Genomic DNA, 72089 nt, shown 5'->3' on the forward strand with positions numbered 1-72089 from the left:
CTCGAGCCTGGATTCTAACCTGACTTTTCCAAGCCTAGATTCTGTCCTTAGACTACCCTCTCGAGTATCTCTAATGGACGAATGATGCATACATAATATAGGATAATCGCATAGAACAAAGATCCCCAGTTATGCTAGCAAAGTGCTTCTCACCCATTCGACAGATTTAGCTCCTCATGTGTAATAAACAGAGACTGATCTGTTCTGATCCTTCTTTTCTCCCTCCACAGTCTTTCCACTATGCAATGTCACAACCTGACATTGCTTCTTAGCTGAACCCCCTGGGTTGCGTGGAAGCTCGGTTGAACTTAGCAGCACCCCTTGTGGTCTACTTTTGAGCTCATCTGCAATCTAGCCCATTTGCAATTCAAGGTTGCGGATGGATGTAGCTTGACTTTGAAGCACCGTCTCATTTTTCTCTAAATATTGCTACAATAGACCTTCTAGGGAAGAAGATTGCGGTGGTTGTTGTGAGCTACTTGTTTGGTTGCTCTGTTGATCGTTGCTGCGTTGAAAGAACCCTGGTTGCTGCATTGAAAACTTTGTTGTTGATTCTTCTAAGCAAAGTTTGGGTGGTTTTTCCTCCCGGGGTTGTAGGTGTTGGAAAAAGGGTTGTTCTTTACAAAATATACAGACTGTGGGTTTTGTGGACAATCTTCCATCGCATGCCCATCACAGCAAGTCGCACATCTTACAGTGTTTTGACTTATTGCATTGATTTGCCCACCTTGCGGTGTTCGGCTGCTGATCGTCATTCCTTGAATCAAATTCATCATTTCGATCATTTGGTTCTGCAATTAAACAATAGCACCGTTATTTGCGTCAGAATCTTTGAGTCTTAATCTCTGGTCGCTCTCCCTCCAGTCTTCATGATTCTTGGAGATGCGATCCAGGACATTTTTCGCATCATCATAAGTCTTGTCAAGCAGACCATCAGCTGCTGCCGCATTGGCAGTAGTCTGCGAAGTAGGATTCAAACCGTGGTAGAAAATTTCCATCTGAAGGCAGTCTGGTAGCCCATTATGCAGACAATCTCGAACCAACCTTTTAAACCTCGCTCAGGCATCGTTAAGCGATTCGGCCATGTCTTGTTCAAAATTAGTAATAAGCTTTCTTCGTCTCGTGTTCTCTGTAGGTGGGAAATACTTCTTCATTAACTTCTCCACCACCTGCTCCTAAGAAGTGATCTCTCCTGGTTCGAGTGAGTAAGCCCATTTCCTAGCCTGATCATAGAGAGAAAATGGAAACAGCGTTAGTCGAACAACCTCAGCAGAGATATTCGAGAACAAAAAATTATTACAGATTTCAATAAAACTTCGGAGTTGGGTGTGCGGATCCTCGCCACGCCTTCATCTGAATTGACCTGCAACTTGGATCATCTGCAGCATCATCAGTTTCATTTCAAATCTACTTCCATCTAAGGCAGGCCTCATGATTCCTGGAGAGAAATCATAGATGTTTGGCGATGCATAGTCCCTAATGAGCCTATTGCAATCGTTGGCCAATAGAATTGGATTTACAATGACATTGTTGTTGTTTGGTGCTTCATTCTTAGGCTGCTCTGCCATCTCTTCTGTATCAGATTGTGGTTACTGATGGTGATTCCTTAGTCTCCTTCAAAATTTTCTCTCAATCTCCGGGTCGTAGTTCGCTAGAGATTGAGAGTTCTGCAAAAAATTCACAAAAATTACCGTTAACAATTATTTTGCCGAAGTCCCCGACAACGGCGCCAAAAACTTGATGCGTTATTTTATTAAATATGGAAAATGGATGATATGCGCTGATGGAATTACATTGTGTACTCAAGTTTCCCCAGCGGAATTCAAGTGTAAATTCCCCTGAGTTTCCTGGTAGGTCCAGGGCCAATCACAGGGACTTGTGAAAATAGTTTGCATTGATAATTTTCTTATGAAAACTTTGCGGTAACCGGGTAAATAAATAAGGTGGTTGGTTTTTTGTTATGTTGATAAAAAGAATAATAAATGTGGCAGAGTTCGAAAAGAGTTGGCAACGGGAAATATGATGAATATGCAGTGAACGGGTTGAGAAGGGTTTCAGCTAACACTCCCTAGGTTGCGTTCATGCCTTGCGATCATGCAACATGCATACAATAGTAAACCACCTCTCAGCGTGAATGCCACGGCTTCTAAGGCTAGAACACATGTGATAAATATGCGATAAGTCTACAGGGTTTACACATAAACCTCTATTTCTATTTATGTGATGACAACATGACAATCACACAAATATGCGACTTCATAATATCATTCCTATTCCTAGGATGCATGCGATGCAAGTTGACAACACAAAGCTTATCTCTCAGTCCCTATTTCTTGCTTATGCAGGCCTAATCTTGCTCTCTCAAGTCAGATTCTAATCTAGCTCTCTCGAGACATTAGGTTCTTTCTTTAGATTCTCTCTCGAGCAACTCTAAAGGGATGTTTCGCACAACATAAAACAAGACAATCGCAAGCAATGAACTTCCTAGATCATGTTAGCTTAGTTTCTCTAAACCCATTCAACTAGTTTAGCTACTCGTGCGTATTAAGAGAGTGAGTAGATGTAGAAATATAACTTCCATTGAATAGATAAAAGATGAAGTACAGAATAACAATGCAAGTATAGTAAAGAGCCTAGCATAATTTCTTGCCACCAAGTGTTACACTGTTCTACTCGTGCTCTAAAGATATTCTCTCTTTCGCGAGAGTCAACCCGCTCTCTGCTCTTACGCCCTAAGGTCCTCTCTCGAGCTGCCTTGGACGATCTCCGGCATCACCACTTTTCTCTAGCTCCGCCATGAAATGGAAAAGAAAAATATGAACAGGGGTGTGAACTTGTAAGGTGATGAAGTAATTGACTGCTTAACCCCTTCTCTGAAGAATGCACTTGGTATTTATAGGGCATCAAAGGTGAAAGGCGGCTTCTCTCTCCTGGCTGTACAGATGGACAGCTTTAATTCCTGACTAATGCGTCGGATAATTGTCACCGATACAGCTGGAAGTACTTTGTGACCATTATCGGTTGTCAACTTAATATGGATCCGACTGTTGTCAGCTTTCTGTCCTATCGATCTTAATTGTCCTTTCGTCTGGATGCGCCCACCATGTTGCGGTGGTTCTTCTTGGGTGAATATTTGCTAGTGCGATCAAGCAAAGTCTTGCGGTGAAGTTGCGCTCGACCGATGAATTCCTATGATCGCAATCTCTGCAATGCATTAACGCATATTCTGCACAAAAATACAAAAATCAATAGTTCCAATGCGCTGACGCACGCGACCGCAATATTATAGATTTTATGCTTAATGGATGCAATTTATCATTTTTCATCAACGCAATCCAACATTGTTTAATAACTTAGCACTATAATAACGTGCATTTATGCCCGTTATCAATGCACCCACCAAGTTGCAGCGACTCTATGCAGCAATCCTTCTTGAGCAGATGTTTGCGAGCACAAATCACCGCAAAGCCTTGCGGTAACGCTGCACTCGACCGTTACTTTCTTGTGATCGCATTTTACGCTTTGCGTCAACGCATATTCTACACAAAAATACAATAGTTAACTATTTTTATGCGATGAACGCATGCGACCGCAATGTTACAAACTTAATGCTTTTTGGATGCAATCTTATATATTTTATCAACGTAACCCTACATTGTTTAATAACTTAGCACTGTAATAAGGTGCATTTCTGCTCGTTATCACACCCCAAAATTTAAACAATGCTTGTCCTCAAGCATAAGCTAAGGATTTCCTTTAGAAAGTCGGTTGCAATCTCTTTTCCTAAATTTCTCAAGGATACTTCATTCAAATCCTATACACCAAAATTTCCTTAATTCTTATTCAAGTCTCTTCTTAAAATATTCTAAAATCTAGGGACCGCAAGTTTAACCTTCAAAAGGACTTTACTAGATTTCAGGAGATCGCATGATTTATTTCAAAAAAACTTTTTCACTGGGGTGTTAAATGATTTTTATCCTTGCATATTTTTGACACTTTTATTTTTTTCTGACCTTGCGCTGATTCAAGTGCCTTGCCTTCATTTTGGCTTGCTCCTACGTGTATCATATGGACATCCAACTACGAGCAAGGCGCTCTTTCTCAGATTGAACTCATATCTACTTGGCAGCGGAGTTGCGGTCATTTATTTATGTGTTGATCACAATTCCTACCTTCGTTTTGGCTTGCCCCCACGTGTGTCATGCGGACATCCAACTATGAGTAGGATCCGATCGTAATGTTATGATGATTTATTTTTTAGAAAAGCTAAAAATAGCAAGGTTGAAAATAAATACCTCACCCCCAAATTTAAAATGCGGCAATGTCCTCATTGCCAAAAGATTGAAAGAAGTCATGTGATGTTCTTAGGAAGTTTGGTAAAGGGCCAATTTGAAAGAAAACTAGCAGACCACTAACTTTGAGAAATATTTCATGAGGTGACTGTTCTAAAATTAAGTTGACTCTAGTATACATGAAGAAAATAGAAGTATGTGTTTCGTCATTGAAATCATAATTGGCAAAGAGAAAACATGCGGTGACTGACTAAATTGATCAATGTTAAATGATTGCAGTAACCAAAGAGGATGCGGTGATAAAATATTCAAAATTAAAATGCGATGCAATAGTGCAGAATTTAGACTAAAGACAAGGAAGAATACAACCCTCAAATTTGCGTTGTCGCCTGCATTGTTTGGTGACACATCCTGCTTTGCGACGATCTACTTCCTTTGGACTACGGTGACGGAATAAAGTAGTTGCGTCTTCGTGTAGCGCCTCCACAATCGTGTACCTTGATTGTTTGCAAAGAAAATATTGAGAGGGTCAAATAAAAAAAGTTAACAAAAAATTTCTCGCTTTTTTTTCAAAGTAAAATGCAGATAGATAAACGATAATTGAAACATCGTAGTAATGAGAGTTCATGAATCATAAGTAAGCAAAAGGATACTCCAGAAGACTTGCGCCCCAGATGATGTTGCATGCCATCGCAGGGGCCACTCTATTTTCCTATATTCCGAGCTTCTCAGGTCTACAGAGGTTTTTTTCTCGCTGAAAATCACCCCCACTGATGCATTAACTCGCTGTCCATTAACATTAAATGTACAGGTCCCGTCCTTAGTAATTAGCTCAACCGCACCATGCTAGAATATTTCTTTAATTATAAAGGGTCCGGACCAGCGCGACTTTAACTTGCCAGGAAAGAGCCATAGCCATGAATTGAAGAGTAAGACTTTTTGTCCGACATGGAGATTTTTACCGCATAGCCTGCTGTCATGCCAACGTTTTGCTCGTTCTTTGTATATTTTGGCATTTTCATAAGCTTGCATTCTCCACTCATCAAGCTCGACCAGTTGTAGTCTTCTTGCTTCCCCTGCTGCTTTTAAGTCAAAGTTAAGCTTACTTACCGCCCACAACGCTTTGTGCTCCAGCTCCAATGGCAAATGACATGCTTTACCAAATACCAACGCATACGGAGACATCCCTATCGGTGTTTTATAGGCAGTCTGGTATGCCCACAACGCATCGTCCAACTTTTTTGCCCAATCTTTTCGCGAAGGCTTTACCACCTTCTCTAATATCAACTTAATTTCTCGGTTGGACACTTCAGCCTGACCATTCGTCTGTGGATGGTATGCAGTGGCCATTTTGTGGAGGATATTATATTTCAGCAGCAGATTTTTAACAGAGTAATTGACAAAGTGGGAGCCTTCGTCGCTTACTATGGCATGTGAAGTGCCAAAACGCGTGAAAATATTTTTCTTTAGGAATTTGGAGACTACTGCATCACTTGCGACGCATGCTATTGCTTCCACCCACTTGGATAAGTATTCGACGGCTAATAGAATATACTTGTGACCATTCGAAGGTGGGAATGGTCCCATGAAATCAATGCCCCAGACGTCGAACAACTCTATTCTAGAATGATGTTCATGGGCATCACATGTTTCCATGGAATGTTACCCGTGCGTTGACACCAGTCACACTTCATTGCGTAGTCTCTGGCATCCTTAAATAATGTTGGCCAATAGAACCCACTTTGTAAGACTTTTGCTGCGGTGCGCTGCCCTCCAAAGTGTCCACCATATGGTGAATCATGACATTGCGATAATATGCGTTGATGAGCAGCCTCCGATACACATAGTCGCATAATCTGGTCTGACTCCCTCTTATACAGATTTAACTCATCCCAATAATTCATGTTTGAGCCTCTTCTTTTGGTGGTAGGTATACTCTTCGGGAAATTGCTCGCAAACCAGATAGTTGACTATGTCTGCGTACCATGGTAATTCTTCAATCTGAAACAGCTGCTCGTCTGGGAACACCACACTCATCTCTGACTGATTGCGGTCAACCTCTGGGTTTTCCAATCTGGATAAATGATCCGCAACTTGGTTCTCCATCCCCTTGCGATCAATTATTTCTATGTCAAATTCCTGGAACCCATCTGATCAACCTCGACTTTGCGTCTTTTTTTGTCATCAAATATTTTATCGTCAAATGGTCAGTGTGGATAAGTACTTTTGTTCCCAACAAATATGCTCTAAATTTTTCCAACACAAAAATTACCGCAAGTAGCTCTTTTCTGTGGTAGAGTAGTTAGTCTGAGCAGGATTCAAAGTCTTACTCGCATATGCGATGGGATGTAATATTGTTTTTCTCTTCTATGCCAGAGCGGCTCTCATCGCATACCCGCTTGCATCGCACATTAATTCAAAGGGAAGTGTCCAATCTGGTGCGATCAACATGGGCGCAGTCGTTAATGCATTCTTCAAAATCTTGAATGCGTTGAGGCAATTGTTGTCAAAGTCAAATTTTCTGTCAGACTCCATCAACGCACTCAGCGGTCATGCTATTTTCAAAAAGTCCTTGACAAAACATCTGTAAAATTCGGCATGCCCCAAGAAACTTCTTACAGCCTTTACACTTGTTGGAGGTGGGAGTTTTTCAATTGCTTCAATTTTAGCCTTGTCCACCTCCAACCCGTCCCTGGATACCTTATGCCCCCGCACAATACCCTCCTTCACCATAAAATGGCATTTTTCCCAGTTAAGTACGAGATTCGTCTCCTCACATCTTTTCAATATCTTCTCTAAGTTGGTAAGACAGACTTCGTATGTGTGCCCATATACAGAGAAGTCGTCCATGAATATTTCTACGAAGTCTTTAAGATATTCTGAAAAGATAGCTATCATGCACCTTTGGAAAGTGCTTGGCGCATTGCAGAGGCTAAACGACATGCGGCGAAAAGAAAAAGTTCCATATGGACAGGTGAATGTGGTCTTGTCCTGATCTTCGGGAGCAATCATAATCTGATTATAACCGGCATACCCATCAAGAAAGCAGCAGAAGTCATTTCCGGCTAGACGATCTAGCATTTGGTCAATGAATGGTAAAGGGAAATGATCTTTCTTCGTTGTTGCATTCAGCTTGAGGTAGTCCATGCAAATACACCATTCGGTGACGGTTCTTTGCGGTATCAGCTCATTATTTGCATTAGGGACTACCGTCATCCCACTTTTTTTGGCACGCATTGCACGGGCCTGACCCACGTGCTGTCTGCTATCGGATAAATAATGCCCGCAACTAAACACTTGATTATCTCATTTTTAACAACCTCTTTCATCGTAAGGTTGAGTCTGCGCTGATGTTCGATCGATCCCTTATGGTTTTCTTCGAGACGAATTTGATGCATACAGTATGCTGGGCTAATTCCTCGAATGTCTGTGAGTGTCCATCCAACCGCTCGCACATATTTTCTCAGAATGCGCATCAACGCATTCTCCTGGTCTTCATTAAGTTCAGAGGAAATAATTATTGGCAACTTTTCATTCTGCCCCAAAAATGCATACTTTAGGTGATTCGGCAGGGTCTTCAGTTCTATTATTGCTGGTTCTTTCAATGACGGTTGCGTTGTTTTTCTTCCTTCATTTTCTGTTTTCTCTTCTTCTTAGTTTGTGATCTTCTCATCTTACTTGTTTGTTTTTTCTATGATCGCATTACATGCAACAATGGATGCGCTTGCATCCTCATCTTCGTTTTCATCGTCAGGCTTTTCTTTTTCATTCAAACTCTGGTCGTCATCAGATTCATTCAAGTCTTCTTCGTATGGAAACTTCATGGCACGAATGATATTGAACTTGAGCTTCTGTCCATTCACACACAGGGTGATCTCTCCTTTGTACACATCAATCTGGGCACGACCTGTTGATAGAAATGGTCGCCCCAGGATGATGGGCACATCTTTGTCGGCTTTGTAATCTAAAATGATGAAGTCGGCTGGTAATATAAATTTGTCGATTGTAACCAGCACGTCCTTCACCTTCCTCTCTGGATGCACCAGATATCTATCTGCTAGTTGGAGCGTCACGGTCGTGGACGCAAGTTGCCCCACATTCAGTTGCTTATAGATTGACAGAGGCATAAATTTGATGTTGGCTCTAAGGTCACACAATGCTTGCCCGATGTACAATCCTCCAATGGAGTAAGGTATAGTAAAGCTCCCAGAATCGCTCATCTTCGGTGCGATTATAGATTTTGAGCTCTGTGTCAAAGCCACCATGGCAAACTTACCAGTGCTTCTCTTCTTGATTACCATATCCTTTAGAAACTTCACATATGCGAGCATCTTCTCAATCGCTTCACTGAACGAAATATTAATATGCAATTATTTTAACATAATCATGAAGCATTGGTACTGTACCTCGTCATTCTTCTTCTTTCTGAGTCTCTGTGGGAGAGGTGGTAACTGTACTCTCACGGTCCCCTTTTCTTTTAGGTCTGAGGTGGGCGTAATTTCTGGCTCTATCATTTCTTTTTCTCCTTCTTCTTCTCGAGTCATCGAAATTTCGAATTCCAGCGCAATTGAAATCGTCTGGCTAGGCTCTTTCCTCTCCCCTACAACAGTCTTTTCACTCCGCAATGTCACGACTTGACATTGCTCTTTACCCATTCCCCCTGGGTTGCGTAGGAGTTTTGTTGAACTCGGCAGGGCCCCTTTCGGTCTGTTCTTGAGCTCGCTCGCAATCTAGCCCATTTGTAGTTCCAGGTTGCGGATGGATGTCGCCTAGTTTTGAAGCACCGTTTTGTTCTTCTCAATATACTACTTCAACAAACTTTCCAAGAAGAAAGATTGTGGTGATTGTGAACTGTTGGCTTGACTACTCGTTTAACCGTTGTTTCGCGAGAAAAATCCAGGTGGCCCTTCTTTTTGTGCCACTGATTGGTAATTTTGTTGCTAATTTTTCCATGCACAGTTGGGGTGGCTTCTCAAACCAGAGTTGTAGGTGTTAGAGAATGGATTATTTTTCAAAAAATAAATAGACTGCAGGTTCTGTGGGCATTCTTCAATTGTGTATCCTTCACCGCAAGTCGCACACCTTGCGGTAGTCTGATCAATTGCATTTACTTGCCCACTTTGCGTTGTTTGGCTGTTGATTGTGATTCCCTGAATTAGGTTCATCATTGCGATCATCTGACTCTGAAGTGATACGATAGCACCATTGTTTGTGTCATTATCCTTTATTCTCAGTCTCTGATCACTCTCTCTAGTACTCGTGATTTTGAGAGATGTAATCCAGGATGTTCTTAGCCTCATCATATGTTTATCTAGTAGACCACCAGCGTCTGCCGCATTGGCAGCAGTCTGCAAAGCAGGATTTAAACCGTGATAAAAGATTTCCATTTGCAAGTAGTCTGGTAATCTGTTGTGTGGACAATCCCTTACCAGCCTCTTAAACCTCGCCCAAGCATCGCTGAGCGATTCATCAATTTCTTGTTCAAAATTCGTTATTAATTTCCTTCTCCTGGCATTCTCGGTTGGTGGGAAATATTTCTCCATAAAATTTTCTACGACTTGTTCCCAGGGAGTGATCTCCCCCGGTTCGAAAGAATACGCCCATTTTCGTGCCTGATCACACAAAGAAAATGGAAATAGAGTTAGTCGACTTCTTCGGTAGAGATATTCGAGAACACAAAAGTGTTGTAGATTTCTATGAAGCTCCGGAGGTGGGCATGCGGGTCCTTGCCACGCCTTCCTCCAAATTGTCCAGCAGTCTGGATCATCTGCAGCATCACGGGTTTCATTTTGAATCGGGATCCATCAAGGGCAGGCCTTATGATTCCAGGAGAGAAATCGTAGAGGTTTGGTGATGCATAGTCTCGAATAGGCCTATTGCGATCGTTTGCCAATAGAATTGGATTCGCCATGACATTGTTTTCGTTTGGTGCTCCGTTTCCAGGCTGCTCCGCCATATTGTCTTTATCTAGTTGTTGTTGTTGGCGTCTGTTTCTCAGTCTTCATCGGAACGTCCTCTCAATCTCCGGGTCGTAATTTGCCAGAGATTGAGAGCTGCAAAGAAATCAGAAAAATTACCGTTAGCACACTGAATTGTCGAAGTCCCAGCAACGGCGCCAAAAACTTGATGCATTATTTTATGCGATGAAATGATGGAGTTAGTTACGGTGATGGGAATGCGTTGAGCAACAAGTTTTCTCAGCGGAATCCAAGTATAAACTCCACTGAGTTTCCTGGTAAGTCCAGGGTCGAACTCAAGGACTAGGGAAAACGGTATGCGGTGATAATTTTCAAGAAGACTTTGCAGTAACCAATCAATCAAAGAGTTATTTTGGGTTGTTGTTTGTGGTATAAAATAAATGTATGCAACGAATTTAAGAAAAGATCGATTATGCGGTAGATACACTGAGTATATGGAGGAACGGGTTGAGAAGGTCTTTAGCTAGTGTTTCCTGAGAGTGCGTCAAACTATGCGATCATGTTACATTCATTTGACAGCAAATTATTTTCCAATGCAAATGCAAGGCTCCTAGGTCTAGGACGCATGTGTTGCCTGCGATAATGTCCATAGAGCTTATTCCTAAATCTCTACTTTTTTTCCTATGTGATGATGCAAGATGCACACAAAGACAAGGTGACCACATACAATCATATCCTATCCTTATGATGCATGCGATGCGTTAATAGAAAACAGTGCTCATTCCTAAGCTTCTATCTCTTGATTATGCATTCTAATCTGACTCTTCCGAGCCTAAATTCTAACCTAACTTTTTCAAGCCTAGATTTTGTCCTTAGACTACCCTCCCGAGTATCTCTAATGGACGAATGATGCATACATAATACAGGATAATCGCATAGAACAAAGATCCCCAGTTATGCTAGCAAAGTGCTTCTCACCCATTCGATAGATTTAGCTACTCATGCATAATAAACAAAAAGTGAACAGATATAAAGAAGTAAATTCCATTTCTATAGATAAGTTTAAGTACAAAATGACATTACACTGTCAACTCTATTATGTTCAAAAGATATTTCTGCTTCCACAGGAGTTGGCCCTCCCTCTGAGCTCAATGCTTCTGGCACTATTCCAAGTTCACTAGAACGATCTCTTGGCACAATCTCGCTTCTCTCGCTTCCTTCTTAAATAAAAGAAAATCTAAGAACAAGGCTACTTCTAACTAAGGGAAAATTCTCTAAAATCTGAACTCCTTTACTGAAGGTTGTCTTCGGTATTTATAGAGCTTCGGGGTGAAAGGCATCTTCTCTCTTATGATTACACTGATGGGACGGCATTAATTATCTGTCTGATGCACCGAATATTTGTCACCGAAAAGTTGAGTGTACTTGCTACAGTAGTTCGTTAGCGACTTTCCAACTTAATTCAGACTCGACCGTCATCAACTTTCTGTCCTATCGTGATTTATTATGCTTTTCACCCAGATGCGCCCATCAAGTTGCGGCGGCTCTATGCGAAAATCCTTCTTGAACAGATGTTTGCGAGCACAAATCACCGTAAAACCTTGCGGTAACGCTGCGCTCGACCGTTTCTTTCTTGTGATCGCATTTTACGCTTTGCGTCAACGCATATTCTGCAGAAAAATACAATAGTTAACTATTTTTATGCAATGAACGCATGCGACCGCAATGTTACAAACTTAATGCTTTTTTGACGCAATTTTATATATTTTATCAACGCAACCCTACATTGTTTAATAACTTAGCACTGTAATAACATGCATTTTTGCCCATTATCACCTATACAAAGAGTTTGTATGAGACCTGACCATGAAGTGTTAACGTCTCGTTATATAACACCGTTCATGACAAAGACTTCACTTCACTAGGATGACCATAGGTAACATGACCTCAATCCTGAGTGAGTTGGGAACTCCTGTCATTGAGGGCGGTCCTTTGATTTGTATGGGTGTAAGTGGCTAAGTCGCCGATTCATGGTCAGGTCTAGCAATTTACCTGGAAGCGTAGCCTATACCCAAAAGCTCGGATATCACTTGTCGGTAATTTACAGTAGATACAAATAGATGTGCAAACTACACCATATCTAAAATTCCCATTTCACAAGTTAAAGCTAAAAAAGTTAGCCGTCATAAAAAAATAAATAACAAAGAGAAGAGAAAACAAGAATGACACCAAACAAAATACTTAGTTCACTCCAAACTTGGGATTATGTCAAGTCTTCTAAAACGACAGGTTCTACTATGATGAAGATTGCAAAAGGTTCAGATTTCACGTTACAAGTCTCTCCCAAATGATCCAATACGAACTATTTGATTTTTAGTACCACAACCCTCTATCTTGAGATTAATGACAAAACAGAAATGCCCAAAGACCCATGAGAATACCCTCTCAAATATGCTCACTCTTGCACACAGATTGAAGGATCTTCAAATACTAAAATTATGCTTTTGCCGAAGTCACTTCATGTATATATGTTGGCTGAAAAAATATCAAGCCCATAATTGGCCTAAAATGCAATGAGCCCAAAATTACTTTCCTCCAAATTTGATGGCACACACGACTTTAGGGTTTTAGTTTAATATTAGAATTTGTCTCCACAATCCTAGTACTGTAATAGAGAAACAATACGCCCATATTCCATTTGAATAGTGAAGGAAAACATAAGGCAACCAAGGGGAGATTTCCACAAATTCTTCGATCGACCTTTACTTAAATCCACATAGTGACTTTCAATAGAAAGAGGAATTCTAGGACTAACAAATAATGTCAACAATTTGTCATTACCTATTAGCAATATGCACCTCTTCCCTTGAATTGAACATTAGTCACACAGACAACACTCAGTGGAAGGTTCTTAAAGCTATTGATGCAAACTAATATTTAGCTGGCTCTCCAAAGAATGAAAATGTAGTGTGCGAGAAAAAGAAAGGCTTCGTTACACTTACTGAGAAATAAAATCCCGAGTAGAAGGAATCCGTTGAGACCAAATGAGGAATCTACCAAAAGTATTGGTAGAAATAGCATTCAGATACAAAATCAATTCGAAACACATTTTCCCCCGAGGGCTTATCCATTTTTAAGTGCAAGAAAACCGAAATTTCAGTATCGTCATGGAGCTTCAATGTGTCAATCCTTTTCAGCAATTTGGCAGTTTCGTTCTCAACCACCGTTTTCCCACTCAAAACCAACGCACAGCTTGGACTAGAGTCCATTGCTGAAGCAGATGATAGAAATAACAATCTCCTTCTCTCTCTCTCTCTTTAATGGAAATGTCTGTATTGTCATAGAAGGTCAATATCAATCTTGTAAACTCTCATCCAATATAGTTATTCAACTTATTTTCAAAAAAAAGCATAAATTTTCATGAAACAGTTCGACCCAACTTCAGAAAAGTAAAATTTGTCTCAAATCAATATAATGAACCCAAAATTTCAAGAAAACTACCCATACATGTATTTAAAGAAGCAAGAAACAAGCCTGGGTGGGCGCTAAAGCAATAGTTATGGTCAGAGAGCGAGAAGAGGGAGAGTTTAGGATGGAGAAAACATAGCGAGAGTCTCGCCTGCTGAAATAGGGAAGTTGGTTAGCTAACAACATGTCATGTCCATCTTACTTCTCTTCAGAAGAGCCTCCATAGTCTGTTGCAAGCAAGATTTTGTCAGTTCGTGCGAAGAAATCAATATTTAGGTTATCGTTATGAACACATTGATAAATTGGCATGCAGATGCACTGTAGCCGTAGATCGTTAAGATCACTGGTGGGATGACCGTTTTTGATATTGCTTCTAGTTCTAGCATGATTTTGAATCCTCCGCTTGGTTGCGACCCTGATAATTCCTTTTTCTTTTTTCTTTCTTTTCTTTATTTTTTTAATAGAAAATTGTTGAAGATTGTTTTTAGTTAGTTCTCAAGTTTTGAGAAATTTGTACAAGGGATCCTGGCGTTAGTGCCATGTGAAATTATGCTTTGATCCCAAATGCACGTGTCTTCTTTCTTCTTTGATTTGCAACTTTCTTTTTCTTTTTTCTTTTTAAATATAATCTGATGCTTTAAAAAAATCTAATCGATTCTTCGATTCTTCGTTTCTTCTTCATCAATCTACAGCTTCTTCTTCAATCGATTTTTCTTCGTTTCCTTCAATCGATTCTTCTTCTTCTTCTTCAATTGATTCATTTGGTTCTTCTTTGGCTCAATCTACATTTTTTTTAGAAATAATGAAAGCAAGAGAGAAGCATGAGTGAGAAGAATTCTGATCATAGTAAAACGAATTGAGAAGGAGGATAGAAAGAGCGGGATGAAAAAGTGAGCAGCAAGAAATGAGAAGAGAGAGTGACACCTTCGCTCTTCACGCGTGTATTATTCTTGGGGTCAAAGTGGTAATTTCACATGATATTGACACAAGCGAAAGACCATTTATTGGTTTTTAAACCTTGGGCTAATTTTCATTAGGGTCCCTAAAAAGAGGGTCATTCGTACAAAAATTTCTTAAGTTCTAAAGTTGAACAATTTAGTCCCTTAAAAGAACCGTTAGTACACTAACGAAGGAGTTGATGTGGATTAATAACTATTGACTTAACTAATTTTTTTGAGTGACATAACAACTCAATCGATTTCTTTTTAAAACATGTGTTGCGTTCCCCACTCATCAAAGCTTAAAAAAACTAATATCTTTTTGGTCCCTGAGTGATAACATCTGAAATGTGTTATTTTTCTCGACTTAAGTCAGGATCGTTTTGCTATTTAATGTGATAAATTTCTTATTTTATAGGTATTAGGAATCCACAAGGTAGAAATAAGTGTTAGGGAGCAAATGGAGCTAAAACGAACCAATTTTGAACCTCAACGAAGCAACCAGGTCAAACGAAAGAGGAAAAGATAACGTCCTTGAGGGAGCATAGCACTGTGCTAGGTGCCTGTTGAATGAGAAATTTTGGACCAATCATAAATTGCCATAATTAATGACGAAATTACAAATAATTGAATTTGGGACTAATTAAAAGTTAACATGTGTCCCATGTTGAAATTGAAATCATAAATTGACGAATCCCAATGATATCATGTGTTTCGTCTTGATCGCTGGATCAAATTAATTATTTTGGTCTAATTAAACACTAAAGTTTGGGATAAAGTTAAGCTGGATCCAAGCATATACTTAATTTGACCCAAATATCAAAGAAGACTCCAATCCAATCAATTGGGCCCAAGGGCCAGGTCCATGGATCAACCAAGCCCAAGCCCACAAAACCCACCTGAGAGCTCTATAAATAGAAGAGTACTCTTCATTTGTGAAGATCAGAAATTTTATATTGTAGAGATTCTAGAGAGAATTCTCACAACAACCAAAGGACTCCCCAATTCCTGCAGCTGGCCATACTTGAAAACTAAAGTCTTTTGGAGATACAAGCATTCTTCCAAGACTTAAACTTCAAGAACATTCACATACTCCGCCTCCATACATCAAGCTTATGAATTCAACCGAGAGAGAATCAGAGGATCAAGTACTAGAGATCGAACCATATCCACATCAAATCTATATCAACATAAGTTCAACACCATGAAACAAGTTTCTCCAGAAACCTCATGCGAACAAATTGACACGCCCAGTGGGATATCTCTCTCGTCATCCAAGTCAACAAATCAACAAATGGAACTAAAGAAAGATGCATCCAAAGCAACTTCTACAAGCAGTTCCTATGTTGGGGTTGATGCTCTAAATCTCGTAGGGTTCTGTAGTTTGTAATTGTATTGTACAAACATTTTATTTATTTATTAAAATATGAGATGTTTCTTTTACATTTAGTAGCATTAAAACTAGAAACTAATAAATTAACATCCAAGGTTATCTTCTGTAGCTTAAACATATATGTAGAGACATAAAGGTGGATCATATTTAAGTAATAACCTAAATGATCTGTAGCAGATGGATAAAGCTGGATACCTTATCCTAGTAACACTACGAGTACGACCCGCTTTGTAGATATTACAATTATTGTAAAGTGCTACAAATGATATGATCCCGATCATTCACATGGAGACATGTGAACGGAGGTATTTTATACAAAGGAGTTTGTATAAAACCGGACCATGAAATGATAAGTCTCATTATATAACACCATTCATAATAGAGATTTACATTTCACCAGGATGACAATAGGTGACATGATCTAAATCCTGACTGAGTTGTGAACTCCTGCCTATGAAGGCGGTCCTTTGATTTGTATGGGTGAGATTGTTCAGATTGTTGACTCAACAAGCCTACCATTTTGGGGATTCGTCTGATTGGGCAGCTAGGAACATAGCTACACAAGATGAAATTCACTCCTTCCTCGAGATCAGGGTAAGTAGATAAATTGCTCCCTTAAGAGCTGATTCCGAGACTTGAACAATGTGGCACCACACTCTCTCTTGATTCCGGGGCTTGAACAATGTGGCACCACACTCTTTCTTAATTCTGGGGTGTTGATAATTTTTTTTTTGAACAACTTTGTTTTATTTTATTTATTAAGGACGGATGGGGCTGTACATGAATTCGTGCGTTAGACATGGCTTATGCGTTCGCACCCATGCGTCTGAGGTCATGCGTCGAAATGAAGATGCATTAGACTAATATGCAATGACCACGCATTCCTATCACAAGTTTTCTTACAATCGCGCCAAGTATAATGCAAACACAAGTTTCTCGGGTAATCCAAGGTCGAACACAGTGACTTGTCACTCAATAATTCTTGTGAAGCAATGCGTTTGAGGCGATGAAAGGAAAAATAAAAAGGAGTTAAATGAATGTACACACTATTCCTACTCCTAACTAAACAGATTGAGCAATAGAGACTTGTAATGAGAATAAGTAGAGACATGACAACCATTAACGCATAGTAATGTTTATTATCTTAAATCGCCCGAGTAATCCCAGCTCATTGTACTAACGCACCGTACACCTCTCGGTGGTCAGTCGCATAACTATATCTCTATAATGCATGGTTGCATCGAGCATAAGATTGTGCCTATCTCTAGGAACAATGCAAACTTTGCTTTAGTGCGTTATATCTCTTACCTTCTCAGGCAGTTAGATGCGGTTATTTAACTTATAGACAAGCAATGCAACATCCCATAGACAGGCGTTGCTACAGCCTTTCACCAAGCAAAGAGGATTAACTCACTATACTCGTACAACGCACACCTCTCGGTGGGTTACTTCATGCATCCTATCTCTAGGCTACACGATTAAGCATGCGATTGTCTTTGATAAATAAACGTTGAAGATAAACTATGATAGAAATGAAGATAATGAAGAAGATGGCAATGAAGGAGTTGAGATTTGCATTGATCACAAAATATCTTAATAACTTAAGCTAAAATGTAATACAACACAAAGATTAGAAGAGAAAGGAAGGACTCTGTGTCAAGGCTGCCAGTGGTGCCATGGTTGAGTGGTGGAGATGTCTCTCTCGAGCTCTATCTCCGGCGAATGCTCTGATCGTCACTCGGTCTGGGTTATGGAGATGAAGAATTCTCATTGAAAATCTCTTTTAAGCTCTCATATGGAAATTCGGATGGATTAAAATGAAGGTCCCAAGGGCTATTTATAGAGTTTGGACGCCGACAACTATAATGATGACAGTATGGCTCATTGTTGCTTTTTTCGCGGTATGGGCATTGTCACATCGCCTTATCTTGTTGACACTCCCAAGGTATGCGTTCTAGCTTGATTCAGCTGAAGCACCAATGCGTTCTACCCATCTTACAATCTTCTATTATGGCTATCACCCCATGGCCGCAATCTCCATTTGGTTACCGCAATTTTCATGCATTGGACGCATGTGATTACCGCAACTACCATGCGTTGGTCTTTGCGATCACCTGGTTTCAACGTATGCGTTTGTCTGCTATAGCTTATTTCAAACGCATGTGTTTGATTCCTGCGATAGCTACAAAAATAGACACTTTGGCATGGAGTAACACATAATATTGGGGTCAGTGAGGATTTAGGTGCTAATTGACGCAAAACTCAATTTTTTGCAAATTCTAAGTATTATCACTGCGTTTTCTACTTATTAGCCCTCATAATTTTAAATAAAAGGCTTGTAATAACTGGCATTTCTGCCAATTATCACGGGGCTTGCAACCATAATTACAATTTTGTTATAGAACCATGTAATTTTTGCATACAAAAATTGATTAATCTTGAGTCGTCAATTCAATCTTAATCAATTTTATTCTAAATCTCAGCAAAAACATTCAAAAGAAAGTAATTACATGAAAGAAAATTCAAGAAAAAGTCTCAAAAAAATGTCAATTTACATAATTTCCAAAGAAAAAGGATTACCTACTCATGGATGATGAAATTCTTCAAGTAATCCATTGATAGTTGCATATTGATACAAAGTCTGAATACAAATTGAATGAATCTCACACAAAAAAATACAAGAATCGCATTGTAAATTCGAAGTCTCTAAAAAAATGGGTTTTTCTCCAATTCGAAGTTTCTCTCTCTAAAAATGCATTTTATTCTCTTCGAAGTTTCTCTCTAAAAAAAATATATGATATCCGTTTTGCTGAAGAGCTGAACCAAAATTTATACCAGTAGCATAGCGTCGTGAGGCGCGGGGATGAATCGCGTCAACATCCAGAAAAAAGAATGAACGCATCGAGTTTTTGCAGTTTAGAAAGCGAGCTTTCTATCTTATACTCGATCCTCGATGCACAATGCTGCTTTACTTGATGCTTGACACTGGATGACCTTTACTTGATAGCTTTTACTCGATGAAAAAGGAATAAGAAGAAACTCAATAGTACTCAATGACTTGATAGTTGATTACTCGATGATATTCATAGGCATTTACTCGATGCATTACTCGATGGTATGAAATATAGAATAATCGATCCTCTATAGCCTTTATTCGATGGTATTTGATAGTATTCTGGTAAATACTTGATGCTCGATTACTCAACAGCCTTACTCGATGGCATTTTGAGTATTTACTCGATTCTCTTCAATTTGTTGATTTTCTTGATCATTTTTTTATCTTTTTTGCCCGATTTTCTTGTAATGACTCCTAAACGCCTTGTGGATCATTTTACCTACAAAATTAGTATTTAAAGCAAATAATCAACACAATTTTGGGGAAATTAACATAGAAAATATAATCCTTTAAAATCCAACATCTGTGTAAGTATGCGACCCCATGGAGTTACAGAAGAACAACTAAACCTTAGGGCTTTCCTTTTTCATTACAGGATGACGCTAAGGATTTGTTGTAATACTTAGCTCCAGGGTCGACAACTATTTGGAATGAGCTTAGAAATAAATTTCTTGAAAAAAAAAAAATTGGCTTCTAGAGCCCATTCAATAAGAAAAGATATTTATGGGATTAAACAATTTGTTGGTGAATCATTGTCTGAATATTGTGTCACACCTCACCCCGAGCCCGCATTCCTGAGCCCGAGGAGAGGCGTGATATTAACTAATGCTACTCTTTCATGACAACTATTGACATTACCTTACTAATTTCCTTTTTAAACCTTATTTACTACAACAGTGGAAAAATCTTGCATGCTTTATTTAGGAAACTAGTTTACAAATTCAAGTTACATTTACTAGTGTGGCACTACCCCATAAATCTCTTTTAGTACTATTTCTAAACTTGTGGCAGACCTTGACCAACTTCACAACCTGGACTTTTCTACTACCTATGAAAGAAACACATAAAACAAATCATGAGCTTTGTAAAGCTCAGTGAGTGGAATCATAAGTACAAGTCTTTTTCAGATCATAAGTATTATATCACGAGGTTCCAATGCAACCCTCCATCATAACATGAAGCTTTTCACAATCCTACCTACACACATGGTAGATAGTTAACAATTCACATCTAAAAAGGTTCATTAACCTATGTGCATATAGTTCTCCCTTTCATGGGCTCAGAAGCTAGGCCCGTCGGCCCTCTGACCATCCCATTCAAGGTCTTTCCTTCCCACAAACTCAGGAACTAGACTCTTTGGTCCCTTAACCATCCTGTAAGGATTTATTTTGGGCTCAGGTTCTAGGTCCATAGATCCCCCAACCATCCCAATCTCATATTCATCTCATAATATAAACTATGTTTAAAAGAGTAAAAGAAGAAACCACTCACAGTGACCTGCTGAGATTTCTTTTTCCTCCCAGTTCACCCGGTTTCCCTTATTCTTCTATTGGATCCTATTTCAGATTTAACTTTAAGCTTAGATTACTCACTATTTCGGGTCTTATCTCAAGACATTTCCTTCTTCAAAAATGTGTGAAAATGTCTAGATTACCTTAGAGTTTCACCTTGAAAATCCTTGGCGATAGTTCCAAGTCTCGAGTTTACTCCCCCTGGCCCGACTGTTTCCCCACTGGTGAGCACCTCTCGGTTTTCTTTGAATTTGACAGCCTTAGATTTAGAATTTAATTAAGGCATCCCACCAAATCTACATTTAATTTAAAAACTTTTGATCTAAAAATCACCTAATTTGCACGAGTAGTCCGGGATAACTTCTCGTTTGAATTTAGCCTAGGAGTTTATCCGTACATCCAGCTTCCTTCAGCGCCTCTGTTCTTACTTCCGTCCGTTCAACGCCTCTTTTTCTTTGTTCAACGTAATGTTTCCAACTTACGCCTTTCTTTGTGATCTTTATGGACTTAAATGGTTTTGGGTTAAAGTGAAGCGTTCTGCTCCTTTTATAGGCATCTCACCCTTCTCCAAGGCCGACACCTCCTTCTTGGCCGCATGTCCAAGTGTCTTTTCCTCACACTATCAACGCAACCTTCATGCCATCGCAATCTAAGGTGTTTTCCTCTTCCTTAGCCAACACCTAATGCTTAAATTTGCATGTCTTCTTGTGCATCCACCTCATTTGCTTAAGGCCTCAGATTTCTCCCCAATAAGCCACATGTCCAGATGACGACCTTGAATGCATCCATCCAATCTCATATGCACCCATCCTACCTCAATGCGTCCATCTAGCGCAAATGCGTTCATATGCGTCCATCTACCACAAATGTGTTCATGCGGCAGATGCTTATCAAAAGGCATTTGTAGTCCATCTACCACAAATGCATCCATCCAACCTCATTTGCGTCCATCCAATTGGCGCAACATACCTATGTCCGGTCACCACCAGTTGGCGCATACGTCCATCCAACATCAAAATGCGTTCATTCAATCTTACCTTGTGCATTCAATTGATGTAACTTGATCACATATGCTAGATGCTCGCAAGGCTCATCTTTGGCTGCATATCCTTCTCTTTCACATGGCTTACCTTTGCCCTATGCGCTCAACTAGGATAATGACCAACACTCTTCCAACGCATACTATTAGCCTTGTCCTATGCGCCACATGCCTTCGGATGTTCAACGCATATAGCAGGTCGCATAGTTCACACCATGCGTTCAACGCCAACGCATAGTATTAGCCTTATATACCGCAAGCCTTAGCAACACAAGACATTTCACATACGTCAACCATGGCTTGTCTCATCGTATAGCTCATCGTCTAGTACCGCTATCGCATAGTGTCTGCATCTATTGCATAGCACACAGTCTATCACACAGCTCTTGCTCATCGTGTAGCACTGACGCCCATTGTCTAGCGAAGCACAGCTATCGTCTAGCGCACACGCCCATCGCGTAGCGCCATCGCCCAGTGTCATCGTCTAACGCTGATGTCGATCGTGTAGTGCCAACGCCTCATCGTCTAACGCTATTGCCCATCGCATAGCATTATCGCCCATCGCATAGCGTTATCGTTTAGCGCGACTCCCTGAATCGTCTAGCGCCGCACTTTACCGCACGATCGCATACTGCATTGCTTAGCTCCCCGCATTGCTACACGATCGTCTAGTGCCCACTTACACGATCACCTACCTCATCGTGTAGCGCTGCTCACTTACTATACGATCGACCAGCGCCCATGCCCGCGCAAACTTGAGGCTGCCGCACGTTTTGCTAACCTCTCAAGACATTGGTTGCCACATGCGTTTCTCTTGGCCACACTTTATGTCCAAATAAGCTCTAAAATGTTCATGGCCAATGCATGGCACAACACCAATGCTTAGCACAAGGCCAACGCATTGTCTAATACTTAGTTATTTTTTTCTAGGCTTCAACGCATAGTTCTTTTTTTATTCATACTTAACCAAATTTTCACTAGTAACGACTTATTTCAAAGCTACTACACAATCTATTTAAACACTTAGAATTTTCCTACTCTTTAACATAGGATTTAATTTACACTTAGTTAATTCCCTTAATTTCCTGCTTAAGTAGAGAAAATGGAAATCCGGGTTTCACATATTGGGAACTATACAAATGTTTATGTGCTAGTTTTCCCCATCACCGGATTTCTAACCAATTGTTGATTCAAATTTCTATAGTGGTTTGCTTACCAGTGATAGAAGCTCCATTGACTCAGCTGCTGGAGGCGCTTTTGTTGATAAGATGCCCAGGGAGGCCCAGGAATTAATCTCACACATGGCTGAAAACAGCCAAAAATTTTTAACCAGAGCTTCTGAATCCGATTCAATTGCTAATTTTGAGGTACAAGAATTAAGATCTCAAATATCTAATTTAACTTCCCTTGTGACATAGATGACCTAAGGAGGAGTTTCTCATGTAAAGGCTTGTGGAGCTTGGGGAACAGTAGGACACATCTCTGAAGCATGTCCTCAAGCCCAAGTCAATGCAATTGGGCGTTGCCAGAGGAAATATGACCCCCATGCTCCAGTGTATTATCCAGGATGGTGTGACCACCCTAATCTCAAATGGGGAGGTCGGGGCCAAGGATAAGGGCATGATAGTTCCAATCAATCTAATCAGCCATTATCATCTTCCTTCGGTATGTCTTTCGAGGACATCGTCAAATCTTTGGCTAAAAACTCCATAAAATTTCAACAGGAATTCCAGCAACTGCAAAAGAACTCTCTTCAGTTTTCACAGGACACCAGGGCATTTCAGTAAGAAGCCAGTACGAGTATGGCAAATTTGGGCACTTAAGTCACACAATTAGTTGCTGCGGTTAGTCAGATGGAAAGAAAAGGTTCAGGGAAGCTACTTGCCCAGCCAAACCATGCCAATATGGGTACCATCACACTCAGGAGTGGTAAGGAGCTTCCATCACCTGTGACCTCTTTAGACACCCCATCTCTACCTGGTAAGTTCAATGAAAAAGATGAGAAAAATGAGACTGAATCCAAGGCATGCCTATCTACACCTAAGGTAAGTACTTCTCCCTCACTTTCTGTTGAACCTTATATCTCTAAAGCCCCATTTCCTAGTAGGTTGGCAAGATGTTAGGATACTGATTCTTGAAAGACTTTTTTAACATAATGAGTTGGTTCAATCTTCCAAAATAGCAATTAAATAATGAACGAAATCTTTATTAAATGATATGAGTCAAGTAGAGACTAGAGGATCGCTTATCAAACTCCAAACGATCGTTTACAAAACTCTATACGATCGCTTACAGTCTCTACACGATCATTGAGTAATACTAGATGATCGCACACAAAACACCCTGTGATCGCTTACAAGGAACTCACGATCGCGTACAAAATATTACATAATCGATTATCGAATTCTATACGATCGCCTACCAAATGCTATACGATCGCCTACCAAATTCTATACGATCGCCTACCAAATGCTACACGATCGCTTAGTAAAAGAAGTAGACGATGAGTGACACACTACGATGAATTCTACACAATAGGGACTAACAAACTCCCACTCTCGGGAGCTCTCCTTCCTTACTCCTAAAATTCAGACTTCACTGTCTTCTCTTTCGGTTTCTTTCCTCTTTTCAAACTTCAACTTTTCCCAACAGAATTGAGAGTAATCCTTAACCGATTCAACCGTCGACTTCCTTTTATCTCTTTTATTCTTTCTTTTTTAATATTGTAACATAATTGGAGGCCTATCATTACCTCCCTCCTCCACTTTTACCTTGTCCTTAAGGTAAAGTTCTATATGTCCAACTACCTTTTTTACAGTCTTCTTCATTTTCATTTGAACCACCCTCAAATGCTCCTGAAGTACTCGCAGGGCAGCATTCCATGTTTTCATCGTACATTTCAGACTAACCCATGCCTTTGTCAGACTTGGATTCTCTTGCAAAGTAATCTTCTAACCCTCATGAACAACTGACATTGTTAGGTTCTGCCAATCTACCTCTGTTTTCCCCCAAAGAGTGTAGCCATTGCATCCTCAAAATCACGTCAACACTTCCCAATTCCAATGGTAGGAAACTATCACACACTCTCTAATCTCCCAACCTCATTTCCACATTTTTTCATACTCCCTTTCCTCGCAAAGTAGTTCCTGATCCCAAAACTATTCTGTAATTGGTCGTGTCTGTGATGTTCAACTTGTTGGATCAACACCATCATGCAACAAAAGAAATCAGGATCCAAAATTATTCTAATTCATTAATTTTGGTTGAAAATAAACATGCTAAAAACATAGTATAATGGGTTTCATGAACATAACTTGGCCGAACCAACGAAATCTCCATTTCTAACTGCAAAATCCTCTGAATTCTTGTGTAGACCACCACAAGATCTTCCTTACTATTCTTTTGGTGCTCTAGATTGAGTTGTGGGACTCAAAATAAGCTATAATCAAAGGGAATATGAAGAAAGCTCACTGAACCAACCTATTGAAGAACACCTTCTTCATCCGAATTTTTCAGCAAAAATCAGTCGGTTCCTTCTACTTTCTTCACTCCAATCTCTTCAATATATTGCAGACTATCATGCAAAGAGATGTACTGCATGGGATGCAGCTCATGCTTGGAGTAAACCAAAAGAGAAGGTGGGTTCCTTGTAAGCTAGTTGAAGTTGACTTGAAAAACCCATTTGCAAGTTTTGTGTAATTTTTCAATTTCGAAAAACCCATTTTGATTTTAAAATCATATTTTATTTCTAAAATCAAAGTTTATTAATTTCAAAAATTAATTTCATAAATTATTTTTCTAATAAAACTAATAAATGATTGTTTAAACAATTTAAATAATTCTAATTAATTTAATATCCAATATTAAATTAATTTTTACATAAATTAATCTTCATATATTTAAAACATATTTAAATATATTTTCTCCGATTCCGTTTGATTATAATTTGAACGTTTCAAATTAACTTATCACGCTACTATAGAGCTAATCCATTTCCAAGCTAATGAGTCATGGGCTCCAATGATCCGAGATTAATCGGTTAAACTCATTAGACCGATCTAATCCCCATTCGTTTACTAATGGGTCACTCCACTAAAGCTCATAGTTGAACTCCCCTTACTGTAGATATATTATGTCCACTAATATTACCATGATTAGTAAATTAGCCTTTCACAGGTTGTTCGCAATAACGGTTGGGTCAAATCTCTGTTTTACCCCCGAAATTACCTCTTGTTCCTTAAGTCCCCATTGATTCCCTAATGAACAATTGTTTTGTGATCCAATCACAAAACCGAGTCCCTCTCATACCAAATGAGAGGGCGGGATTCCTTGTTCAAGCCCCAAAATCAGCACTTAAGGGAACAACTTCTCTACTATCTCTAAAGTCGGTAGGAGTGAATTCCCTCTTGCACCGTATGTCCCCAACTATCTATCCAGTCTCAACCCTGAAATGGCAGTCATATTGAGCCGGTGTTGTTGAGCCAACCCTCACCTATGCAAATCTAAGGGCAATCCTAGATAAATAAGAGTTCATAGTTAACTCAGGATTAAGGTCAAATTATCTAGGTCATCGCTTTGAAATAGTCAGTCTTAAACAGTAAACAGCGTTATAAAGTAAGAGTGACTCATTTCATAGTCTGATCTTGTACAAACTCTTTTGCACAAGGACACCCCCACTCCTCATGTCCAACATGAACGAATTAGGATCACTTTGTTTGTAGCACTTTACAACTCCTTATAACAACTACAGAGCAGGTCGTATCCAATAGGTACTCAACCTTATCCATGTACTATAGATCATTTTGACTATTTACTCAAACTTGATCCACCTTTATGTCTCCATATAAAGTTCAAGTACTCATTCAATAGTCAAGGGACTTTTAGGTTTATTGGATTTCTATTCAAGCAATAAATCTATTCAATAACACCTTTATTGAATTTTCAGAATAAGTTCCATTGTTTACATACCACGAGTTTTAGGACATAAAACCCAACACAACTGCAGACGATTTGCTAGGCCCTCTGATATGAAGTTATATGTAGCTCCACAATTTATCAACACCACCACCAATTCTCCTTTGATAGCCCCTTTAATCTTCATTGTTCGTGGGTTCGTCAATCCCACAACTAAGTTCATGGGCAGTTCAAAAATAGATGAAATTTCCTCACTCAGCGTCAGCATACGCAATTCTAACGTCTCTTCTCTTGCTTCATTGTCTTCATACAACTCCCATTCCTCATCGGACACCTGTACTACAAGCAATCTCAATTCTCTCAACTCTCGCCCTTTGCACCGATGCCCAACAATATACTTTTTGTCGCACCGGAAATAGAGCCCCTTTTCTCTCTTCGACTGAAATTCAGCATCTGTTAATCTTCTTATCGAAATTTTTCTCCAGCTATCGTTGTTCGAAGTCTCTCGCAATATGATTGTCCTCGTCGAAAATGACTCACCGGTCTTCCCTCTCTCTTTCGGTTCACTTCCGCTTACTGTCTTACTCATATTTTCTATATTGAATTTCGAAGAGTTCGAATTTTGGATCTTACCTCCGTATGTTCGTGCTCGTCTCGCTTCAACCCACGCATTTTCTCTATCTTCCACACGCTGAGCCAACAACATCATTTGTGCTAACCTGGTGGGATCCTAACATTCAACTTCAGCCTTTATCCATGGTGCCAAACCGTTCATGAATGTCTCCTTAAGAACTTCATTCGATAGATGAGGCAACGATGCTACTAACTTATCAAACAATTTCGATATGCCTCCACCATCATTTCTTGTTTAATAGCCAAGAATCTTCCACAGATCAATCCCTCTCTTAAAGATCGGAATCGCACTAACATCCTTTTCTTCAAGTCTTCCTAGTCTTTAAATGGCTCTCTGCTTTCCTTCGACCAGTACCAATCTAATGTGACACCGTCAAAACTCACAATCGCCACTATCATCTTCTCAAATTCAGTCAATTTATGAATTTAAAAATAGCAGTCTACTCTAAATAACCATGCATCTGGATCGCTTTCGCTAAACACCAGCATTTCTACTTTCTTAAATTTACTTCGGTCGCAAATCACGTCTTCTCCGGCGGCTTTCGCCAAACTATTTGCTCCATACTCATTATGGGTATTCGATCTTTCTGCCTTTTCCGTCACCTTTTCCTTTCCTTTGGCCATTTCTGTAACATAAGAGATGAGCATTTGTTGATGTTTCTCTACCTGCAATCCTAATCCCTCAATGCTTTTTGCTAATGATGCCAAATTCTCCTCTATGGTTGGCATTTTCTGAATTTCGTCTTTGAATCCAAAGATCTCTTGTTCTAGTTTTTGGGTATATGCCCTAGTTTATTGTATTCATATGTTTCTCACTTAAATTCAATATTGTGATACTCCACTAGGAGTTTTTAGTCCAAGTGGGAATTTGTTGGATTTTATGTCCTAAAACTTGATAAGCATATTCTGTTTTGTTTTTTTGATAAAAATGTTATTGAAATTGTAATCTTTTAAATCCACTTTAGTGCACATTTCATTCAACATTTGAATAGAAAAGAAAAAACTACCCACCAAAAGCAATTGAGCGTAATTAAAGCATGCTCTGATACCACATGATGGAACACGAGACATACGCAGCGGAATAAGGATCTAATTACACTCTAATTGCTTTTAATTAAAAGGAAAAAAAAACATGCAAAAAGTAGGAAAAACAGTAAATTAAAAGGGATATAATACAACCTTTGTAGCTCCCGAAACGCTTCTATCTCCGCCCAAACACGAACCGGACAACCACTAGAGCTGATCTACTATCCTCTAGACTCAGAACGGGTTGTGGGACCCAATGGATGAAGAAACCAAGAGAGAGAAAGAGATGGAAATAGGAGATGGATTGGTTTTGGGTTAGGTTTTTTTTTCAGCCCAATTTTGAAAACTCAATTTGGCAAAATTGCAAAAGTTTTTTTATCCAATTTGAAAGCCTAAATTTATAGAAAAAAAACCATGCAAAATTTGCATGAAACAAATTCATAAAAACCCAACACCTCAAAATCTACTATCTAAGTGGGCTTGATGTCTCCACTATAAGCCAATACCTAGCTCATTATCTTGTTAGTGGAATTATCCAACAAAAGTTTAGATTTTCCCACTAACGTCAAAGAGCAAAATGGTCATTTTGTCAAAGTTAAATTTTGACTGAAAAGTCAACATTTTGACTTTTTATGATTTTTTCCGTGTTGACTAATTTTGACCTCCCGAGCATGAATCCGTATTCATTTTCTCGAAATTCAAATCACATTTGAATATAAGGCCGGTCAAAATTTGACTTTTCAAAGTCAAAAGTCAATTCTTTGACTTTTTACATCTTTGACCATTTCCATTATTTCCGAGCTTTCGAATATGAACGTATTCATATTCTTGATATTTAAATCATATTTAATCATTAAATCTATATCTCTAAACTGAAAATCGACCACTATATCACATATATTTGTTGGTTTCTCTCTCTTTACCTAATTCGAACAATTCAAATCATTCTATCATATTGTTCTAAGTTTATTCCATGTGAGCTAGTAGGGGAACCTAATGGACCTATAGATCATGGGCTTCAACGATCCGAGATTAGCTGGTTAAACTCTTTTAGACGGAGCTAATCAACATTCATTAACTAACGGGTCATTCCACTATAGTCCCGTAGTTGCACTCCCCTCACTATAGATATATTTGTGTCCATTTGATATAACCATGATTAGTAAGCTAATCCTTCACAAGTTGTTTGTAATCTCGGTTGGGTCATAAAAACCGTTTTACCCCCAAGACTACATCTTGTTCCTTAAGTTCCACTGATCCTCTAATGAAGAATTGGTTTAAGGTCCAACCTATAAACTGAACCCTTCTCGGGCCAAGGAGAGGGTGGGGCCCTTTGTTCAAGACCTGGATTCAGTACTAAAGAGAACAACCTGTCTACTATCCTTATAACAAGTAGGAGTGAATTCTGTCTTGCACCCTATATTCCTAGCTATCCACCTGATCTTACCCCTGAAATGGGAGGCTTATTGAGACAACGATAATGAGCTGCCCTCACCTATGCAGATATAAGGATAATTCCGAGTGAACAAGAATTCATAGTTAGCTCAGGATTAAGATTAAGTTACCTAGGTCATCAATTAATAAAATAGTCAGTTTTATACATAAAACGATGTTTAGAACGTAAAAAGAGACTATTTCATGGTTTAGTATTATGTAAACTCTTTACGTAGGATGCCTCCACTTTCATGTCTCTACATGAACGATTCAGGATCACATCGTTTGTACTAACTACAAAGTAGGCTGCATCCATAGTGTCCCTAGAACAAGGTGCCCAACCTTATCCCTATACTATAGATCATTTTAGGCTATATACTCGAACTTGATCCATGTTTTATGTCATCACATAAAGTTCAAGTCTACATTAAATAGCCTCAAGACCTTAGTTTATTGGATTCAAGATTACAATTTCAATAACAATTTTATCAAAAAATAAAACAGAATATGTTTATCAATTTACAAACTACGAGTTTTAGGACATAAAATCCAACACTAGTAACTCCAATTTCTCTTCAAAATGTTTCTGAACCATGCTTGCCCAGGTGGTTGCTCTGATACCAATTTGTTAGGATACTGATTCTTGAAAGACTTTTTTAACGTAACGAATTGGTTCAATCTTCCGGAATAGCAATTAAACGATGAACGAATTCTTTACTAAACGATATGAGTCAAGCAGAGACTAGACGATCGCTTATCAAACTCCAAACGATCGTTTACAAAACTCTATATGGTAGTTTGTAAATTATCTGTGTCTACTCCACGATATGAGTCAAAACAGAGACTAGACGATCACTGGTGTCCCTTGGAACATGAATGGAAGATATTGAAATTGTTTGTGGTCCTGAAGATTGTCCGTATACATGGTCAGTATCAAACTGTGGAGAACATCTAGATTGGATGTTGTGACTAATCCAATCTTCATTTATGTCATCCTTTAGGTTACATGGCTCAACATTCTCATCTAGTGAAGACAAGGTGGGAATATTATGTGTTGGAATGGTTGCAAACTTAAAGTTTTTACTAGTTGGAATGGTTTGAATTGTTGGATTGCACTGCTGGTACATATTATCTGTGTCTACTCCATGCCTTTCATGAGGTGTAACTGATATAACAACGACATCCGGAATGATCATTGCCTTCTAAAAAACACTAAGGTCTTCATTGTCACTATGTCAATTGGGGGAGCTGGTACCAATAGATTGTAACAACATTTAATGTGTATATCAAATATATACGGATCGATATTCAACTGTTGGTGCAAAATACTCACTAATTCACTGCACGTTTATATCATTTTTTACCTTCAGACCTTTCATATGACCTACAACATAATTGCATCCGGACTGGTCTCATTCCCCAGCAAATCGTACAAAGATGTGAATCAATGTCATTGATCTACAATCAAAAAATTGAAAATTGGATTTGAATTGCCATTAAAGTAAGTGATGCCCAACATGTCATAAACAGTCACCCAATAATATATAAGTGATCGCCCAAAAATATATAAACAATCGCCCAACAAATTATAAGTGATCGCCCATGTTTAAGTAAGTGGTGCTTTAGTTGTATATATGCAATCGTTTATATAACACTAAACGATCAATTACATTATGGTGATCAATCTTTTATCTTTCAAGAACACGATATTGGAAGAAAAATACTTCTTAAACACTTACATTCTCTTTGTATCTGGTTCGGACGAACGATCTTGCTTTATACCCAAATACAAAATGAACTGAACGAAGATGAAAGCAATGGACAATGAGAATGTTCAACTGAAACTTTGAGAGAACAATGGGAGAAGAAGTTGGAGATTCTACTGAAAGTGAATAACTAAGAGCGGGCTTCCATCTTGATATCAATAGTATTCAATGTTGTTGGTAGAATATTAGTTGAGAATAAATGCTTTGGTAGAATGTTGGTGTTGCATTCAATACATTTGTTAACCATCGCTGAAGAAAGCATTGTAGGATAAAGAAGTTGAGCGTCGTCTTATTCAAAACCCCTTCTCTCCCACTTTTCTCTCTCACTTTGAGAAGAGGTTTTAAGTTTAAGGGTAAATATGGTATTTCACAAGGCATAAATAAAGCTTTTATAAAGAGGTCATCTATAGAAAATTTTTTGTTATTGGGTTGGTTTGTGAAATTTTCCAATTGTACTCAATTTTAGGCTATAAACATAAAAAATGTTGCACAAAAAACCTATTTTAAAAGCTAAAAATGGCAATTGACACCAATTTTGAAAAAAAATATATATATCAAATGACCCTTTGCTGATGTCATGGTTACATGAAATTACAATATTGCCCTTGCTTATTTATTTATTTATTTATTTCTCTTCCTCCTTTCTTCTCCACACTACTGAGTTTTTTATTTTTTATTTTTTTTTCTTTTTCTTCTTCCTTTCTCCCTCTCTTTTTTTCTTTCATTGTGTCTTCTTCTTCTCCTCTGCACATCTTCTTCTTCTTTTCTGGCATCGCAAGTTCACACAAGTAGTTTTGATACGACCAACTTTGGTGAACAAGAGCGAGAGCGAGAGAGAAGAGTGATCTCGTAAGTGAGAAAAGGAATAGCGAAACTGGTGTGAGCGAGATCGACGAGAAAGAAGACGACCCATTGTTCCATGAATGTTCGCAAATGGATCATCAGCTAGAGGAAGAGCGAGAGTGACCGAGAGCGAGAGCGAGATGCTTTTCTACGTGCGCACGAGTATATTTTAGTAATTTCACCCGAATTTAATGTCAGCAAAGATTATTCAACATTTTTAAAAAAAAAACGGGATCATTTGACCTTTTTAATCTAATTTTTGGTTCATTCATCCAGATTTCTCGTAAACATATCATTCAGTCTTAATATTCACGTTCCCATCAAAGCTTCAACCTTTTTGTTAGTCAACTTCAGTTTGATCCTTTTTACTCATATTCATTAGGGTTGTTCCTTTGCGTTGCTTTAACTTTGTGGTCAATTTACACGTAACTGCTTGGTTTTCAGGTGGGGTGAATTCCACTCTGCCGCCAGTGGGAAAAAGAAGCCACCTTTTCTCGAGACCTCACTCGGCACTGTTGGTGCTCTGTGCTTTTAGCATTCATGGAGGACTTGCACAGTGCTTTAAACGACCGTGGGTTAACAGTGACTATTCTGCCGGAGAAGGGCCGGAGCCTCTTTACCACCAGGAATTTTCATCCGGGTCATTCTCTTTCTTCTTTATTGGTTGTTTGTATTGGTTATCTTCTTTGTTTATTGAAATCCCGACTCAAACTGCCATTTTTGTTGTTGCCCGAGCTAACGAGCTCATACTGGAGTCAACTTTGGTTGTCTACTTGCTTAAGGCTGCTTAGATAGATTTGAAATCTTTGCTGTAAGTGTAAGATATGAATGACCAACACTGGGCACAAAATGGAAAAATAAAGACAATCACAGGCTTCTACTTCCACGTTAAGAAATTGGGTCTATGAAAAGTCGGTTGGGAGGTGGTTTAGTATAAAGCATTCTAGTTTATTGCCATAGCTTGATTGTTATAGTTTTTTATCAAGAGATGAGTTTTTCACTTGAACTAAAATGTTCAAAAGATGCAAACTATGAAAAGGAGTGAAAAGAAAAATAAAAAACAGAAAGGAACCAAGCCAGGGATGTGACATGCATCCCAATTCATACGAATAAACTTGAAGAAATAATGAATAACCGCACTAGAGAGAGATCAACATTGAAACTCTAGTAAGATTATGCTGTTTACCGCAATCTCATTCTACAAATGCACTTCTAAGTATGTGAGATATTGTTAGTATCTAATGATGGTACTTTCAATGTAAACAAAAGTTTATAGGACTTATCATGTTTAGTGTTGCAGGAGAAGAAATAATCAGCCAAGAGCCTTATGTTTGCGTCCCCAACAACTCAACAGTCGAGTCCAGATGTGACGGGTGTTTCGCATCAATAAAGCTTAAGAAGTGCTCAGCTTGCAAAGTCGCATGGTATTGCAGTAGTATGTGCCAGGTATGCGAGACAGATGAAATCTTTTTCGTTCCTTTTCCACTATTTTATGCACCATTGATTTTTTATTATTATTATTTTTTTTTAATATAAGATTTCATGCACCATTGAATTTAATTATCTAACTGTCAAACTTGAGCTAAAGATCAACCATTGTTTTTCACTTGTTTGTATGTTAGGATTGTGCAAGCAACTAGACCACAATTTGAGAACTTCTGAGCAAATTTTAGGACATGTAACTCTGGTTTGAAAGTGTGTATTCATATTCGTTCTGAACAAATCCTCAATTCTTTCACAAAGAAGAAGAGGAAGATTATGTTCTGTTGATACTTTTGATACAATTAACATAATGTTCTGTTGATACTGGAGTGACAGGATGCCGTTTATATTTTACAACTTCTCTATCTTCCTATACTGTTTTTAAGATGGTTGCATTAGTTTCTTGGCATCTAAAAACACAGTAGCATGATTAAACAATGGGATTTGACTAGTTTGTGCTTCAATGATTTTCAGAAGTCAGAGTGGAAGTTGCATCGTCTTGAATGTGATGCTCTTGCAAGGCTTGACAAGGATAGGCATAAATCTGTTACTCCATCTATAAGGTTGATGATCAAACTCTTTATTCAAAGAAAATTGCAAAGTGAAAAGGTAAAGTATTCCTTCCACTTTAATCAACAACTCCTGTTTTTTATGGCATTTTCCATGTTTATCATATGAAAATATTCTCAGCTTCAGGCTTTCTGTATTAGACTTGTTCATGAAAAAATAATAAAGCAGGAAACTAAATGGGAAGTGTGGTTTGGCCTTGAAGTCTTGGCAGTTGAATGAGCAGCAGAATGATCAATTATTCCTATGGGGTTTTTTGGCTGTGGATAAGTATAGCTAATAGGCAACAAAAACTATCAATGGCAAAGGGCAGTCTGTTCCTTCGTTTCTCTATCAACCATAAGGATTATGAACCTTAGGTTCCAACTTTTCATGCAACCATCTGATATTCCCTTGTACTGTGACCTGAGAAGCATTTGGAGTCTACCAGAGCATTCAATCGGGGGGAAGGGTTATATCTATAAAGGCTTTACTAAAACACCAATCATCCTCCCAAAATTTCACTCTTGTTCCATCTATTAATTTGAGCGTGGGGAAATGATTGAACACAGCAATTAGTTTGTTTGAATATTGGCTGGAGTAGCTATTGGGACTTACAAAAAAATTCAGAGAAATCCTTGCTCTATTTGCTAAGTATTGTCTTTTGCCAAAATGTTAGCTTCCCAAGGAAACAAAGGGGTTGTATCTCTATGTCTGATGTATGCAATATGCCCCTACAAGAAAGTTATATTAGTTTGTGAAGATATATTTGAACACTGCTATGTCTATTTGATCAAGCTTCAAACACCATCATATGGTAGTAGTGGTGTGAGGCAGTTACCATTCCTATTCAATTATGTGTATTTAATATGGATACTCATGTTAATGTGACCTGGTTGTAGGCAGGTAAACCATGCTGGTTACGACGTTCTAATTCTAATATTATTTGTACATATTTTTATCTTATCATATTTAACTTTCTCTTGATGAGTTTATACTTATAATTAATTATATTGACATTAGAAGTTTACAAATTATAAATATTTAAGTATGATGCGGAATTTCCATGTCTTATTCAATAAATTATCTTAAAAACTATTAATCGAATACTTCTAGATATTTCTATTGTTCTTAATAATCTCCAGCGTGGACATATCTTTATTTTATTGTCAGGTCATACCTACGACTGCAACAGACAATTATAAATTGGTGGAGGAACTAATAGATCGTATCCTCATTTAATGAAGTTCTCTATCTGAATAATGAAGTTCCCTATCTGACTAATAGATCGTATCCTTATTTAATGAAGTTCCCTATCTGAATAATGCATTGCCCTAACTATGGCATTCAACTTGGTAATTTTGTTTTGTCTAACCACTTTTCCAATCAGACATGTCTGGCATAGATGAAAAACAATTGGTGTTGTATGCTCAGATGGGAACTCTTGTGAATTTGATTCTGCAGTGGCCAGAAATGAACATAAAAGAGATAGCAGGAAACTTTTCCAAGGTTCTAATTCTAACATTTGTATCTATACTTATTTGTTATATTGTAGCTGAGCTTGACTCTTGCTGAGTAACTCTAAAATTCTTAATTTAAATAACCTTGTGTTTATGTATTCTGATCATAAATTGGACTGTCTAACAATAGATTTCATTTGGCAATGGTCATCTTTAGCTGGATGAATATCACATTAACCTTAATTTTATCTTGGCCAGTATGCACTTTAGATGGGAAATAGTTGGTTCAATTAGTTGTTAGTATCTTAACACGAATTTTTGCATAAATTTATTGAGGGCCATCTTTCAAACATTGGTTTTCAGGATTGTGTACTTTCCTCTACTGCTATTATTTGAGATGTTTGCCTAAAATAGGATATGATGCTAAATCTTATTTTCCGTAACCATAAGGCTTGGTAATAAGATCAGTTTTGCATCAATTTTTCTGAAGTCTAAGTCTAACCCCATGCATTTTTATGCAGCTGGCATGTAATGCACATACCATATGTGACAGTGAACTTAGACCCTTGGGGACTGGTCTATATCCTGTAATCTCCATTATAAATCATAGGTAACTCCTCAGGAGACAAGTTCTGTATTTACATTCATAACTTCATCATAATAATTTCTTTTATAAGGAACTTCATCATAATAATCAACCAAGTCACTACGTGGTTTTGCTACTATAGCTGCTTGCCCAATGCTGTTTTGGTATTTGAGGGAAGATCTGCTGTGGTCCGTGCTGTGCAACATATACCCACAGGTGCTGAGGTAACCATTCTATCTATATTCACTTTTTTCTGCCTAGTTCTCTAGGTATTACTATTAGTGACGTGGTCTTTTTTAAAAAAAAAAAAAAAAAAAAAAAAAAAAAAAAATTGTGCATCATTTCTGCTGTAGCTCTAATATATCATTCTTTGGTCTGTGTTGTTTTATGATTTATTAGGTGTCGATAAGTTACATTGAAACTGCTGGAAGCACTATGACTCGGCAGAAGACTCTTAAAGAAAACTACTTATTCACTTGCACATGCTCTCGATGCGTTAAAGTTGTAACCGATAATTGCATCTTTCAGATGTATTTCATCCTTGATTTCAACCCATAATGTTTGACCAGAATGATTAGAGTTGTTATTGATTTGATCATTCCCCCCCCCCCCCCCCCCCCCCAAAAAAAAAAAAAAAAATTAAGGTTCAAGAAGATGAAATCAAAGAAAGTGCAATTTTGGAGGGCTACAGGTGCAAAAATGACCAGTGTGATGGTTTCCTGCTCCGTAACTCTGGTATGCGATATTTCACTATTTGACCAGTAACTGAGGGTGTGCTATTATTTCAATCTCCGTTTTCTTGTGCAGATGATACTGGATTCACATGCCAACAATGTGGACTTGTTCGAAATAAGGAGGATATAAAAAATATTGCTAGTCAAATAAAATCAATATCTGATGAAGCTTTTACTTCTATGTCTTCCCAAAGTATCCTTTTGTGTTTAACTATAAATCATCAATGGTAGTTGTAGTTGGGCTTTTGTCACTGATCAAATATTTTTAGATCATAGGTGGTCTCCTTCATCTGATTAAAGCCCAGTTTGGTGTTGTTCCTATAGAAACTAATCTTTAGGAATAATATTTATGACATGTTTTATTATATTTGACATTTGCTTTGATCTTTAACTAAATTCAGATCGTGCTGAAGCTTTATTTATGTATGAAAAAGTTGAGAAACTCCAAAGGATATTATGCCATCCTTATTCAATCAGTTTGATGCAAACTCGAGAAAAGCTTCTCAAGGTAGGCTAAGAATTCTTTTCCCTTTTCTTTTTGTTATTATCATTCTTTACATATTTTTGTAATTTTTTGTGTTTCATATGTCAAATTTATTTGTTCAACCAATCTTTGAAATCTGAGTGCAATTTTGTTATTGTTTGGTGCATATTCAATCTGATTTAATATGCTATTATTGAGACATCATGGGCAAGACTGAAAGTAGCATTTATTTCTCATTTATTAACATAATGAATGGTTAACTGTTTTCAGCTTCTTTGTGATATGTTCCATTGTTTTGCAATCAAATGTCTGATGTCTCTTGCAGATTTTGATGGAGCTAGAGAATTGGACAAAAGCTCTAACATACTGCAAATTGACAATTTCAGTCTATCAGAGTATGCCTCTTAATTTTTCTTCTAGTAGGTTAATTGTTTTGGGATAAAAAGTGGATAATTTGCTCGATACAACTGCAAATTTTAGTTTGAGTCTTAGAGATGACCAGGTTTAATGCCTTTATGGGCTTCAGTTACTAGACCTTTTTGTAGTTAGATTAGGACTCCATTTGTTCGGGCACGTTTCTTGTATGTGGTTGTATTTTTTTTTCATGCTTCTCAATGTAAGCATGGCCTCTTACCTCGAAAAAAACTGCAAAATTTACTCTTTCGTTTCCAAGTTTGATTTAAATCGAGATGTTACATATAAAATTCAAGGTGGAATCCAGAAAACTTGTAGATAAATGCAAAAACTAGTGGATAAATTATTACCTATACTCAAGTGTCAATCTGCCATTTCAAAACCCTAAAGGTGGCAATCCTATATAATAAGATTTACTCGGGAAGTAGAGCGGCCAGATGTTTAGTTCAAGTCACTGTGATTACCAAGTTAAGATGTTAAAATGACCTTTGAATTTCTCCACATCAAATTTTATGGAGACAGGCAGTCGTTAGAATTAATTAAGGTGCAATGCAATAAACAGCTTGAACACCTGTGATGGTGGAAAAAGAGGAAAGCATGAAGATTAGAATGCTTTTTATGGTACAGCTATGATTTTCTCTACACGCATAAATGAACAATTCTAAGATGAGGATTCATAAGAGAAAATATAGCAAACTTTGATGATTTAGCATATTTGATTTGATTGTTGTCAACGATCACGTTGTTTGAATTATCTTAATTTTCTTCTTCAAAATTGGCTTTGCTCAAACAAGGTCTGGCTTCAAAGATGAAATTATTTATAGAAAAACATTCAAGGGTTATGGTAGTTCTTCTAAGATGGGGGAATACTTTCAACATCTTAAGGATTTACAGTATTCCTCGTAAACCTCTTCCCTGAAGCATTAGTTTCATGCTGCTTTTCAAGATTCATTTCTCCTGTTGAAATATTTTTAACTATAGAATTGGTGTCAAGTTGATCCCTAAATTACAAGTTTGTTCATTTCAATGAGTCATTTTGTTGTTACCTTGCATGCATGTTATAGTACTGCCATGTCAGCCACCAGGTTTAATATTCTCCAGACATCATGAGTTATCAAGATGTTAGCCACCAGGTTTAATATTCTATTATAGTCTTACATTGACTTGGTAGACTATGATCTTATGTTATGGATCCACAGTTAAACTACTTATATAATATTATCCTATGAAATTTTTTCTTTGATAACAGAACTATACCCTGGGATCCATCCATTGCTTGGATTGCAGTTCTATACTTGTGGGAAATTGGAATGGTTAGTAATGCACCAAGATATTGTATCATTTACTAGTCCTTCCCTTTTCTACAGCAAGAAAACACACAAGGAATGAAAAATCGATCTCTTATTTTATTTTCTGAAGCTCAAAAAACTTCATGATTACATTGCTTAGGATGTGTCCATGCATCATTCTCTAACTGAGAATAACATAAAAAAATTGATCTAAGTCTCTGTCTTGTGGCTACATATTTTGGCTAGAAGAAATTGGGGTTTTTTTTTTTACTGCAAATGTTGGAAGGAGTTCGTCTCTGTTGCTAAATTCAGATTGGCTGCTTTTCAAGAACTGGGAAATAGTTCCATTGGCTTGTGAAATATGTGATGGCATTCAATTTGCAGGTTACTTGGGTATACAGAGGATGCTGTAAAATCTTATACCAAGGCATTTGATATACTGCGAATTACTCATGGAACTAATTCAAGTTTCATGAAGGAATTGCTGCTAAAGTTGGAGGAAGCTCGTGCTGAAGCTTCTTATAAACTCTCATCTATTGATGATGAGTAGACCCACCATTACTTCTAAAGAACAGAGCCCTTCTTGGTTGCATCTCTCTGTGCTTAATATGAGCTTAATCGTTTAGGACTTGGCTGTATATGGTATTGAACTGCCATGGTTCAAGATCGTTGTCTTTTATTTTTTAAAATTTAGTCTATTTTCTCCTCATTTCGTACCATGATTTGCATCTTTCTTAAGTACAATGGTTGAATTCTTAGTTAAATTTCAAAAACAAAAACAAGTTTTTAAAAGTTATTTTTTTTAAGTTTTCAAGTTTTGGTTTGGTTTTTTAAACTATTGGTATAAAGTAGATAATAAAGGAAGAAATTTGGAGGTGAGAGTAGTGTTTATAAGCTTAATTTTTAAAAACAAAAACAAAAAATTAAATGGTTACAAAACGAAATCTTAATTATTAACTTATAGTTTTCATTTTTCAATGCAAACGTATACAGTAGTCTTAGATGCAATGCAAATCTTTGCTAGTCATACTTGTCAAGCATGGACCATATTCAAAATTCTCTTGTAAATCAAATATCAACAAATTATCATCTTCAATCAATATGAATATGAACTGCAAATAGTTGCTAGTTTTGGTTATGCATTTGAACCCTTCTGGAAATATTTTCTGGTTTCCAGTTTGAAAAGATTCGCAGAGAAATTGACTTTGCAGAACTCACTTTACAGAACAGACTATGATTTTCAATTCTTTTATATCTCATTACAAAAGCAGTTGAAACAACCCTGATTTTATTTTTAAATAGATTTCATTTTCAAGTTTGCCAAATGTAAGTTCATTATATGAATAGCCTTTGTGGTTTTGAAAACATATAAAATAGAATCATCCTTGAGGGAGCTTATTATAGTCAAGAGGTCGACAACTACAACGCAAAAGTTGAAAGGAACCACTCTCAATTTTAGAACACTTATGAGTCCTGCATAAACATTATACAAATATGTCAAACTCTGTTGCATTAACAGTTGGGATTACGTAATGCATGGTTTCTTTCTGTGTTGAATCTGGGAAGAAACATAAACAGCAAGCGCCTCGAACAAAACTACAAACAAATTTACAATCTCAAAGCCGAGAACACAGTTATTATATTATATATTGTACACTTTTGACAAACGCTACAGGTGTTAAATTGATCATCCAGCTTCGATAGGAGGAAAACTCGATGCTCTAATGCGCCAAACCTGAAGAGGCAAAAGCCCGCATCTACCAAGAAGTAGCCAGCCTCATATTCTATCAATCGTCATTCATCAGCTACTCAAAAGTCAAATCCCGCATTTTCATGCCGAAGAGAACTTCAAACCATTCCTTGAACGAGAAACAAAATTAGGACTTTCACTTTTCATCATTCGTTGTAGCCGGATTTTTGTAGAGCAGAAAGTGGTCCTTTGACGTTTGGGAAAACAGCTCACTTTGATTGTCTTTAGAAGTTATTAACAGAGATGTCATCGGCTGGACGGAGTTGAGGAGCAGTTGTTGAAGCTGAGAACGCAGATGCGAAGCTTCATGGTCATTTTCACAAGATTCAGCAATGAGTTGCAGAAGTTTGGAGCTCTGGTCTAGAGATAAGGATAGGTGCGGGGACACTGGGGGTACGAGAAAAGGATGTTGAAGTAACTCGGGAATTCTCCACCGCTCATTGCGGTCCCATGCGAGGCACTTCTTCATAAGATCGAGAAGCCAATGGTTACCAACGGGTTCATATCTGATCTCATGATTTGGGTCTGTAATGACTTTGAATTTGGCCCAGAATGTCTTGTACTCGGAGAAGGGGGTCCTTCCATAAACCATTTGATAAAGAATGCAGCCAAGGGACCAAATATCAGATGGTCGACCACATTTGATGGTGTTTCCATTTGCATCTTTCTCATTGCACATAAATGCCTCGGGTGACATGTAACTCAGTGTACCCACCTGTGGTACGGAAAAAATTCAAAATCCAAACAGAACGAGAAAATAATTTTGCTGCAACCGTACCTTATTTATCTAATCATGAACTATGAACGCAACAAAAATTGATACACCTAGGAACATTCTGTACTAGTTATTTACATGTAAGACTTCTAATATTTCCCCAACTAGGAGTCTTAAAATATTTCTTAGGATACCTCCTAATAAGAACACATAGAAAACTCCCGAACAAAGAAGTATGAAAATATATGAAAATATGCTATAATATCATAAGAAAAGTAACAAGATAACCTACCCTTTCAAGAGGGCTAGTCTCCCTAAATTCCCCAAAGAAAAATCCTACAAAATTCTTTACACCTCTAACCTTACTCTTCACCTACTATTTATAATCCCAAAGGACCTAACAAACTCCATGTCTAATTATTAGAATACCCAATAATCCCAAAGGACCAAACAAACTCCATGTCTAATTATTAGAATACCCTTTGCTACTAATCTTACATTGATAATCCTACTATTTCCCTAACTAAGAGTCTTACGTTACATCCACTATGTATAAACTTGCAAGGGAGGGCATCAAATGATAACTTTTTTAGAGAAGACGGGCATCAAATGATATTCACCTGTGAATCTCTTTGGATGTTAGTTGTATCACTCATTATGGCTTTTGCAATACCAAAGTCAATTAGTTTTAAGGAGCCTTTGACAAGAAGAAAATTTGCTGGCTTCAAATCAGAGTGAACAATGCGTTCCTCGTGTATGGTGTTTACAGCTTGAAGAATTTGCTGCCATGTATAAAAAAAAAATCTATGAAATAATTAATCTACAAGGAGAACACATAAATGTTGCAAATGATAGAAACTAATGCGGCTTGTTAAGCGGCAAAAATACATGCAGCAGTGAATAATTTCGCCAAAACGAGGTTCCAAACAGCTACTGTAAGGATTCTTTGATTACGGGACCAATCAAAACAATGCACATGCATATAATCTCATAATAAAAAAAAATTAATACTACAACGTAAGGTAAACGCTTAATCACAATAATTCAAATTGTTGAGCTTTAGAACCTCCCATGCTTGACTCGAAATCTGGCATGTTTGTGGGAGGTATGAGGAATAATAACCCGAGCAAAAGCACATGGATGATTCAACTTCTGTCGCAGCATAACATGGCAATCCTTTTTATTTTCCCCACTAAATATTAACTGCGAAAATATGAATTTTGTGGAGCCTCAAGATTCTTTTATTTTATTTTCCAAAGGGAACACTAATGTTACTCCATTTCCAAGTACAATAGTAAAACAATTGTGTCTGAACACTGGGTGTGTACTGATATGACTCAACGGATGCGATATATCATGAAGAAGACGAAAATTAACTGCCAAATGAAAACCATTGTCTAGGAACAAAAACTGTTTCGTAAATGCCGTGCGAAAAGAAAAATAATTGTGAACATTAATAAATGTGCACTTATTGCTTAGCTAGATCCTAAACGGGAAGAGGGGATCACCTGCCAATAGAATCGAAGCCAATTTTCATCTATTATCTGGTTGATGCCATCAATTTCCTTCCATTTCTGTGAGAGCATGTGAGCCAAATCAATTTCACCATATTCTAGCACCATGTATATATATCCATCATCCTTAACCCTAGCATCTTTATTATTCGTGGAGCCATTCAACACTTCCTGAAGCAAAGTCCTATCTGTTACCTAACAAAAGATAGATTCTTAGGTAATTCTGAAATAAATAAACATGAATGACAGAAATATTTCACAGTTAAGAGAATTAATCAAACACCGCTTCCATTAGATGACATTTGGTTTTAGTTTTCTAGTTTTTATGAATTAAGTGTTCACTAATGATATTTTTTTTATTTCTAGTCTAGTTTACCAAAAAAGTTTTTAAATGCATAACCATGTTTTAAAAACTAAAAATGATCATTTCCAAATTTTTGTTGTTGTTTTCAAGTTTAACCAAGATTTCAAAAAAGTTTTTGAAAGTTGAAAACTAAACAAGAAAATTTTTTAGCAAACACATCTAGTTTTTAAAAATGAAAATATTATCAAATAGGGCTAGAGTATTTTGACTATTAGAAGCTACAAGAAAAACAAATATCCATAAGGTTCTACTCATGGCACAAATGCCTGAGCATTCGCCAAGACAGTAAAATGATCAAACATTCAAACATTGAACATTAAGAGATTTAAATATGAATGCAAAGACATGCATAAAAGATATCAAGATAAAGATACATACCTCATAATCTACAAGTTGTATAATGTTGTTCTTCCCTTTCAACTTATTTAAATACACAATCTCCTGACAGAACCCATAAGCAGTGGCATAGTCACGACCTTTAAGTTTAATTTTCTTAAGTGCATATATCGTGCAATCTGATGAGATAACTTTGTGAACCTCGCTGCTTCCCCCACTGCCTATCTTGCCAAGTCTTTGATAAAGCTTTCCATTAACCTTAAAAAACATGTCTGGATCATAATTCCTTTTACGATTTGTTGAAGCACTCTTCCCACTTGCCACTTTTTCTAGTTTTTCTGAACCAGAGGGGTTCAAATTCACATCAGAAACTGACTTTTTGGGTACTTGGGCCTTCGCTTTTGTATCAGTGGCATCCACTATTCCACACTTGCCTTCATATGACTTATCACTGTGTTGCAAAGAATGTTTAGAAATATCACTTTCTCCTCCTAACTTTACCCTCTGCTCCTTAGAGATGTCATAGTGCCTTATAACTTTTTCAGTATTAGCAGTAAGGCCCGGAGCATGTATAGCATCATTGCCTTTCCCATTCTTGACCTCATCACTAGTGTCCCTTAGAGAAGACCCTGACGTTGGCAACACACTTCTTTTAGCTTCATGTTGAATATTCGCGTTGAAGTCGCTCAAAGGTTCAGAAGAAATTTTACCACCACTTTCTTGATGCAAATGAGAGCAATAGGTTGTTGAATTAAGCATAGCCACTGAACTTGAGTGAACAGACGTGGTGGTTGGACAAGGTGGACCAAATGAAGGCTGATTAATTGGTTGATTCAAAAAGTCTTCAAATCGCTTGAGTTGATCTTCCACAGCTGGTGTTCTTTGTGCCAACATTGAAATCCCACCATTGTTTTTTATATCAAACTCTGTGTTTGCAAAACTCCGGTGTTTAGATTCATCATGAATTACACTAGAAGCTTCCCCATGGTTGCCGGCTGTCCAATCCATCTCTGTCAACGCAAGGGAACCCATATGAGATGATAAGTTTTCCAACCCACTGGCCATTAGATCATGGACCCCTACAAGTGGAAATAGAATGACATATGCATTGCAAAACTTGGTACAGGACAAGTAAACTATACAAAATAAGAGCCTAATTTGAAAAGGCTACAAATTTCACAAGAAATGGTTGTGTTATACTATTGAAGTGAGGGAAGAATATCTGAACAAGAAAATATAAGACACCAGTATTTACCCTGAGAAATCTTGCTGGTTTTAACAGAAAACCGAACCATTTTCTGACCATCAGCATGCTGGGATCCTGTACTTAAAGCGGAAGCTGTGCTTCTAGATTGACAACCAGCACCACGTACAAGTTCATCTCTGTGGGCATCAGGTGCGAAGCTTCCATCAAAGCTTTTGGTCATCAGGCCTGAAATGGAAGGTCGTGTTATTGATTCATCTTGAGTTTCTCCAATAATAGTCATTGTGCTCTTCGTCTGTTCAATCAAATCCTTCACTACATGATCTTGACTCAATGAAACTTCAATTTCAGGCTCCTTAACACTTTCTGCAAGCCTGGCCTCTGAACGAGGGTTCCTTAACACCTCTCTTTGGGGAACTAACAAGCGCCTGGGTCTTATACTATTTGATTGGGTCACACCTGAAATTTCTTATAAATATGATTGTCATAAAAGTAATTTGGACGACCAACAGCCATTAAACTAAAATCATTGCCCGAGATCTAATACAAAAATTCTTGAAGCAACACAGATTCATATTCTTCCCGAGTAGTAGCATACAAGGCGTTCCTGGCTTCCCTAAAGCAATCCCGAAAGCGAAATAGCTAATCTTTCCCTCTAACTGAAGCGAATATATGGTAGAGTAGAAGAAGAAATTCTTCTTACAGTGGCTTTAAATTAAGAGTAAATGCATTAAACACCAGCCCAATTATTACATATTCTAACAGATTAAATTATTATAAAGCACAAAAATAGTTACCGAGTGGTCGATGGCGCTTGAAGGCGGCTTGAACATGTCGAATGAAGCCCGGCGATGAGGAGGAGGAAGAGGAGGATGTAGTCTCGGGGTTGGTCTGACGGTTCACTTTCTTCTCAAGTGCGAATGGGGCCGGAAGGTTAGCCTCCCTGTCCATGGTCGGCTCCGAACGGCATTTCTGGAAGGGCAAAAGAGAAGAACGATGAGGGAAGTGTTCCACTAACAGATATTTTGGCTCCGAACGATCTGGATCCGGAGCGTGGGGTGAGTTACAGAAGGGAAATCAATGGAAGTCCCCATTGTTATTGGCGAAGTACTGTGAAGGAAGAGAGTGAGAGGGAAAATAGTGATTTTTGAAGAGGATCGCTTTGTTTCGACCTCTCCCCTGTCGGAGCGTTTTTGAAATTAAATTCAACTGTAGTGGGCTTTTCTATTGGGCCCATCATCTTCCTGACTAGTGGCATAGAGCCCATCAGTGACTTGAATCATAACTGGGCTTCTCTGTGCTCCAATGGCCCTTTTGGAAGTTAACTTTCAATCACAAAAAAGTAGCTACTTTTTAAATTTGAGAAATTGGATGTATAGCAAATTTAAGGGTTTGGTTTGAAAAACAAGGTTTATAATTATGAAAAATCACCCTTTCTACACGATGTATTCCAAAAATACCCTATAGAGAAATCTTTAACTCCTATATAAAGTGTAAACGAATCCCCCTTTTCCAAAATTTAAATCTCTGTTCGGCTTCGTTTGATAACTATGTCATTTTTTATTTTTAAAAAATAAAACATATTTCTCATAAAATCGAATCTCGCAGCAAAAGCGATTTATCACTTTTGTTTTTATTTTGGAAGATGAAAATACAGGATTAACAAAAATAAAAGAACACATACATCACATGTTGTAATTTATCTAAGATTAAGCACAAAAATTGAAGTTTGAAAAGATTATCTTTGAAGATCGTTCTTCACTTCTCCACAGCTTTTCCTCCAGGAACTTGTTTTTATTTATCGGGTACGCCTCTAGAAGAGCTTCCTTGCTATATCTCTGGCAAAAGACCAGCTTGCGAGAGACTTTTTTATGAAAGAGAGAATCCGGAGGGAACTTTTGGGAGGAAGATGTATTTTACACAGAACTTCTTCTATAAGGTTGAGAGAAATCTTGAGAAAGAGGGAGTAAGGGGGTTCAAAAAAATCGATTACCCATGTAACACCCCACACATTTTTTTAGTATAATGTAATTTCAACAACTTTATTATTTGGAATTTTAGTAATTTTCATTAGTTGGAGGGTTTTTCTTTTTTTTTTTGGAATTTTGGACATTTAAGAGTAATTATTGTAATTTGATTATTGAAGTTGGAAATTTATGTTGGAAATTGATGGCAGGAATTAATTCCAAATTGGAAAATGAGGGAATTTAAGAAAATAATGGGGATTAGGAGAAGAATAAAATAAATAAAATAAAATATATTATTTTGTTTTTATTTTATTTAATCCTTCCCTTTTCTTTCTTTTTTTTTTTTCTCTCTTTTCTTTTCTTTCTCTCCCCCCTTTCTTCTAGCAGCCACCAAGACCCCCTCCCCGACCTCCATTGCTCCGCCGCCACCTCAGTCACCCAGCCTCATCAGCCGCCAGATTTGAGTCGAAACTCTCTCAGCCACACCACCACAGACCGCGCCATGTGACTCCCTCATACCCTTCTCTGTCCGTCGGTCTGAGTTGCACAAATCTCATCTAGCTGGAGGATTCGTCCGTTCGAGTCATCGTCGCCTGTTTCGAGCCCGAACAGGAGGAGCCACCATTCGCAGCCGCGTGCCACTCCTTCGTCCAGCCTTACAAACCCCTGCGCCGCTGGTCCATCGCCATAGATCTGTCCAACGGGCTGCTCGAGTTTCTGTAACGGGGCCGCCATTCAACTCCAGATTCCGCCGCCGACTCTTGGTTTTGAACAGATCTTGGATTTAGGTAAGGTCAATGTTATAAGATAGATTTCTTGAAGGATTTTTTACACCAATTGATTATTGGATTAAATAATCATTTAATTCATGTTTTGAAGGTTCTAAGTTGTCGTTCGTTGGAATTATAATTTGTTAGAAGGAGATTTTGGAGTGATTGTTAATCAAGTTCCTTTGGATAAGCTTTTGGGGTATTGTGGTTTTGAATCTGAAGCTTCGCAATTATTGTTGGACTGAAATTTTATGGTTGTATTCGTATGGTAGGGTCGTTACTTCAAATCGCGGTCATTGTTTGGTTGTCGAAGTTTATCTGTGGAATTTCGATTAAGGTAAGTAATCTTACCACTAGAACTGCCCACGGGCCAGGCTTTAGTTGTATGCTAGCATGATAAGTGTATGTTATGGTAAATGTTAGCATGTTGATTGACAGTATGACCTGAATCAAAGTATGTTCTGGCACGAATTCTGATTTGTTTACATACACACTTAAGTACTTGATCGTTAGTATGTGATAGTATGTGTTTTCATATGTCGATGTCTGATCTACTGGTGTTGAGGCATACTTGCATGTTATGGATTTATGATGTAAGTTATACATGGATGATGTATAATATGTTATTAAGAATTATGTGTATGTGATGAAGCCATGGTATCAAGGATTTTTATGTATGTTTTAGAACTATACAATGTTGAATCTTAGCACGTTAAGACTGTGTGAATATCCTCATTGATTAGTTAGATGCTCACCAGTTTGTATTTCCTTCGGGATTCACCAGTTTGTGTTTCCTTCGGGATTCACCAGTTTGTGTTTCCTTCGGGATTCACCAGTTTTGTGTTTCCTTCGGAATTCACCAGTTTGTGGTTCCTTCGGGATTCACCAGTTTTGTGTTTCCTTCGGGATTCACCAGTTTTGTGTTTCCTCCAGGATTCACCAGTTTTGTGGGCATACTTAACTACAATAGGATAGGACTCAGTCTCTTGTTTGTTACATGTATTTATGTGTTATATGCGGGTATCTAGAGGATATAGATGCCTAGCCTGACCCCAGTGGTAGGGCTACTTACTGAGTATTTCATACTCATTCTTTTTTATGTTGATGTTTCAGGTAAGGATAGAGATGCACTAGCGACGGCGTAGCGGAATTCATGATCAAGCCACTGGGACTAGTTTTTACGCTTCCGTATCATGAAATTTAGAATCCTTATTTTACCCTCAATTTCTAGTTTTACTATTTGAAACTTATTATGAAGGATTGTTACTTTTATATTTTAATAGTCTTTACGAATTATGGGTACCCTATTATTGTTTTAAAAATTGCATTTAATAAATTTCTTTTGAACTTCTCTTGTCTATTTAGCATTTATTTCAACATTAATGAGCGTCGTTTCAAATCCTATGCATGTATTTATTTTAGTAACGGCCTAAACTAAGTCCTAGGGGGTCGGGTCATTACAGTTGGTATCAGAGCCCATGTTTTGGTTCTGTAAACTGACTTACTATGTAAGTCTAGATTGTCCCTGTGGCCCATGAACAGATTCCTCATCATCGCCAGGTACGTCTTATCAATTACAAGTTTTATGATAGTTGTGCATTAAAATATTTGTTTAGCTTAAATGCACCAGTTATGTTCTAATGTTAGGTCAGTGACTCATTAGAAGTTATTATAAAAGGATTATCAGGTACGACACTACAAAAGGAGAAAAATAAAATAGAGTAAATTATAGGGTCATTTGGCACTAGTTTATCTCATGGAAATTATGTCGGAAACAAACAAATATATACACCTCAGCTCAGAGATCTTAAAGATTGATGCAACTATGTAGAGTTATGACAATTTAGGAATGAAGATATTTAAATGTTTATGCCAAAGAATAAAATTATCGAGACAAGAATTGATCAAGGACTAGTGTTATGTTTTGTATTGGATAGTGCAATCGGTGGTAGTATAAATTTCTTCACAGGCCACATACTTAAGTATAAGGTTAAAAGTTGTTTTATGGATAAGAACGAGAAAAAGAAGAGACTATGGATTTATTAAAGGTTCTGAGATATTAAAAACCCAACATTTCGAGAAGAATTTTAGAAAGGATTCATAAGTCATAATCATTTGGGTAATACTACAACTTGATGAACTAGGTAAAGTATGTGTAATGTTATAAAGAATTTCTTTGGAATATCTAGCTAGGTAGATGTCATTAAAGGAAGCTAAAATAGTTAGACATGACCTTGGGCTTAAAGGGGTTAAAGTAAGGTGTTATTTTTTAGGTTGAAGGATTATTTTAGTACACCTAGACTAAACCCAGAGCCTTATTGTGTTAAGGAGATCCAAGTTAGACAGATTTGAAGAAACAAAAGTCTTTTGGAGTTTAAACGTATGCATATTGGCAAAGAGGAATTCTACAAGATGGAAATTCTTAGTGAGAGAGATAAGATTTATGGAGGAGTTAAATAAAATATAATTTAGTAAAGAGATTATGTTCCACATGGAAAGTGAAAAAAAAAAAAAAGGTGTCTTGAATTTAGTGGTTTTATCAGAGATAAGTGTGAATGAGAGAAAAGTATCCAAGAAAGTTTACTCTTTTGAAAAGATAAAGAAATTTAATGTGTTCGAAACTCCTAGTTAAGTATGGTTTGAAAGCTTGATAAGAGGGATTACAAGGTATTTTTTTTGGTGTAAAAGAAAAATATCTAATGATCATGTGGGACTTTGGGGACAATATGTATTAGATGGAAAGATAGCTTACATAGATGATTTGGTATGGAACTTTGTTTTAACACAAGAATTTGTTACTGAAACAGAAGGTTGAGAAGGAATAAGTAAAAATGGAGTTACTAATAGCAGTAGATGTTCAAGAACTATTGATATGGTATGGCTTCATTAGTTAAAACGTAAAACATTGAGGGCATTAGTAAGATTTAAGGGATTTTGACTTTGTGTGCAAGTGTTGGAAACATGAACCAGCAAGATCATCAAGTTGATTGAGAAAAGAAAATAATCCAACTCGAGGTAGACAATAATGGTATATGCACAAAAGTAAGTAAGTTGGATCTTCCGATATAAGCATTAGTATAAGGGATAGACTTGGCAATAAAGTTGAGTTGATAGTAAGAAGTTACTAAAAGTGGGTTTGGAGCATTACTAGATAGTATGTATTCTCTTGCATGGGCAATGAGTTAACTAGTTTTAGGGAGTACGAGTAATCCAAGCTAGGACTTATGAATCAAGAAGGTTTTATCGTTTTAAAAAAAATGACTTTAAGGATCAATTATGGTTATTACGAGGTTATGGAAATGTGTTATCAATTGACTGACGCTTTAGCATCTAAGGACTTCAAAACCTTATTTTTCAGAGGGAATTTTAGACTCATCCGCAACAGAGTCTAACTAATGATATATGATTGTTTTAAGGCTAAAGAATAATATGAGGATTGACTCAAGCAAGTTTTATAGCCCATGATAGCATAGAGCCTCATGATGAGTTTCTCATGAATGTGAGACTTAATTAGACAGAGTTATTCTCAAACATGTAGACCCTAGGAAAGACATCATAGTTGGCGCTTCTAGAGTAGAAGCAGTTTTCAATTGGCTAGATTTGTTCTGGTACATATCTTCAGATGATGCATTATATAGTATGACCAGTTTCTTCACTGCACATATGAAGTTTTCCCTGTGACATGGTAGGCTCAGATATATGTTTTTAGTATATAATACTTTCTTAACTTCATGACCGTTTTCACAGTTCTCAACTCTGACGTGTAGAAGTGTTGTTGATTTCAACATTTTAAGTTTCAAAGTTATTTATGGAAGGGGTTGTTACACCTCATTTAGTACTAGTTTTAGCTATGTCAAACGATGACCCTCGTTTTGCATTTAGTTTTTTTATGAGTCTCCATTTAGCATTGGGTACTCGATTGAATTTTGGTACAATTTTCACCCATAGACTGATGGTTAAATAGAATGTCTAAACCAGATATTGGAAGATATGTTGTGCGCTTATGCACTCAAGTTTTCAGGGACTTGGGACTCTCACTTACATTTAATGGAATTCGCATATAATAATAGCTATCAGACTGCCATTGGCACTTTGTCATTTGAGGCCCTATATGGGAAGAGTTGCAAGTCCCCTGTGTGTTGGGATGAGGTAGGAGAGAGGAAATTGTTAGGACCTGATTTGGTGCAGACCACGAATGAGGCAATACAGAAGATTAGGGCTCGTATGCAAACAACTTAGAGCAGACAGAAGAGCTATGCTAATGTAAGACGTAAGGACCTGAAATTTGAGATTGGTGTGAAAGTGTTCTTAAAAATGACACCCATGAAAGGTATTCTGAGGTTTGGTAGGAAGGGGAGGTTGAGTCCAAGATTCATTAGACCTTTCGAGGTCTTGGAGCGGGGTCCCGTAGCTCACCATTTGGCATTGCTCCCAGCACTGTCTTCAGTTCATAATGTCTTCCATGTTTCAATGCTAAGAAAGTATGTGATAGACCCGTCCCATGTAGTTGACTACGAGCCCTTACAGTTGAATGACAACTTGAGCTACGAAGAGAAAGCTATAGAGATCCTCGCCAGAGAGGTAAAAATATTGCGCCGCCGGGAAAGTGCTTTTGTGAAAGTCCTGTGGCAGAATCACCAGTTCAAGGAAGCTACCTGGGAGCAAGAGGATGAGATGAAGGCCTAGTACTTGGAGCTTTTTCAAGAATGAACTTTTGAGGAGGGAAAAATGTAACACCCCCGGAGTTTTTTTTTTTTTTTTTAAGAATGAACTTTCGAGGACGAAAGTTCTTTGAGGAGGGAAGAATGTAACACCCCACACATTTTTTTAGTAATACTTCCATTAATTTATGTTTGTAATTTCAACACTAAATAAAAGAAAGATGTTACCATTAACTCACTTGGTCAGACTCGTAACGTTTATGAGGCAATCAACTGTAAGCAGTTCAAATCCATCATATAATTTGAAGTAAAAGAGTATGAATGGAAAAGACTCCAACAGGAATTTGAGGACCAAATTAAATGATCGAAAACAATTAAATACAAGGAAATTACTAGTACGCTTGGAACTTACAGGGTCACTAATCAATTTACCGTTTTTACCCCTTCAGGACTTTCACACTCCACATAGAATCCAATATCCTGAGCAAGCATAAAATGCAACTCCATTTTAATAAGAACATACGAACATTCAACCAAAATGACTATGATGAAGACTATAAAAAAGAACACGAATTTGGTGGATCTGAACAATGACAAAGAAAATGGCATCTTTTAGATTTGGTCGACGAGCGACGACATAGAGGTCGAATCGACAACCAACGAAGATCATATCAACGAACGGAGGCTGGAACCACAGCAAACCTGCACGACCGACGACAAACAGAGGCAAATCAACGAACGAGGCCAGATTTGCACACGAAGGCCATATCTTAGAAAAAATAAGCTAGCATTTAGTAGGAATTCTCATTGTGAATTAGCATTTTCTTTGGTCTCAATTTTTAGGCTTTTCTATATTGATCTCAATAATTATTCATGAATATTTTGGTATAACTAGCAGAATAGTTTTTAAGAGTACCTTTGCATCTCATTTAGAAAAATTTCTCATTAATGAATTAAGAACAAAGCACCTGGAATGTAACTTTAAAATATCAATTGATCGCTATAAAATGTGTACAATATTATCATGTAATTAATAGTAACCTAAGAGTTCATAAAATACATATATCTCAAATAGTACTATTATAATTGGTCTTAAAGAATTCATGAGAGATAATATAATAAAATGGATAGGAAGTATACACTTATAGCTAAAGGTAGTTACTTGGTTAAACACATGACTCATGCATAAAAATCAATGTTGTTTTGTGGTGTGAACAAACCTAGTTGAAAGAATCCACCAAAATTAAGTTGATTACTTCAAGTATTGTGAAAAAAACCAAATGCTGACTACAGAAGATCTAAGCACTCAAGTTTGTAGCCATAATGAATTTAAATAATACAACTGTTTGGAGGAAATTCATGGTAGAAGAAGGGGCTCAGAAGGCTATGGGAGAAGCTCTATGGTTATAGGTAATATAACATAATTTAAGTGTGTATCACATTCATGGAGATTGAAGAGGAGAGGGCAAATGAGAGAAGCTCTGTGGAGGTTACAGAGAGCTCAGAAGGAAGAAAAGTAAGTATGGGGAGGTTGCCATTGCTGGTTCTATGTATTTGGTTTGGGAAAATTGAGTGTTATGGTTCCAAACCTCTGGAATGGACAAAGTAGAAGGCTCCTGCTTGATGGTCTCAGTGGCTATGTTGAGCCTGGTAGAATCATGGCCATTATGGGTCCTTCTGGTTCTGGGAAATCCACTCTTCTCGACTCATTAGCAGGTTCTCTTTCATCCTCACTCTCTGTCTATCCTCTTTTCTTTTCTTTTTTTTTTCCCCTCTAAGTTCTCTGTTTTTTTCATGTTTTTCCTCTTCTGCATACACTGCTTATATGGGCTACCAAGCTTCAAAATCAATACCAAGCTTAGTTGTTTTTCTCAATAATCAATCTATGTTCTACCTTTGAAATTTATATCGTGATTTAGAATACAAAAACAACTCATTTATAAAGTTTTGATTAAAGTGACATTCTCAATCACTATGGAATCTAGAAAACATAAATACCATCTGAAAACTATTTCATAATACAATAGACCTCAACTCACTACACATCTTCTCAATATTGAGTTTTTCATACCTCAACTGCACATCTTCTCAAATGTAACTAAATATAACAAAAAAAAAAAAAACATTTTAGAGTCAATCTTGCATTCAATGAATCAAAATTATAAATGCACTTTACCAATAAAATCTATGGAATATGATCAAGATTTTTACTCAAATTGATTTTGAGTATATAGTTCAATAAAAACGAGTTTTAATATTAAGATGAATACCTGCACTTACTGAGGAACCATATTCTAATGCAAAGATTTTTTTGCTTCTTTATTTTAATCTAAAACCAAACATCTCAGTTTTTATGGAATAACCCACCTGCAAAGATCTATAGAGTAAAAACACATTCATAGGATTAAAAATAGCAAAGTTGAAGCTGAAGAAGAAGAGGAAAACCCAAACTCATGGAAGAAGCTGAAGTGAAGATAAGAGAAAAGAAAAGGAAAGAAAAGAGAGATCTTGAAACAAATCTGATGGAAAGAAAAGAGAGACATAAATCACCCTTTATGTAAAAAAAATCATGCTTTCATCACTAGTACAAAACTGAAACAAATCGGACCTTGAATATCTTGAACAAATCAGGGCTTGAACAGATCTGAGCGGAGCTCGAACTTGGAACATATCTGAGCTGAGATTAGGTTGAAGAACGACAGGTTGGCGAATCTGACGAATGAATCGATGATTTGACGAAGGAATCAACAACCTGACACACGACTCACGGCGATGGACGAATCGGCATAGACCTAACGGACGAATAGATGGTAGACCTGGTGAAGCTAACGATTGGACGGACGAAGTTGGAACACACAGAAAGATGGTGGAGTTAGATCTGATGAATGATGTCGGCGGACTGATGGAGATGGTGGCGAGAGGGTTCTGAGGGAGAGGAAATTTGTGAGAAAAAGAGAGAAAAGAGAGTTTGATAAATGAAAAAATTGGAATGCACACAGATCTGATGAAGGAACGAAAGATGGTGGCAAGAATGGAAGATCTGATGAACGATGGTGATGGACTGATGGAGATGATGGCAAGAGGGTTCTGAGGGAGAGAAAAATTGTGAGAAAAAGAAAGAGAAGAAAATTTGATAAATGAAAAAAATAGGGTTTTTAATAAATGGAAAGAGTCGATAGGGTTTAGCTACAATGTCGGTTTAAAACCGACATTAAAGATCCGCTTTTTTTTTTCTTTTTGCAACCGACATTATTCATCCGTATTTATTTTTTTCAACCGACATAAAAAGTCAAATTTCTTATAGAGCCGTGCTTTTGGGATGCCTTTTTTACCTTCCATCTTCATCTTTTCATGCTTTAAAAGCAAAAAATTGAAGGGTAGATGATTAAGAATCGCAAGAAAAGTGTAGATGAAGACTGTTGAAGAGGATCAATTTTAGTTTAAAAAAAAAAAAAGGAGTAGCTGGCGTGTACATTGTTGATGAAAGGAGTCTCATGTGTTGAGATAGAGGTTTTGTCAAAGATAATTAACATGCAGTTTTAGTACTGATAATTAGGATTCAAACTAAAAGTATATGTCAAAGGAGATGAAGGGCTAGTGGTGAAATTTTCACTAAATGAAGCAGGTGTATAATTATTTTAGAGAAAAAAATACAAGTTTAGTTAGGTTGTATTTGAGTCCCCTTTTAAAATTCAACAATTTTACCTTTGATCCACTTGTTAAGTTTTCCATTAATTTCTAAGGGAAAGTGAAATCACTATTTTTTTTCTTTTTTTAGTAAAAAAAAAATTATTATTATTTTCTTTTTGTGGCATCTTCTTCTGCATTTTCTCTCTATGCTCCTAACTTCTCCTTCCCACTCTCATTCAAAACTAACATTTATTCATTATATTAATTGTATAATATATAATCAATGTATATTCCCTTAAATAATTTGAATAATTTGAATAATTCAAATTCTTTCAAAATTTATCGGTTCCTATTTGTAACGATCCATCTCCCTAGGACTTATGTTAGGTCATTATTACATGCATGCATATATTTCAAATCGACACTTTTTCATGATTTGGTAAAAACCAACTAAATACTATGAAATAAATAAATTTATTAAAAGTAAATAACTGAAAGTCATATAACATGGTACCTTCAAAGCCATAAAACAAAACTAGAAAATTTTCACAAAAAAAAAAAAAATTAAAAGTACAAATTATTGGGATTGATCCCTAAATCTCGTAGGGTTCTGTAGTTTGTAATTGTATTGTACAAACTTTTTTATTTATTTAATAAAATATAAAATATTTTATTTGACGTTTAGTAGCATTAAACCCATAATCAATAAACTAACGTTCGAGGTTATCTTTTGTTGCTTAAACATGTATGTAGAAACATATATGTGGATAATGTTTAAGTGATAACCTAAATGGTTTGTAGTAGACGGATAAGGTTGGATACCTTATCCTGATGACACTACAAGTACGACCCGTTTTGTAAATGTTACAATTGTTGTAAAGTGCTACAAATGATCTGATCCTGATTATTCATGTGAAGACATGTGAGCAGGGGTATTCTATATAAAGGAGTTTGTATAAATCCGGACCACAAAATGACTAGTCTCATTATATAACACTATTCATAATAGAGATTTACATTTCACTAGGATGACCATAGGTGACATGACCCTGAATCCTGAGTGAGTTGCGAACTTCTGCCTATGAGGGTAGTCATTTGATTTGTATGGGTGAGAGTGGCCAGATTGTCGACTCAACAAGCCTACCATTTTGGGGATTCGTCTGATTGGTGAGCTAGGAACACAACTACACAAGACGAAATTCACTCTTCCCTGAGGTCACGGTTGGTAGATAAATTGCTTTCTTAAGAGTTGATTCCGAGGATTGAACAATGTGGCGTCATACCCTCTCCTAGCCTGAGAGGGGTTTGGTCATAGTTGGACTATGGCTTATTGTTCATTAGAGGGATTGGTGGTACTTAAGGAGTTAGATGTAACTACAAGAGCTAAACGGTAATTTTGGCCTAGTTGTACTTACGAGCAATTTGTGAAGGTTCATCGCACTGTAGATTAGTTATATCCATTGGACACAGAAATATATCTGTAATGTGAAAAGTGTAGCTGTTGGTTTTTAGTGGAATGTCCAACAGTTAATGAATGTTAAATAGTTTAATTAAAGGAGTTTAATTGGTTCGGTTCGATTTCAGTTTTTTTTTTTTTTTGTTCTTCTTCCTTTTATTTTCCTTCTTCCTTCCAAGTTCCACGAAGCGAATGAAGCAGCAAAAATTTTTACATGGACTGGCTCGAACGAAGTGAACGAAAGAATAACGGAAGCGGCAGTCTACGAAAGAAGGACGGTAGCGGCGAGGCAAAAGTCTTTCGAAAGCGGCGGTCCTCTAGTTCACGAAAGAAGAATGGCGTCCGGCGAAACTTTCCTCTGGTTTGGTCGACGAAAGAAGAAGAACGGCGGCAAAAAAAACCTAGAAATTCTCCTTTCGAAAGCATTGCGATTGAGAATGCGTGCGACTGCAATGGTGGAATCGCTGTCCGCTGGCGCTGAGTTAAATTTAGGTTATTTATTATTAAATAAATATTAATATTATATTATATTATATTATATTATGTATATATATATATTTAAACGTTTTGGTTCGGTTTAGAAATTGGTTTTCAAGCTTTGAACCGAACCGAACCGTTTAAATTTGGTTTCAACCACCCAACAAACCGCATCGAATAAAAAAATTCGATTTTGCTTATAAATCGGTTCGGTTAGGTTCGGTTTTGCAATTCGATTCGATTTGAGCAGTTTTGTTGTCCATCCCTACAAGCTACAAGTTCATGAGGTCCCATCTGTAGCTCAACAAGGATTAAATGAGAATCACTTTTGGATTAATTTAAATTATTCAAATTAATTGAGGAAATTAATTATATGTGATATAATTAATTTCATTTAATTTAATTATATATGATATAATTACTATAATGTATTTGATACATTATAAAATAAAGTTTATTTGAGAGGAAATAAATATTTGAATATGATTCAAATATTAATTATGTGAATTGGATTCATATAATAAAAATTTAGTATAAATGGGATTTATATTAAATACCATGCATTAATGAGAGAATAAAAACTATAGGTTTGTATTTTATACAATATTAAACTATATGTTATATATTATATTTGATATAACATAAAGTTTAATATATACTATATGATAAAGTGGTTATCATATAAATATATATTAATATTTGATTAAAATATTTTTTCTTTTAATTAATTTAAATTTTGAAAAATATTTTTGGGAGGGAGTTTCTCTCTATAACATGCATGAGTGGATTGGTGCAGATGGTTGGTTATCACCTTTTTCTTCTTTATTGAGTTTGACAAAGAAAAACACAATTTTTTTCTGAGAAAAAAGTTCTCTGGTTCTCACCCTCTTTCCTCTCAATCGATTTTCCCTCTCTTCCAAAATACTAAGAGCCCACAACTTGGATTCTCATCCTAGAGAATAGAAGGGAAGCTTTTGTGGCGGTGGCCAAATTAGGATTTTGAGTTCATTATAATTTTGGAGGAGGAATTATACTTGAAGATCGGATCTTCTAGGGTGAGTTTCTCTTTATTTCTCTTTTCTCTTTTTCATATTAACATGCTGTAAAATTTAAATTAAATGCATAATGTTTTTGTATGATTTTATAAAATGGGATTTGGGTCCGATCCCCGCTTCTACTCATGAACCTTAACCGATTCCTTAAAAAATACTAGAACTCTAAGTTCAAATATGAAGACTAGAAAATTTTAAAACATAAATCCTGAAAACATGAGCGGAAGCATTGACTGGTCCTAGTGGCTTGATCCAGATCCCGCTTGTCATTCGTTGACGTACCCTTACCTTTTCCTGAAAAAAAAACATAAGAAAGAATGAGTATAAAATACTCAATAAGTAGTCTCATTACTCGGATCAGACTAAGCATTTATGTCCAATAAATGCATCATGAACTGAACATCCTGAACTGGTGGAACCTAATATGAAGTGCCTAAGCTTTACATGGACTGTCATCTGAGTGGACAATTTAACATGCACTACCATAGGTGAGATGTACTCATATTAGCTGGTGAACCCGAAGGAACACATAACTGGTGGACCCAAAAGTGCACATAATCTGGTGAACTTGAAGACACACATAACTGAATCTGAGGTATACAAACTCATTGTATAGGATACCTCTACTCGCATGTCACCACACAAACGATTTGGATCACATCGTTTGTAACACATACAAACTGAGTCATATCTATAGTATTACCCAGATAAAGTATCAAACCTTAATCCATATACTATAGACCCTTTAGGTTATTACTTGAAACATGGTCCACCTATATGTCCACTACATAAAGTTCAAATCTCGTGAAATAATCTTGGATTTTTCCCGTAATGGATAACTAATTATTGCATATTTAAAATAATCAATTGTTATATTAAATAACTAATTAACTACAAGGTTTTAGAACATAAATCCCAACACTACCTTCACCATTCGTCATTCGCCAACATCTTTTTTTCTTCTTTTCCTCCTCTTTCTTTTTTCATTCTTGTAGAACTTAAAAAAATTGGAAGAGGAGTTACTCCATTTTTTGTGTCACGCCAACTTTCTATTAAAAATTACCAGAAAAGCTGACGAAAGGAATCAACAATGCTACAAAACCAAACTTTAAGGGTAAATTATTGAGCTTGAAAACTCAAGGATTCAAATATAACCTAAATCAAGCTTTAGTGAGTAAAGATGTATTTTTTTCATAATATATTTTCCTTTTTCCCCTTATTTTTAAACTATTAAAATTTACCTTTTTTCCTTGTTTTTCCCTATATTTCAGGATATATATTACTTTATCTCAATATATATTTTTTATTATATACGCTTATATAGACAAATGCATTATTCGATAAATACTATTTATTTTCAGACGAGATTAATTATTATTATTTATGTAGGTATATTTCATAACGTATAACTACTCATTCCAAGTCTTCATCTTAATCAGTGTTAGTATCTATCTATGTTAGCTTAATGGTTTTATTGTGCCTGCCAATTGACAATGTGATTAGCTAAAGTTTTACTTTTTTTTATAAAAAAAAGAAAAAAAGGAAACAAGTTTAAAGTTGTTGTTATGTTTATCACTTTGATGCACTTTCTTTTTGTGTGCTTTTTGGCAGGTGGTTTAAAGGCGTAAATACTCTTTCAGGGGTATTTTGTCAATTCATGTATTATTATGGGAAACGTGTTAAGTCATTAATATAAAAAGTAGCGAGATTAGTTATTTTTCGAGCTTTGAATCATGAGATTGTTAATTTGCCCGAAATCAATATATTAAATGATTTTTCGAACTTTGAATCATTTATATTATATTTACATTAATGATATTTTATTATCTAATTATTATGATTTGTGAAATTTTCTAAAATATAATAGAAATATCGATTTATCCCTCATACCGATATTTGACTCATGGAAACATAGAAATATCGATGAAAATATCAATATTTCGATGAAAATTTAATATTATACTCCTAGTTTGCTTACACTAAATTTATTATTATTATTATTATTTTTGCCAACAAGAGCTTAACTTAACTGATGTTTGTATGTGTTAGAACCAAGAGATCTGTAATTCAAATCTTCATTCTCAATTTATATATATATTTTTTCTTTAGGATAAACGTGGACAAACAAGAGTACAAACTCGGTTTAATTAATAGCATATCAAGAAAATATAAATAAATAATACGTTACCATAGTTTTTTTTAGAAAAGAATGAAATGATAATAGTTAACTTGAACATTTTAGCAATATAAAAGGTGAACATTCACAATATATTGATTATTTTCGCAATTAATATCACATTTTAATCAATTAAGTATTAATATCATTTATTGATACGAAAATGATGCATAAAAATGCATAAAATAACCAAATAGTTGTGAAATGATTATTCTATTTGGTCCATGGGTTTTCACTATAGTTATCCTATTGGATAATTATTTTAAATAGTAAAATTATTGAAAATATTTTCAAATATAGTAAAATGTCTCTGTTATCGGTGATAGATTGCAATAGACTTCTATCACTAGTAACGTTTACTATATTTGTAAATAAGTTAGACTTATTTTCCTTTATTTAAAAAGTATTTTTTATTTAGTCATTAAAATTCAAAATATTGCACTTTTACTATTGAACTTTATATTTAGTTTATCTTTGGTATATAATTTTCAGTTTCTATAGGTTTCAAAATGTTAACATTTTTACTTTTGAATTTTTTGTTTAATTTTCATGAGGTTCATGATTTCTATTTGATCCCTAGATCTCAACATGTTACATTTTATCCTTGAGTTTCATTTTAATTTTTATTTGGGTCTTAGGTTTCAAAATTTTATACTTTTACCCTCTAAATTTTGAGTTTTGTTTCTATTTGGTCAATAAGTTTTAAGATTTACATTTTTACTCCTAATTATCCTTGAATTATCACTTTCAACTTTTAGAGTTAATTTCTATCGATTAGTTTAAGAGAATTATATTAACTATAATTGAATGAGTTATTTTTAAATATAGGAAAATGAGTCAACTTATTTACCAATATAACAAAATATCGCTGTCTATAGTGATAAAGTCTATCAATGTCTATCACTAACACTGATAGATATTTATCTTTATTTATCATTGATAAATAATGACATTTTGATATATTTAAAAATAATTCCAGCAGTTTTACTATTTTAAAAAATTACCCTAATTGAATTAGTTTTCACTAATTTTTCTTCACTATTTTAAAATTAATTAAAAATTTCACATCGTAATTATTTTAAGGTAAATAATTGAAAGTTAATACCAAAGGTCAAAAAGAAAAATTCTTGGGTAAAAGTATAAATTATTGAAACGTAAGACCACGTAGAAACTAAATTCAAAAAACATTGGCAACATGGTAACATTTTAAGATTTAGAGGCTAAAACAATAATTAAACTCAAAATTCTAAGAAAAAATTTGGTGACATTTTAAAACTTAGGAATCCAATGACCAAAACTGAACTCAAAACCTAGGGAGCAGAGAGGCACTAATTTTTTCTAAAATATATTAAATGATTATTTATATAATTATCCTAAGATTGTGGGACTTAAATAACATGTTGGCTATTTTAGACAATCAAATTCTTGAAATTATTTTCCCTTCTTTAGTAGAAAAATTCACCAACAATATGTTTGGTTGAATATTTTTAAAATTTCATTGAATTCTCTATTTTTAATTACTTTAATTCGCTATTGTGAAAATTAACCCAATTTTTAGAACTACTGAATTAGTTTTTCATTAAAAAAATCATGAAATTTAAGAATAGTTGGCACATTAGATTTAATATTTTCAAGCAACTTAATCATATAAACCCGTTTGGTAATCATTTAATTTTTTTATTTTTGTTTTTGAATATTAAACCTATTTCATCCATATTCCTTATAATAGTTTACATCTTTTTTAAGTACGATATTTTAATTTTTAGCTAAATTCCAAAAATAAAAACAAATTTTTAAAAGCTATTTTTTTAAATTCTCAAAATTTGACTTGGTTTTTTAAACCATTGGTGAAAAGTAGATAACAAAGAAAGAAATTTGGAGGTAGAAGTAGTGTCCATAGGCTTAATTTAAAAAAAAACAAAAAACAAAAAACAAAATGATTACAAAACGAGACCATAATTCTTAAAACAATTTTTTAAAACTTGTTGTGTGTATATATATATATATATATATATATATATATATATATATATATAGAAGGATGACAATGTGTTAAAACAAAGCTATTATAATTTTGATGATATGCATGAAAATTGTGTATGTTATATATGCTTTGCTTCTAAGTTAGGAATAATCACTGATATTTTTGTATACATTTAGGCTTGCAATATGATGCTGAAAGTATAGACAAAATTGTTCCTAAATCTTTTTGGCTATGGAAGCTTCAACACCATACTTTGTGGGGCTTTTACAACAAGGAAATGGCAATCTTCCTATTTTGAATTGATGTGGGGATACAACTCTTTTTGAAATTTTGTGTAAAGTGTAGCCCTTTTTCTAACGGACCTATGCCATTTTTTAAGCGATTTGGAATATCACAACCAACAACATTATTTTCAACTTAATACTCAATTGATCAAAATTTTAGTAATCTTTTACAATTAAATATCTTTTCGGTCCTTAGTGGGTCTAGTTTCTGTTTAGTTCCTATATTTCAAAATATTACACTTTTAGTTTTTTAATTTTGAGTTTGGTTTCAATTTAGTCCTTAAATTTTAAAATGTTACAATTTTAACTTTAAGATTTGAGTTTTGTTTTGATTTGGTCCTATATTTCAAGATTGTATACTTTTAACCTTGACTTTTCATTAAATACTCATTTTTCATTTTTAGTGTTAATATCTTTTAGTTAATTAAAAATTATTTTAATTTATTAAGTTTTACTATTTTTCATCACTGTCATAATTATTTTAAATTAGTTAATAGACATTAACGTTAATGACTTAGTGTGAGTCTTTAATGAAAAACCAAGATTAAAATTGTAAAATCTTGAAATCTATGGACTAAACTGAAACAAAATGAAGTATTTTGAAGTAAATGATCAAATTGAAGTTAAAGTTAAACCTTAAAGACTAAATATGTAACATTTTGAAACCTAAAAATCAAATAGAAAACTAGACTAAAAAAGATATATATATATTTTTTCAAATTAAAACAAAAAATTGAGGGTTAAGATTTCAACTTAAGGTAGAGGGAATTACTAATTATTTGACCAATTGAATCATGTTTAGGTTAACAAACAAAGTATATTCTTAAATCAAGGGTTGACTAATAGGTTTTGACAAATTACTTTGCTATTTATGTACACTTGAATAAAATGATTCCTACATTTCTACATTTCTACAACTAGTCTTGCTCTTTGGTCCCTACATTTTGGATCAAAATTTTATATATTAATTGACCGTACACCATTTTAACTCGAGGGTACATGCTGCCAATTAGTTTCCCAAGAAGTACTTAAACAGAAAACACTACTTGATTCACAAGTTGTGTTTAAAAGAGGCAACTAGTTTCCCTTTTTTTCTTTTTCAAGTCTTAGATTTGAATTGCATTTACATTCTTCAAAGTTCAAACAATACATTACAGAAATTGAAAGAAATAAGAATTCAATGTGTTGCTTATTATACTTTATTGTACATTAAGTAAAAGATACCCAAAAATGGCATATGTTAAAATGTTCAAGAAGTATCTTCTACCTACTGCAAAATCAAAACACAATCTCATTAATTTAGAAAGAAAAAAGGCTAAATAAAATTAATTTTTTAAAAAATAAATTCAATGTTTCATTAGACAGAGAATTCAAAGTTGTATTTAATAGACCAAGTTAATTCTTAAAATATTTGAATTCGTCAAGGACATTTTAGACACGAAAATAAACCAAACATATAATTTAACTTGTGAAAAAATAGAAAAACAATAAAAGAGAGGGTTGTCCTATGGCTTTAAGAAACAAAAATATGTAGAGATAGAAAGAGTAATGTATTCAAATTCAAATGAAGGATTAGGGTTAATGAAGTTTGAATGAGGAAAGAGTAAATGTAAAGAAGAAGGGAAGACAGACAGCTTTATTCCATAAGAAATGGTGCTGTGGTGATTTTGAGGCAAAGGGAATCAAGAGGGAGGAGCAGCTTTTATTGAAAGCAGCCTTCATTATGGTGTAATTATAATTAGTGTCTACCCTTAATGTTAGTAGTACTTTCCTTAGCCCAATAATAATAATAATAATAAATAAAGCCTTGCATTGGGGTTGGTTCTCAAATTCCATCCTTACCCCCTCTCCATAATTTGCTGTTGGGTATGGGAAACCACAATTTTCACTATTTTTTTTTTCTTTTCAAAAACTCCCTCACATGATGATTTTTTCCCCACTAATAATAATTTGGTACACCGCTAAATTTGATGGATTGGGAGCACAATAGTTACAATGTACTCCATAAGTTTTCTAGGATATATTTCTTTTTGTAATCTAATTTGTAAAAATTTGTATGGCATAAAATTAAGAGATTGAATTCGTATTTGATATGTGAATTCTTAACCATAGTAGAAATTTGCTTTTTATGCAACATACTAACACATATAAAGCATAAAGTTGAAAACTAAATTTAGGTTACATAAGCTACACAAAATAAGATTTTTGAAGTCGATCAATTCAAACATACTAAGATTGTGTGATAAATGTCTAATGGTGGGTTGTATTTTGAAAAAACAAAATTTCTCATAGAAGGAATTTGGCTAAACTTTGTTGGTTATGCAGATAGGGAACTTCACAACCATGGAAGTAGGGTATAGTTTTAAGTTTTGACGTGAGCATGAAATATGATAAAATCCAAAAGGAAAAGGCATAAAAAGAAAATAAAAATTAAACTAGGAGGTGTTTAGAAAAAGGGAGAAGAAATTTCTTTTATTAATTTACAGGAAACTGAATGTAATTTTCCATTAAAAAACTAAGCATGAGGGACCTTGGGCCTCTAAAATAAATGCCACATATTAAAAAAGAATCTTACAACTTAAAAAATAAATTAAAAAAAGAAAAAAGAAAAATTGTCGTGTTCAGAGCAATAAATTTACGAGTCAAAATTGATACTTTATGGAGAAAAATTAAAAAACACATATCCAAAAGTCCCACGAGTCCCCATATCCATAGTCCCTAAGCTAAAGGAGGTCCTATCAAGCTTCATCTTCAGCTTCATATTGTGCTGAGGAAGTTCATTCCTTCTTTTGAGATCCTGAAGAAAAAAGCAAAAAAAAATTCCATTTCATTTACTATTTGACCTGAATTTCTTCCCTGCCCTTTTCAGATTTTCAGATTTTCACTGAAGAAAAATGGCATCTGCCATGGCCAAACCCAAAATACAAAGAAAGCTCAGCAGACAGAGCCATGAAAACCAGAAACCAAAGCCGCAGAAAGCTGAGAAGCCGCCGTCTTGGGCTGTTGTTAGAGGCATATTCAGTTGCAAGTACCTGCAGCCTCAGCAACAACCACAAAAACAACATCAATTACCACGCAAAGAGAAACAAGAGGAGCAAGCAACAGAAGAGATTAGCAAGAACTGTAAGAAAATGAAGTGTTCAGGTTCACTCTGTAGTAACACCAAGGTAACGCACAGGCTTGAAGCAGCAGCATCCCCGGAAGTTCACAAGAAAAGGGCCTTAACTAATTCAATGGGTTCAAGAAACAATGAATCTTCAAGTTCAAGTAGATCCAATAAAGCTCCTCCTTTGAATGAACAAACTGGTGTTCTATCAGCCACATCTTCATCTTTATCTGCATCATCTTCTTCTAATTCCTCCAATGGAGCATCTTTCAGGGGAATGCCTTTCAGAAGGTTTTACGGCTGTTATGAATGTAAAATGGTGATTGATCCTGTTATTGGAATGACTAGAGATCCTTCTCTTAGAGCAACCATTTGCCCTTGTCCTGAATGTGGTGAGATTTTCATGAAACCTGAAACTTTGGAGCTTCACCAGAGTGTTAGACATGCAGGTACTTTAAACTTACAATAGCTCCTTTTTCTGCAACTTTAATGTATCATTAATTTAAGGTCTAAGCTTATTTTCTTATTGCCTAATTTTTTTTAGTATCTGAACTTGGTCCTGAAGACACAAGCAAGAACATAGTGGAAATCATATTCCAGTCAAGCTGGCTGAAAAAACAAACCCCAATTTGCAAAATTGAAAGGATTCTCAAAGTCCAGAACACTCCAAAAACCATCTCGAAATTCGAGGAATACAGAGACTCCATTAAAGCCAAAGCCACCAAGCTTCCAAAGAAGTACCCACGTTGCATAGCAGATGGTAACGAACTCCTAAGGTTCCACTGCACCACCTTGAACTGTTCATTGGGTTTAAATGGCTCTTCCAACCTCTGCAGTTCAATCCCACAATGCAATGTCTGTAGCATAATCAAGAATGGGTTCAAGGTGGCTGCAGAGGCCACCGGTGGGGACACTGGAAAGGGCATTCTAACAACTGCAACAAGTGGAAAGGCTCATGATAGTGCCGGAGTATCATCGGACGGCAGCAACGACAAACGAGCAATGCTGGTTTGCCGGGTAATAGCTGGGAGGGTGAAGAAGAGTTCAGAAGGAAACATGGAGGATTACGACTCATTGGCCGGAGCAGCTGGCATGTATTCCAATTTGGATGAGTTGTATGTGTTCAGTCCCAAGGCAATATTGCCTTGTTTTGTTGTCATTTATGGAGGGTTTTAACTTTTAGTTGCCATTAACGGCTTTTTGTTGGGCAAGAGTTTGTTTGATTGCCTCTGGAAAGATGTTGAATATTAATGGAATTGCATTGTGTTTCTTGTAAATTGGCATTTGGCGGGTGGGTACTGATGGTGTCTTGGAGATGGAGATGTTGAATATTAATGGAATTGCATTGTGTTTCTTGTAAATTGGCATTTGGCGGTTGGGTACTGATGGTGTCTTGGAGATGGAGATATCATCCACACAACCCAATGGTGGCATTAAATGCACATCTTGCACATTCAAATCGTACTTATAATGTGGAGACATTTGCCTTACTTCTATAGTGAGAATTGAGGATAATTATTCCCCTATAAATTTAATGACTTCATGCAATAATTTTAAACAATACTGCATTTTTCTAAGAAACCACTTTTTTGAGAAGGTAGTAAATAAATGTTCAGAGTTTTCTCTAATGTCATGTTTACTCACGTGAAATGTAATCAAATAAATAATTAAAGATTGGAATTAATCTAAACGTGAACTTTAGTTGATTATGTTTGTTTGTTGTTTATTTGTGTTTTATAATCATAATGAAATGTCGGATACGCCTTCAAATCTATAATCAAAATATGCAATCTGAGAGAGGAACATAAGGTGTTTAATCTAATTGTGTGTGAAAATTACGTAAGACCCATTACTTTTACTCGTTACCATTACAAATATTGTTACTGTAACGATATGAGAATTATAAATCTGTCACATTTAATATTATCTTTACTTTTACCTTTATTGTTATAGTTAGGGTTAAACAATAATAGTAACGGTAACAGTAATAATAAAGTTGATAAATTCATAATTCTAAATAAACGCGATCAAAAGCAACCAAATCACGTTTGCAATTCAGGTTCATTATAATTGATCCATCAATGGAATCTTATTACGATTACATCAATTTTCATTACAGATAGATAAAGTGGCCTAAGATCCAACCAAAAATTAAAATCTCTTAGGCCCATATATGAATCACAGAAATAAGTCACCTTTCTACTTAGGAAAAGAAGGAAAATAACTTCCAACTTTTAAGCTCAAGGCCTTTAATTTCACCAAGGCTCTCTAATGACGATTGCCATCTTGAAATGAGTGTATATGTACCACAACTCCTATGATGGTCGGAGTGAACCCAAAATAGGCCATGTGCTTGGGTGTGGGTTATCTTCACATCCTAGATATGCTAATTTATTAGACTATATTTTTTGCTCATACCCGCCAAACTTTTGGAAATTTCTAGGAGTTACATAATGAAGTTTCAAGCTAAGCATAGCCTTGGTTAGAAGAACTTAAGACCTCATTTTTCTTTGGACAAAGATTAAAAAATCAAGAGTTGTACAAAACCCAACAAGGGTAAAAGAACCCTTGAAAAGAAGCGGGTAGGTCGCGGTTTTGGCGCCAATTCAGAATTCATGTCTTCTATTTACTTTTTGCCGTTACATTTTATTCTAGTAATTGGTAACAGTAAAAAATAAATAAATAAATAAAGGGTAGCAATACCTCACGGCTCACGCGGGGCCTGAAAAAGGTGGAGCTGAAGCAGAGCATTAAAATGGACTAGTGACTGGCGAGGAAGATAGGTAGTGGGTTATATGATTGCAAGAAGAAAGCAACATAACGTAGGAATGCTTTCTTTCCAGACAACAATCTGCCACCAACTGTTCTGCCGGAGACATGGCCTCTTCCAAGAGGGATCAGTTGTTGGTCTCATCTTATCAAAGCAAAATATTTCTAGAAAATGTGCAAATAGCAAATAAAATACCGAGTCTCAATCGAAACAGAAGTCTATCTGTATCATAGTGGGGAGAGCAAAAAATTCACATTGGATCTTAATTATAATTATGAAAAAGTAGAGAATTAGCAGACTCACGAAGTACTGTGGGTGCAGTTAGCCCTTCTGATGTTGTCGGGGCCCAGCAATCATGTTGTTCATTTTTGGAAAAAACACATTTTGTCCCGCTTGACTAAATACGTGGCTGAATTGACTAGCTGCTTTTGAATCTGGACTTTAAACACGAGAATATACTGGAATTTACCGATGATCTACCACGATATAGATGTAAAGAAATCTATGTTTGTAAACGATGTTGAAGATCGGGCAACCTAAGCTTAGGTCTAATTTATGTGAAAATAGGATATCCAGGAATAACTTATTCTCAAACAAAGTGTTGAAAAATGTAAAACAACAACCAGAAAATTCTCCAACTAACAAACCTCTAAGCTACACTCACTTTGACTTAAACTCATATCCTTTTAGTATAGAAGAATGATATTCAAATTTAGATGTTTATTTTTTGAAAAAAATATGTTGGTGCATCTTAGACTGCACCATTTTTGTATATCTATCCAAGTAATTACAAGTTGTCACATGACAATTTTTTTCCTTAAAAAAAAAGATACTTTTTAATATATTCTTTTTCCTTTCTAACTAGAAGGGATGCATGGAGATAGGTGCAATTTATGCTTTATTTTTTTGTCCTTGTAAACCGTGTCGTGGTCCCTAATGGATTCCATTGGTGGGATGTTGGATAAATTACTCAACAGTTGACAACTAAAAAGAAGGTTACAAAGATGAGTTAATTTTGCCATAAGAATGCTAATTTGAGGTATAAGTGGATAACTTGTCCAACTATTTCACTTGTTAAAGCATTTGCGAAGAAGGTAACAACAACCAACTAAAATTATGAGCGTTTGAAACAGGATATCAAGGATCAAGGACCATAATAATGTACGGATGTTACCGTCAATCTACACCCTGGGACCAAAATGCCATAATTAGTCATTTAGGCATCGTCACTTTATGTCAGTTGAATATTCCTCCTCCACTCTGGCCATGCCCATTACCATTACCAAAAGAATTATCAGTTTAGGAGGAAACCATCAAAGACTTGACAGGAAACTGCAGCTCGCCACTGTGTATCAAGTTAACAACATATTATGAATATAAGTCTATAACAAGTTGAAAATAAAATATAAAACAGGAAATTTTGTCAAGATTCTAGAATAACTTTTTTTTTTTTTTTTAAACAGTAAGTCTACCTTCCAGTTTCTTGAAATTAACAGTGGAGTCATCCTCTATGTTATGTAGTTATTTCCACCAAGGCAGGACAGGTCCTTGGACAAAGATGAAAGACCATCAAAAGGAGATGCTTAATAAATTGTCTAACAGCTCGATAATTAATGGAGCAGAATGATGCCTGAACATCTTTCCCCTCTTTATTTTGTAGAATGAATGACATGAAATGACAAGAAAAGGACCCAATAACACGTCGAACTATAATGACATAAACAGGGAAAAGTTTCTAGTACTTCTAAGTTGGTAATTAGTATGAAAAATTCTCTTCTTTTTTTTTTTCTTTTTTTTTTAAGAACCATTTAAGATTAGCGTGGAGTTTATGAAATAAAATACTTTGATAACATGTCAAATGTCGAATGGAAAGAATCTGTACCATAATGGTACTAGAAGTTTTCTTAAAAACAGTCTACGGACTTGATCATTCAAGTTTAACAACAGATCAAACATTGGGAGCTGTAACAGAATTCATGGAGAAAGACATACTACACTTTTTTTGAAAAAATAAATCAAGAGAGGAGAGATTCAATTAAAACCCAGTATAAACCTGCGTCTTATATATTGAATATGCCCTAAATTTCAGAATCAAAGTAGACATAGCAGTAAACATCAGGTTGAGTGCAGAGTTAGAAGTGAAAAAACAAGGTGATTGTCGTACCTTGGACATATGGGATCCCTTTGAACTTTGGTTCCAAGAGCAATCTCTCTCTCCTTTTCATGTGTAGACTTGTTCAAGTGACCAATTTCATGGGATGATCCTCATTTCAAGTGAGGTTTAAGCCTATCAATCAAAACAGGATTTCTTTTCAACTCGAAACCTCAATCCAGCTCAACCCAGCTCTTTTGACTCTGACTTTTTTTGAAGCCTCCCTCGCTTTACTCAGGGTATGCCACATCCCAAGTGATGCATAAGCATTTGAAACTGTCACGTATGTTGAAGGGTCATCTGGTGTAGCTTTAAGAAGGCCATCAGCAACACTGTTAATAAGCTTGGTATCATTGCGAGTTCCACATGCCCCCAGCAAAGTGCGCCATGTGGTCTGATCTGGCTCAAATGGCATATTTGCTATCAATTTTTCAGCTTCTTCAGGAAGCCCCGCTAACGCAAGAAGATCAACCATGCAGCAGTAATGCTCTAAATGAGGTTCTAGTTCATATACCGATTTCATGGAATTAAATATGCTTCGTGCCTCTTCAACCAAACCAGCATATCGACATGCAGAAAGAACCCCTAGAAATGTGATTTCATTTGGATTTATCCCTGATCGAATCATCTCATGAAATAACCTGATTGCCTCGGT

The 72089-nt window shown here is 36.2% G+C and overlaps 4 protein-coding genes across 9 annotated transcripts in view; 2 read left to right on the forward strand and 2 right to left on the reverse strand.

The window, feature by feature from the left end:
- Window positions 1-32410: 32410 nt before the first annotated feature.
- SDG37 (SET domain group 37) lies at window positions 32411-39785 on the forward strand. 2 transcript variants are annotated; one of them, XR_016525233.1, is made up of 15 exons: window positions 32411-32711; window positions 33372-33517; window positions 34028-34162; window positions 35273-35327; window positions 35490-35608; window positions 36081-36169; window positions 36288-36369; window positions 36545-36646; window positions 36790-36880; window positions 36953-37072; window positions 37281-37387; window positions 37689-37758; window positions 38842-38910; window positions 39027-39090; window positions 39451-39785. XR_016525233.1 is itself a non-coding variant. In XM_039019991.2 (14 exons), the coding sequence occupies exons 1-14, from the start codon at window positions 32612-32614 to the stop codon at window positions 39614-39616; spliced, it is 1446 nt and encodes a 481-aa protein (XP_038875919.1). In that variant the 5' UTR covers window positions 32411-32611; the 3' UTR covers window positions 39617-39785. The 2 variants fall into 2 exon arrangements, 1 of the variants encoding a protein (XP_038875919.1); XM_039019991.2 differs by lacking the exon at window positions 38842-38910.
- Window positions 39786-40499: 714 nt separating this feature from the next.
- PPK1 (putative protein kinase 1) lies at window positions 40500-46129 on the reverse strand. 4 transcript variants are annotated; one of them, XM_039019287.2, is made up of 6 exons: window positions 45747-46129; window positions 45001-45408; window positions 43788-44755; window positions 43040-43240; window positions 42152-42313; window positions 40500-41531 (listed from the first exon to the last, which is right to left on the reverse strand). In XM_039019287.2, the coding sequence occupies exons 1-6, from the start codon at window positions 45898-45900 to the stop codon at window positions 40953-40955; spliced, it is 2472 nt and encodes an 823-aa protein (XP_038875215.1). In that variant the 5' UTR covers window positions 45901-46129; the 3' UTR covers window positions 40500-40952. The 4 variants fall into 4 exon arrangements, with proteins under 4 accessions (XP_038875215.1, XP_038875214.1, XP_038875216.1 ...); XM_039019286.2 differs by having other exon boundaries at window positions 43788-44824; window positions 45747-46128; XM_039019288.2 differs by having other exon boundaries at window positions 43788-44824; window positions 45001-45177; window positions 45747-46125.
- Window positions 46130-66064: 19935 nt separating this feature from the next.
- LOC120067077 (uncharacterized) lies at window positions 66065-67873 on the forward strand. The gene is made up of 2 exons (XM_039018467.2): window positions 66065-66961; window positions 67057-67873. Exons 1-2 carry the CDS (start codon window positions 66301-66303, stop codon window positions 67686-67688), a joined length of 1293 nt encoding a protein of 430 aa, XP_038874395.1. The 5' UTR covers window positions 66065-66300; the 3' UTR covers window positions 67689-67873.
- A 635-nt stretch (window positions 67874-68508) lies between these two features.
- LOC120067076 (Pentatricopeptide repeat (PPR-like) superfamily protein) overlaps window positions 68509-72089 on the reverse strand; it is a 5495-nt gene continuing 1914 nt past the window's right edge. The window contains exons 1-5 of one of the 2 annotated variants that reach the window (XM_090308778.1): window positions 71447-72089; window positions 70755-70829; window positions 70457-70627; window positions 69586-69716; window positions 68509-69446 (exon numbers count right to left, since the gene is read on the reverse strand). The exon at window positions 71447-72089 is cut by the window's right edge and continues 1907 nt beyond it. In XM_090308778.1, coding sequence (XP_090164904.1) covers window positions 71595-72089 — 495 coding nt within the window. In that variant the 3' untranslated portion in view covers window positions 68509-69446; window positions 69586-69716; window positions 70457-70627; window positions 70755-70829; window positions 71447-71594. Of the gene's footprint in view, window positions 69447-69585; window positions 69717-70315; window positions 70628-70754; window positions 70830-71446 lie in introns of those variants that run through there. The other variant, XM_039018466.2, reaches the window with a different exon arrangement.

Source organism: Benincasa hispida, chromosome 12 (assembly GCF_027475165.1).
Source record: "Benincasa hispida cultivar pf3 chromosome 12, pf3_genome.v1.1, whole genome shotgun sequence".
NCBI classification, from domain to species: Eukaryota; Viridiplantae; Streptophyta; class Magnoliopsida; order Cucurbitales; family Cucurbitaceae; genus Benincasa; species Benincasa hispida.

Bases quoted from the DNA above. Each gene is read 5' to 3' on its own strand.
- PPK1 (XM_039019286.2), bottom strand. From the start codon at position 45,900: ATGGACAGGGAGGCTAACCTTCCGGCCCCATTCGCACTTGAGAAGAAA. The intron at 45,409-45,746 runs GTAACTATTTTT...AAGAAATTTCAG, and splicing joins CAAGCGCCATCGACCACTCG to GTGTGACCCAATCAAATAGT. The intron at 42,314-43,039 runs GTGATCCCCTCT...TATACATGGCAG, and splicing joins GGCTTCGATTCTATTGGCAG to CAAATTCTTCAAGCTGTAAA.
- SDG37 (XM_039019991.2), top strand. From the start codon at position 32,612: ATGGAGGACTTGCACAGTGCTTTAAACGACCGTGGGTTAACAGTGACT. The intron at 36,170-36,287 runs GTAACTCCTCAG...TTGCTACTATAG, and splicing joins ATCTCCATTATAAATCATAG to CTGCTTGCCCAATGCTGTTT. The intron at 37,388-37,688 runs GTAGGCTAAGAA...TGTCTCTTGCAG, and splicing joins CTCGAGAAAAGCTTCTCAAG to ATTTTGATGGAGCTAGAGAA.
- LOC120067077 (XM_039018467.2), top strand. From the start codon at position 66,301: ATGGCATCTGCCATGGCCAAACCCAAAATACAAAGAAAGCTCAGCAGA. The intron at 66,962-67,056 runs GTACTTTAAACT...AATTTTTTTTAG, and splicing joins CCAGAGTGTTAGACATGCAG to TATCTGAACTTGGTCCTGAA.